Genomic DNA, 72,089 nt, shown 5'->3' with positions numbered 1-72,089 from the left:
AAGATAGGTATGAGACAAACATCAAGTAAGATATAGAGGTGTCAAAGGTGAAGGTGATAATAATGAAAGGCATAACTAATGATTGAGTTAAGGCAAGACTCGCGAAATGACGAAATGGAGAAAACAATCACGGGTAAGGTAGGTAAGGTTCCAACATAATGGTTGAAGTAAAAGAAATTATTACCGAGGAAAGTTATGGAAACGATGAGAACGATAAGGGTGTGAGGAATAGAACGATCGCTCATGGATCATGAGGAAACAAAGGTGGTCAAGAGCATGTAGAATATAAAGGTAAGCATAAAAAAGATGAGAGTATGAAAGATTTCAAGGAGATGAGCATACCAATACCAAGAAACAAGAAATTGCCGAAAGATAGCGACTTAAATAACAGAAGAGGAAAGGGTCTCAAAAGACAGGAATGTCATGGACATATAAACTGAAATGTCTAAGTAGGCAGTAGAAATTTAGATGCAAGTATTTGAAACAAGAGTATTAAAGGGATACAAGCATGTCAATACCAAAGGACTAGAGTTTGCCAGATGGTAGCAATTTAATGACGAAAGAGGAGAGAACCCCAAAAAGACAAGACGGTTATGGTCAGGGGGCATCTACAAAGATGTCGCAAGCACAAGAGTAAGATCAGATCGAGTAGATTGAGAAAGGTTAGACCATAATAGAATAAAATACTTTTGGCAAGGGGGCATATAGAAGCACAACATAGAATTAGTCGAGGTGACTAATATTTTGAAACAGCATCAAGGATGAGGTGAAGTAATAATCGATAAGTCCTTAAAATGGCCAGTGCTACTCTAGGATAGCGGTTCTACAGTCAGCAAGACTTTGATATCACTTATGTCACACCCGGTTTTGGAAGGTAAACCGAATGCGAACCATGTACGTGCCAGGATCAGAAATTCACGTACACCGCGATTACATAAATGACTCATCATAGCACAATGCTTCGAATAATAATAAAGAGTAAGTAATAATACTAAAGACAAGAGTCATTTACATAATATAAATCAAAGTACATAGAATCGAAACGTAGCCAACGTAAATTAACCCACCATAGGCAGCTGACTGGGCGAGGTCGCTAGCCTAATCCTCGAACTCGTCGAAATCCTAGAACTCCTGGAGATCCACCGCGACGTCTTCTTCTTTACCTGAGCATAGATTGCACCAAAGGCAACCTGGTGTTTTATGAAAGAAAGGATGAGTACACATCAACGTACTCAGCAAATGTCCCGTTTGGCTGAAGTGGACTAGCTTTATGTGGGGTTAAGGTCAAAGCAATTGCTTTTAGTTGGTCAGGTATTTATTATTAGTGGAAGCCAAGTTTTATAATATAACCAACCCGTGAATCCTTTCCTCATCGAGGAACATCACTACCATCATCGAACCAAAATCATAAATAGAACCATTGAGTCTCGAACCATCTGTATCTCTAATCAAAGAGGATCCCAAGGCCGCTCATAACCATGAGCACGACTGATAAATCAGTTTCATTCCCTCTGCAGAGGTCGCACACTTTACCCACGAGTCGTGATTCCCTTTCTACCCGAGGAGAGCTAATCCCCATTGACCACTACCTAGGTGGCCTAGCAAGGTACCACTACGTAGCATTTACAAAGACTCCCCTAGTGCATAGTTGCTCGTTAGGTTTCGCCAGAAGTACAAACGTAGTACACCTCCCTAAGGTGGGTGACTAAAAAACCAAATCGAATGAACCTCTGCACCCCCCTTGGTAGAGCGAGCACTACACCCCGACCCCCATTGACGACCCTTCCAGCAAAGCCAACTACACCCCCAGGTTCATCTAATTAATCAGCTAAGGGCGTCCCATTCCACCCTCATGGCTGCACTGTTATCCCGGGTGGTCACTCCATGAACAGGTCCTTACGGAGAGGTACTCAGGGAAAATGGCCCGAGTCCCCTAGAGTATCACAATATTATCATCGGGATAACATTATCGTATCATAAATAATCACATCATGTTCATTGATTAAGTTAAAGCAATAGCATAAAGCTAATCATGATTAACCCACAATGGTAAACAAGGATAAGATAAATACAGACTAGTCAATCCTTAGGTTTCAATTAAGTAATGCAGGACAATGAATTATAAGTGAATGGGACATAATGGGTCAGAGGACACTTGTCTTCACCAAACAGATGCTCATGGTCTTCAACTTTGTAAAACTCGAAGAACCAGATCACTTGGTCGTCAACGCTTGATCTTCGATCCCTCAGAGCTCAGAAACAGATCGCAATCTATTTGCAACACGTAGCGAATATAAACAGGAACAAACAACCAAACATATATATATGCATAAGAACATTACACCATAAAAGATAAAATGTAATAAAACATGCAAGACGAAAAGGAACGCGTTACTACGGTCACACAAGAAAAAAGAAATGCGACAGTCAAAGCTACGGTCGAGAAGTTATCGTGTTTTCGTTAAACAAATATGAACTATAACATTTAATTCGACATTATCAAGTATAAATATTATACATCAGTCAGTTCGATTAATCTGCTACACTAACAAATGTTAGATAATTAGATAATTTAATTAAAACAAGAGATTCTAAGCGAGATGAATTTATGACGCGTGAAACAGCATGACAGCGTGCAAACGACGCGCAGACACGCACGACATAGCACGCTGACGACACACGAAACAGCACGCGCGACCAGCGCGAACGAGCACACCACCACGTGCGGAACAGCACGCGCGACGGACGAGAACATGATAAATAGAGGACATGTTTACACTAAACAAATATTGAATAAATAAAAAGTATTTAAGTTAACATTAACCATGGTAATGTTTATTATCCAAGCGCGAGTTAAAATTATACATAATCAAATTGGAATATTAATCTAATCAACTTTAGTCGAGCAAACATTAAATAAGTTATTTAAAATATGTGACCCGACAAATTAACGTTATCAACTCATAAGCGAAAACAATTTATACCACGCGACACTGTACAAAATAGCGCGCGCGAATCAACACGCGACTACGAGCACATCACACACAAACCGCGTGCAGACAGTGCGACGACGTGTGATAATCGCTAACAAATAACGCGATTACACTAAACAAGTATTGGTTAGAACATTAGTTCGGCATAATTATATTGATTGATATTTATCAAATGTAAATTACAACTACTGCTTAGTTTTGACTAAATTCATGTTTTAATGATGAACGATTAAACTAATAATTAGTTAACTGACCTGAGTGATTATGAGCGAACGATTTAATATCTCGCATGGACAATGCGCGATACGCGAAAACAGAGTGCGCGTCGGACACACGTGAACGACACGAACAACACGACGAGTCGATGGGGAGGGTATGGCGGAGCTTACCAGCCGAGACGGCAGCGACGGGCTCCAGCGAGGACTGAGGGCGACGACGGGGCGAGGCAAGCAATGCACGACCATGGCGAAGGTCGAATGCGCAGGATCGGGCACGGCGAATGGCGCAGTGGTGAGGGCATAGCGGGCGCGGCTGTACGAGGAAGTGGGGACACGCCTAGGCGCGCGCTCGCGCAGGTCGACCAGGCTGCTGTCGGCAAGCTGCGCTGGCTAGCCACGCCAGCGAGCCGCGGGCGCGCCACACCTGGCGAGAGAGAGCGAGAGGAAATGGGGATGGAGAGAGGAATGAGAGGGGATCACCATGGGCGGACGGAGACGAACGACATGGGTTCGACGCGGCCTCTGGCGGACGACAGTTTTGGGCGAGAGAAAGACGAAGTGGGTGATGTGGCTGCTACGCGCGTCGTGGGGAAATAGGGGAGAGAGAGGTGGGCGAGTGGGCAGCGACGCTGGGCAACGGCTGGGACGCACGCTGGACGGCGCAGGCGCGCCGGCCAGGCGGGGCCATGGGCGGGGCTGTGGGCGCAGCGTCCGCGCTTGCGCGCATGCGCACATGCAGAGGCGCGACGGCGGCGCTAGGGGGCTGGGCGCGCGCGCAGCGGGCTAGGGCAGCGGGGGCACGCTGGTGGGCCGCGGAGGAGCGCGTTGGTGGGATGCGGAGGGGGCACGCTGGGCTACCGCGCGACTAGGCCGCGAAAGCAGGCCGGGGTGGGGGTGCGGCGCGCGAGGTGGGCTGCGGGTAGGCCAGAAGCATGGGGAGGGCGCGCTGGCCTAGTGGGCCGCCTGAGCGCGGGCCCAGGGGGAGGGGAGAAGAAGGGTTGGGCCAGATGGGGGTATTGGGCTTCTTTCTCTCCTCTTCTATTTCTTTCTCTTTTCTTTATTTGAAACTTGGTTTAGTTTTTCTTATTCAAATTCAACCACGCTCTACGATTTTAGATAGATGCACATCAAAGCAAAACATCATACAAAAATAGATGCATTCCGGCATGATGCAACAATCATTATTCCTTTAGGGTTTTATTTTACTAGACTTATAAATATATAAAACATAATAACTCCACACTATTTAGGAAAAAGAAAAGAAAAATTAACGAAAAGAGAGGGTAACACCTGAATTTGGTGGATATTAGAAAAGAAATTTTATACGCCCAAATTCAGGGTGTTACACCTACACTCTAATATTCAGAATTATTGGATTCTTTCATAATTGAACTCTATGATGATGTTTTACTTGATTGTATTATATTGATGCTCTATCATATATTGATGATGATTATGGTTCGAGTATGACCCATGAGATTAATTCACACCCTTGAAGGCAGATGAAGTATTATTTGAGGTTTGTATTGTATCTGAAGGAAGTGAAGTTTATTGATAAATGCAGCATGCCATATAAATTGCATGACTCATTTGCATCTGAAGTTTTGTCATGACCTATGGTCCGACCGTACCGATACAACTTAGCATCGTACGTTGCCCGAGGAGGGGTACGATGCGGCTTCATACCCTTAGAGGTATGAAGGCAGAGGACATATGCATTACATTCATATGCATTCATTAAAGTGATATTTGCAGATGATGTGGTTTTATACCCTCAGAGGTATGAAGACAGAGGACCTACACATTGCGTTCCTATGCATACATTGAAGTGATATTTGCAGGTATTGTTGACACAGGGAAGTGTTATACAACCTATTGTGGTTGTTCGAGGAAATGAGATGGTATTGGTTATATTGGGACTACTGAGTTCTATATCTACTAGTATTTATGATCTTAATTGTGATTCTTTTAGAATGTTGATTAATTCAAGTTGTGGTTTCAATATCTCGTCAAAACAATTTGCTTGCTGAGCTGTTTCATCTCACTCTTGCATTACTCAGTGCAGGTGCTTGTTACTCATCAAGGGGAGTGGGAAGTGGTAGCACATCCACCTTCACTCTCACGCTGCCTAGGCGCTGTCATGATTTAATTAGAAACTTCTTATCAAAGGATGTTTGTTTTTAACTAGTTGTGCGCACTGGTTAATTCAGTTCATGACGTTATGGTTGTCTTCCCATTGCTAGCAGATTATTAGTGTCTATTATGTTTTCTTATCATGATATCTATTTATGCTTTGTTGCTTCCCCGTTTATGCAATTTTCAAAGGAGATGCTGTCGAAATTTTATATATGAATGTTAGATGTGTAGTTTAGTAGCATTCTGGGTGTTTTTGGATCCCGGGGTGTTACAGTGTGCTGCATATTCGCATCAACCAGACAGTCAATAAGGACACTAAGAACTGCTCCCGTAAAGATAATATTGGCATCGTTGTACTTTTCTCCTCTTTAGGAGTTGTCACATCCGGTTCTGGGGGCAAAACCGAATGCATAGCATATGTGGGCCAGGATCCATTTCCCACACATATGTTGACGTCATAAGTGTAATATATCAAAAGACAATGCAATAAAGGCGTAAAGAGAGTAGAGTAACTTTATTACATCATCTGAATCATTGTATCTTGAACAAGTATCAAAATCAAAGTACGGCGGAATTAAATATGGGCACTCTTCCACAGGAAGGTGACTGGCGCATCGTTAGACTCAAAATTCATCAACGTCATCAGCGAAGTCTTCAGCATCACCCTCTGATCAAAATATTAGCAAGGGTGAGCTCACTTATGGTCAGGGCTGTCACACCCGAGTTTTAGGGGTCCAAAACCCGGGCACGAAATAAACACCAGGTGTGCTGGGACCAAGTCTCACACATATGATGAATCATGGCACAGAATCGAATGTCATATCTTTACTACATAATAGGAGTTCTATACAAAATAAATAAATAATTACATCATATGAAGACAACGATCCAGCAACCCATAGTTGACAAGGAGACTATGGCTATCACACCCAGTTTTTGAAGGTAAACCGAATGTGAACCATGTACGTGCCAGGATCAGAAACTCACGTACACAGTGATTACATAATTGGACATCATCACACAATGCTCAAAATAAATAGCGTAAAGGTACTTTATTACATCAAGATGTCCAAGACATCCACAGAGTCTAATACATTACCATTGTCTTTAACATAACTATCAAAGTGCAGAGAAATGAAACGTAGATGCTAAGCCTTCACAGGCAGCTTACTGGGGCTTTGCCACTAAGAAAGAACTAGAACTCGCCGTAGTCCTAAAACTCCTCGAAGTCATCCATGTTGCCAGCATCACCTCCTGAGCACTGAGTGCAGTGGGGACAACCTGGGGTGGTGTGGTTTGTAAAGCAAGGGTGAGTACACATCAACGTACTCAGCAAATATCCCGTTTGGCTAAAGTGGACTAGCTGTATATGGAGTTGAGGTTAAGTAGTTGTTTTTAGTTGGTCAAATATTTATTATTATTAGTAGAGCCAAGTTTTTGTAATAAACCCAGTTATTACCCAGAAGTACCTCCTCAAAAGAGGAAATACTAGAGATCAGATCTTATAACATCATTATTAACCATCATCATAAAAGTATCCAAAGTTCTTCTAATCAAAGAGGATCGCAAGGCTGCTCTTAACCGTGAGCTCGGCTGATATACCAGTTTCTAACACTCTGCAGAGGTTGTACACTTTACCCACAAGTTGTGATCCCTTTATGCCTCGGGTCGATCAAACGCTCAAACACTACCAAGGTGAGTCGGCAAGGTTTCACTACGTAGCCTTTACAAAGACTCCCCTGGTGCATAGCTGCTCGTTAGGTTTCGCTAGTCGTACAAACGCAGTACACCTCCCCAAGGTGGGTGACTAACAAAACCAAATCAAATGAACCTCTACACCCCAACCTTGGCAGAGCGAGCACTACGCCCCAGCCCCCATTGACAGCCCTTCAGCAAAGCCAACTACACCCCCCAGGTTCATCTAATTAATCAGCTAAGGGTGTCCCATTCCACCCTCATGGTTGCACTGTTATCCCGGGTGGTCACTCCACGAACAGGTCCTTATGGAGAGGTACTCAGGAAAAAGGTCTGAGCCCCCTAGATTATCATAAGCTCATCAACATAATCAGGATAACAGTATCATATCATAAATGTTCACAACATGTTCATTGGTTAAAGTTAAGGCAACAGCAAAATGCTAACCATGATAACCCAAAAGGTAGACAAGGATAAGGTAAATACAGACTAGTCAATCATTAGGTTTCATAAATTAATGCGGGAAAATGAATCATAAAGTATGTAGAACATAATATGTCAGAGGACACTTGCCTTCACCAGGTTGTTGCTCAGGGAGGTCTCCAACAACACACTCAGGAACCTCGGACTGCTCGTTGTCTAAATAAAACGAGCATGCATTCAATACATTTGGAAAGTACAAATGAACAGCACACCAAACATGTACAAACATAGGAATACATCTCAAAAGGCACAATACTACATAAGGGACAATGGGTTCAAAGCATAACATAAACTATAACATAAACCAACTTCATTTGGAAATAGATTATTACTTCTCTAAGTGTTATTCACAAATACATAGCATAGTTCAATTTATTTTATTGTGACCTAAAAATTAGAACAGAGTTGAATTCATGTAATACACATTATTAATCATACAAGATTAAACATGCTTTAATCTCTAGGGTTTTCCCTTTTTATTTTATTAAATAAACAAATCTAAACATATTCTAGTTCATAGTTAACTAAATGTAAATGGAACTAATTTATTTAAACATAGAATAATTATATGAACATTTTGCAATTTGAATCACTAAATTTGGAGTTCATATGTAAAAGATATGAAATAAACAAGTTTAGGAGTTGAAAATACAAAATTAAGCCCAATTCTGTAATTATTTAAAAGGATAGGGTCTGTTGGTAATAACTCAAGGACCTGCGCGTAAAGTCTAAGGACGGTAGATTCTATTCGCAGAAAGCCGAGGGGGTCTTAAGCAAAACAACCACAGCGAAAGGGTATCCTGGCTTCTCGGCCATCCGATCGGGAACATACGCCCGAGATTAGAAGCGGGCGCGCGGAATCGTACGCGAGGGCTGACTGACGGGTCCCACGCGTCAGCGGCCTGGGTATCCCCGATGCGGGATGCGAGCGTGGGCGCTCCCTGGAGGGCGGGGCCCACGGATCGGCGACTCGGACCAACAGGGGGGAAACGGTGGGAGCCTGACAAACGGGGCCGCGGGGAGGTCGAGCCCGCTAGTCAGCGGTGGAGGGCACGCGCAGGCGCGATTCACAGGCGCGTGCTGACAGACGGGGCCCTCCAGGTAGTGACCAAGAGTGGGGAAAGAAAAGGGGAGGCTGACGGGCGGGTCCTCCTTGTTAGGACTGCCGTCTACCTCGGCAGTGCGCATGGCGCGAGCGCCATGGCCAGAGCCGGCGACTCCGCGCGGGCGAACAGGGCACGAGGCGGCTGCGGTTGGCCAGGTGGACTCGGTTCGACGGCACGGGACCGGAACCGACAATCACTGGCGACTAATTGACAGAACAGAGGAAATGGGGGAAATTCACCTTGGGTGGAGCAGGGGTGAGGACAGGGCTGGGCGTAACGGTGGCGGAGCACGATCGAGGACAGCGGCCGAGCTCTACCGGCGACGAATTCATGCGCAGGGGGCCTAGCGATGAGGAAGCTCCGGCGGGCTTGAAGAACCGGCGCGTGCAGCTTGGGTGAGTGGGCAAAGGTGAAATGAGTGAGGCAGGGGGGAAGTGGGGTGTGCGGGGACTTGTAGAGGGGGTCAGGGTGCCGGTTTGGAGCTGGGTGGCGACGTGGGCGCGGCGATCTCGGCGTGTGTGCGCGAGGTCCGCGCAGGCGAGCGGTTGAAGGAGGAGGGGGAGGGACTGGTGAGCGGAGCTCACGGGACAGCGGCATAGACGCGCGAACGCATAACGGGCATGTCACACCCGGTTTTGGAAGGTAAACCGAATGCGAACCATGTACGTGCCAGGATCAGAAATTCACGTACACAGCGATTACATAAATGACTCATCATAGCACAATGCTTCGAATAACAATAAAGAGTAAGTAATAATATGAAAGACTAGAGTCATTTACATAATATAATCAAAGTACACAGAATAGAAACATAGCCAACGAAAATAAACCCACCACAGGTAGCTGACTGGGGGAGGTCTCTAGCCTAATCCTTGAACTCGTCGAAGTCCTGGAACTCCTGGAGATCCGCCTCGACACCCGCTGTTGTTGCAAGGTGAGTGGGCAGAGGTGAAATGAGCGAGGTAGGGGGAAGTGGGGTGTGTGGGGACTTGTAGAGGGGGTCACGGTGCCGGTTTGGAGCTGGGTGGCGACGTGGGCGCGACGATCTCGGCGTGCTTGCACGCAGTCCGTGCAGGCGAGCGATTGAAGGTGGAGGGGGAGGGACTGGCGAGCGGGGCCCTCGGGAGAGCGGCACAGACGCGCGAACGCATAACGGGCCGAAGCGCTGACAGGGCGATCCCACCGAATAGCGAGAGGGAGAAAGGGAAGAGGGGCGCGGGTCGCCGCCGACAGGCGGGGCCCACCTGTCAGAGACCGACGGCGCGCGGGCGAAGCTGGGCTTAGTGGGCCGACTGGGCTGCTTTCTCTTTTTCTTTTTCTCTGGATTTTCTAATTACTTTTCTATTTTTTCTCTAGGGTTTTCAAATCCAAATTCAAACTAGGTTACAAATTCAAATAAATTCAAACATGTGCAACACTTCAAAGAATATTTTAAGCTCAACATGATGCAACATGTCATGACTCATAAATGTTTTGGCCAAAAATAAATAATTAAATCCCCCTAACTTTAAGCTATTTCTACTCAAAAGGGAAAAAGGGAGAGAGAATCTAGAGAGAGATAAAACCTAGAGTGAGAGAGAGAAGAGTAACACATGAATTTTGGTGATAATTAGAAAGAAATTTTATACACCCAAATTCAGGGTGTTACAATGGCCTAGACGTCTCACGAACTCATCACAGCATCTTCCATGCGCCACATCCTGCGGTACCAGTTCTTGACCTATGGGGGGTGTGAGACAACAAGAGTGAGCTCACATACGTTCATAGCTCCACATGTTGTGGAGAATAATGTGCATGAACTCGCCAAAGGTGGGAGCTCACATGAAGTGTAAGGCTTACCAAAGAGGATGGTTGAAGTTGAGCATTGCTTTTAAAGTTGGTCAAAATTTATTAGCAATTACTAAGTTTAAGTAAATACCAACCCAATTAAGTAGTAGAACATAAGTAATAACAACACCCTCAATGCAATGCATATGATAAATTGAATTTAGTTCCATAAATTACTCGTGTGTCACACCCAGGTTTCGGGGCACCAAGACCCGGGTGCGAACATAATCACCAGGTGTGCTGGGACCAAGTCTCACACATATGATGAATCATGGCACAGGTTCGAATGTCACATCTTTACTATATAATAGGAGTTCTATACAAAATAAACAAGTAATTACATTATAAGGAGACAACGGTCCAGCAACCCAAAGTTGACTGAGAGACGACGACCTAGACCACTCACGAACTCATCACGGCATCCTCCATGCGCCTCATCTTGTGGTACCTGTTCTTGACCTGTGGGGGGTGTGAGACAGCAAGAGTGAGCTCACATACGTTCATCGCTCAACAAGTTGTGGGGAATAATGTGAATGAACTCGCCAAAGGTGGGAGTTCATGTGAAGTGTAAGGCTTACCAAAGAGGATGGTTGAAGCTGAGCATTGCTTTTAATGTTGGTCAAAATTTTATTAGCAATTACTAAGTATAAGTAAATACCAACCCAATTAAGTAATAGAACAAAAGTAACAACATCACCTGCGATGCAATGCATATGACAAATTGAATTTAGTTCCATAAGTTAATCATGTGAGTGTCCGAGCTGCTCATGACCGTGAGCACGGCTAGTATACCAGTTTTACACTCTGCAGAGGTTGCACATCTTTACCCACAAGTCATGTTACCCATCTGCCAAGGGATCGCGACGTCCCATACACCTCTACCGAGGAGGCGAGGCAGGGTAACACTACGAGGCCTTTACAAAGTTCCGCTAGCTTCAGAAAACCCGCTACAGTTTATAGGAAGCTCCAATGCAGGGTTCTTGCCTGACCGCCATCGCAGCAAAATCAACCAAGGACCTCCCTACACTGACCACTCCCCTACTGCCCTTGCCCCTTTTGGGTAAGGTAGTCCTCCACTAGCTTTCCTAATTAATCAGCCAAGGGCGTCCATAAACCCTTGTGGTAGCACTGTTTTCCTGGGTGGTTCTCCATGTTCCAATTAACATAATGATCTTATCATGAACAGTGATAATAAACAGATAATAAAAGTGTGATCATGAATAATGTATCTTCATACCCAAAACCACATAAAGCACTAGCAAGTACTACCCAAAAAGTTCAGTGGTAAACAAGGTATAAAGATAGACAAACTAGGGTAACCTATTAGGTCCCATCAAAATTAACCTATGCAGATCATTATGATTAATTAGAACATGAGTGGGTAAAAAGAAGTGATCAAGGGCACAACTTGCCTGGGACTTGAGATTCCAGGTACCAGGATGATCTTCAGGTGACACGTGTCCTCACTGCTAAACGTAGCAATACAGACAAACATGGTATATACAAAATTAACATCACACCAAACATAAGAATAAACTACGTAATAATAATCTACGCGCCATAACGAGATCGTAGAAACAAGAACCACTAAATTCGGAGCTACGGTTATTAAGTTATGAATTTTCGAAAATATTTAGCACCTAGAATAGATTAATTCAATTGATCAAGTTTCATGGTTAAACAAAGGTACGAGGTGATAAACAACATTAATAAAAAATTATTGCAACTGAAATGACTCAATTTGGAGTTAAAATGAATTAACTATGAATTATGCAAGTTTATGGAATTATTTTCATACTAAAAACCTATTTCTTTATTAATTCCTGAATATCCTAAGTGTTCTGGACTGGGCACCAAATAATACAAAACTCAGGGTCCAATCTGTAACAGTTCCCTAGACTCAATGATCATCGCCCACGGACGGCGGGTTGATTTGATAAAAGGACAGGGGCTCTTGTATTAATTTGCAGAGGCCGAAGGGGTATCTAGGGTTTTCGGCCGTCCGATCTGGGATGATCGGCCCAGATTAGAAGCGCGCGCGCTACACTCCCTCAATTCCCTCCGACCGCCGGATCCAACATTAACGGTCATCATATCACCTAAGTGCGATCCAATCCGATCCGCCACTCTACGATCTATCGATCCAAATGATCCCAGAGTAACACGTGCTCGGATCAAATCAAAACAGTCGGATCGCGATCCAACGGTTCAGATCTAATTAACCCCAATCGTTTTCCAGCTCTAATCGCATCCGTCACCCGGGGATCCAACGGACCGAGGGCCATCTCCTACCCTGTTGCCTGAGCACGGCGGCGCCCGTAGCCCGCGCGGCGGCTCCCGCCGGCGAGGTACAGAATCCGCGCACAAGAGCACCAATCCCCTAATCTGAGACGATCTACGCGATAAGAAATTGATGGCGAGTACGCTGGGGGGTCTTACCGGTCGTCTCGGCGCGGAGAGCGTCTGGCCACGGTGATGCAGGTTTTCCACGGCGGAAACAGAGCGCCAGTGAGAGATTGTCGGTGGTTCAGCCGATTTCCCACAGGATTTGGTCCACGGCGAGATTCTCTAGTGTCTGGCGATGCTCCCCAACCCACCAGAGGGTGCCGACCGATGCTCAGGCGCGAAGTCAAGGGCAGCGCGGAGCTTTCTCTCTCTCTGCTTTTTTTCCCGCCTGGTGGAGGCACGGACGGCAGCCAAGGTCGCAGCTAGATGGCCAAGGGGAGGGCGCAGGGCGTGTGTTCTTATAGGCAGGGGAGCCCAGGCAGTTACAACGGCCCGGATTCGTGGCCGGTGAGGACGGCCTTGCCGCCAAGCTCGCGATTCGTTCACGGAGTGCGCTAGCCGCGGAATCCGTTGAGGAAGACGACTGACAGGCGGGGCCACCCGTCATTCACAGCGACGCGCGATAGGAAATAGACGGCTGGCGCGCGGAGGATGACGGGCTGGCCCCACGGCTCAGTGTAATCCTGCACGCGACGTGGGAGCGGGGAAAGCGGCTGGCCAGTGGGCCCACGCGGCAGCGACCGAAGGCGAGAAGAAAGGCTGTGCAGGAGGCGGTTGGGCCGAAGGGAGGAAGGGAAAGCGGGCCATTGGAGCGCTTTGGGCCCAAATCGAGTTCTTTTCCTTTTCTCTTTATTCTTTTCTTTTCCTGTTTATTTTTCTTTTCATTTTAGATTCTAAATTTTGAATTCAACTTTGTGATGAATTTGTCCTCAGTTTTAAGTGTGCCATTAAAGTACTGACTTTGAAGATACATCTTTATATATGTTTTATGTAAATTTTATACTCTTTCTCTTTCTTTTCCATTTCTTTTCTTTCCTTCTCTATTTCAAGCCAAATTGCTATTTGGGTTTCAATCCACATCTCCAATTATTATAATATTTTTATTCATCTTACTATTTTATTAAATGCACAAGCAATTGAACTCCAACATGATGCATCATTATTTTATTTAGTATATTTATTGGTAGCCAAGGTTAATCCTATTATTTGAATTATGAAACAAAAATGAGATTAACAACACAAGTGGTCAAATAAACCCTTTTATATTTCTCATTTCCTGTACATTCTATTACTCTTCACTATTTGGGTATTACAAATCCTACCCCCCTTAAAAATAATCTCGTCCTCGAGATTTGTAAGAAAAGGGATACAATAAGTTTGGTTAGAATTTTAGTTTCTCATTTGGTTTTGGGAATCAAAGTTTTGTTTAAAGTTTATATATATATATATATGTATGTATATATGAATTTGTATGTCTAGCCATTTATTCTGTCAGATGAGGTACGATTATGGCAAGTATAGGTTGTGGCAAGGAAGAGTATAATAAGGAAAGACTTCATCCAGAACTGTGGATCTTGATTCCGCTGGCGATTCATCTTGATCTTTGAAGTCTTGAGTTGATGCTTATCCTTCTTTGACGTGGTTGGTCTCCTTTGGCCTTTCTTCTTGGAGTTGCCATCCGAGTTGACGACATATGGTTAAGATATATGTGAGTAGGATGGATTATGTGGTGTAGGTAGGTTAGAATCTCTTGCTAGGTTAAAATCGAGAGGTTATGCAACTATTAGATGGTTAAGGTAGTTGCATATGGCCAAGTCGGTCTGTCGTTCTTAATTTAGTGCAGGGTGAACTAAGTTAAGACATGTTCTATAGGAGTAGAGTCTTATTTATTTTATCACTATTAACTGGTTAAGTGACTGACCTTATGTTAGCTCAACTTAAGGTTTAGACTTCGTTAGGTTAGATTAACCTATTAGATTGGATCAGGTCTAGAATAAATTTTGGATTAGCCCATGGTTGTTATTCTAGAGTGGGATAAACATACTAATTAGGGCAAGATGAATCCATAAGGATAAGGTAGAATCTTTTGAGGTTAGTTAGATCTATTAGGATGAGATAAAATCTTTTCAAGATAAGATGGATCTAGATACATTAGGATAAGTTAGGATCTTTTGAGATAAGATAGATCTATGAGTGTAGGATAGAATCTTTTAAGATGAGATGGATATGGTTGGGCTAGATACTTTAATGAGGGATAATCTAGTTTGTTTAGTTATTTTGATGAGCATTTTTTTCCTATATGTATATGCAGATGTAATTATGGACATTACTCCACAACTCATCACACTCAATCAAAGATCCAAATCAAACCAATATCATAAGAACAAGCATTCAAGCATATAGATACTTATAAAAATAGTTTTGTTTTTGTTCCTGAGGGTAGGTCTCCTATCCTTAAAGGTCACTTTAGGTATGGGATTTCAAAGTGTGAAATCCACATTTGTCTTCAGAAGGATAAGGTAAGAACAATCAGAGTAAAGCGGAAATAGATGAGAGATGATTAAGGAGAGTTCAGATAGAATCAGAGTGGCAAAGGTAAGTAGACAATGGTTGTCCAGTTCTATCTAGGTTTCGTCCTACAGTCAACATTCCTCTGATACCACTTCTGTCACACCCGGGTTTCGGGGCACCAAGACCCGAGCGCGAACATAATCACCAGGTGTGCTGGGACCAAGTCTCACACATATGATGAATCATGGCACAGGTTCGAATGTCACATCTTTACTATATAATAGGAGTTCTATACAAAATAAACAAGTAATTACATTATAAGGAGACAACGGTCCAGCAACCCAAAGTTGACTGAGAGACGACGACCTAGACCACTCACGAACTCATCACAGCATCCTCCATGCGCCTCATCTTGTGGTACCTGTTCTTGACCTGTGGGGGGTGTGAGACAGCAAGAGTGAGCTCACATACGTTCATCGCTCAACAAGTTGTGGGGAATAATGTGAATGAACTCGCCAAAGGTGGGAGTTCATGTGAAGTGTAAGGCTTACCAAAGAGGATGGTTGAAGCTGAGCATTGCTTTTAATGTTGGTCAAAATTTTATTAGCAATTACTAAGTATAAGTAAATACCAACCCAATTAAGTAATAGAACAAAAGTAACAACATCACCTGCGATGCAATGCATATGACAAATTGAATTTAGTTCCACAAGTTAATCATGTGAGTGTCCGAGCTGCTCATGACCGTGAGCACGGCTAGTATACCAGTTTTACACTCTGCAGAGGTTGCGCATCTTTACCCACAAGTCATGTTACCCATCTGCCAAGGGATCGCGACTTCCCATACACCTCTACCGAGGAGGCGAGGCAGGGTAACACTACGAGGCCTTTACAAAGTTCCGCTAGCTTCAGAAAACCCGCTACAGTTTATAGGAAGCTCCAATGCAGGGTTCTTGCCTGACCGCCATCGCAGCAAAATCAACCAAGGACCTCCCTACACTGACCACTCCCCTACTGCCCTTGCCCCTTTTGGGTAAGGTAGTCCTCCACTAGCTTTCCTAATTAATCAGCCAAGGGCGTCCATAAACCCTTGTGGTAGCACTGTTTTCCCGGGTGGTTCTCCATGTTCCAATTAACATAATGATCTTATCATGAACAGTGATAATAAACAGATAATAAAAGTGTGATCATGAATAATGTATCTTCATACCCAAAACCACAAAAAGCACTAGCAAGTACTACCCAAAAAGTTCAGTGGTAAACAAGGTATAAATATAGACAAACTAGGGTAACCTATTAGGTCCCATCAAAATTAACCTATGCAGATCATTATGATTAATTAGAACATGAGTGGGTAAAAAGAAGTGATCAAGGGCACAACTTGCCTAGGACTTGAGATTCCAGGTACCAGGATGATCTTCAGGTGACACGTGTCCTCACTGCTAAACGTAGCAATACAGACAAACATGGTATATACAAAATTAACATCACACCAAACATAAGAATAAACTACGTAATAATAATCTACGCGCCATAACGAGATCGTAGAAACAAGAACCACTAAATTCGGAGCTACGGTTATTAAGTTATGAATTTTCGAAAATATTTAGCACCTAGAATAGATTAATTCAATTGATCAAGTTTCATGGTTAAACAAAGGTACGAGGTGATAAACAACATTAATAAAAAATTATTGCAACTGAAATGACTCAATTTGGAGTTAAAATGAATTAACTATGAATTATGCAAGTTTATGGAATTATTTTCATACTAAAAACCTATTTCTTTATTAATTCCTGAATATCCTAAGTGTTCTGGACTGGGCACCAAATAATACAAAACTCAGGGTCCAATCTGTAACAGTTCCCTAGACTCAATGATCATCGCCCACGGACGGCGGGTTGATTTGATAAAAGGACAGGGGCTCTTGTATTAATTTGCAGAGGCCGAAGGGGTATCTAGGGTTTTCGGTCGTCCGATCTGGGATGATCGGCCCAGATTAGAAGCGCGCGCGCTACACTCCCTCAATTCCCTCCGACCGCCGGATCCAACATTAACGGTCATCATATCACCTAAGTGCGATCCAATCCGATCCGCCACTCTACGATCTATCGATCCAAATGATCCCAGAGTAACACGTGCTCGGATCAAATCAAAACAGTCGGATCACGATCCAACGGTTCAGTCTAATTAACCCCAATCGTTTTCCAGCTCTAATCGCATCCGTCACCCGGGGATCCAACGGACCGAGGGCCATCTCCTACCCTGCTGACTGAGCACGGCGGCGCCCGTAGCCCGCGCGGCGGCTCCCGCCGGCGAGGTACAGAATCCGCGCACAAGAGCACCAATCCCCTAATCTGAGACGATCTACGCGATAAGAAATTGATGGCGAGTACGCTGGGGGGGTCTTACCGGTCGTCTCGGCGCGGAGAGCGTCTGGCCACGGTGATGCAGGTTTTCCACGGCGGAAACAGAGCGCCAGTGAGAGATTGCCGGTGGTTCAGCCGATTTCCCACAGGATTTGGTCCACGGCGAGATTCTCTAGTGTCTGGCGATGCTCCCCAACCCACCAGAAGGTGCCGACCGATGCTCAGGCGCGAAGTCAAGGGCGGCGCGGAGCTTTCTCTCTCTCTGCTTTTTTTTCCCGTCTGGTGGAGGCACGGACGGCAGCCAAGGTCGCAGCTAGATGGCCAAGGGGAGGGCGCAGGGCGTGTGTTCTTATAGGCAGGGGAGCCCAGGCAGTTACAACGGCCCGGATTCGTGGCCGGTGAGGACGGCCTTGCCGCCAAGCTCGCGATTCGTTCACGGAGTGCGCTAGCCGCGGAATCCGTTGAGGAAGACGACTGACAGGCGGGGCCACCCGTCATTCACAGCGACGCGCGATAGGAAATAGACGGCTGGCGCGCGGAGGATGATGGGCTGGCCCCACGGCTCAGTGTAATCCTGCACGCGACGTGGGAGCGGGGAAAGCGGCTGGCCAGTGGGCCCACGCGGCAGCGACCGAAGGCGAGAAGAAAGGCTGTGCAGGAGGCGGTTGGGCCGAAGGGAGGAAGGGAAAGCGGGCCATTGGAGCGCTTTGGGCCCAAATCGAGTTCTTTTCCTTTTCTCTTTATTCTTTTCTTTTCCTGTTTATTTTTCTTTTCATTTTAGATTCTAAATTTTGAATTCAACTTTGTGATGAATTTGTCCTCAGTTTTAAGTGTGCCATTAAAGTACTGACTTTGAAGATACATCTTTATATATGTTTTATGTAAATTTTATACTCTTTCTCTTTCTTTTCCATTTCTTTTCTTTCCTTCTCTATTTCAAGCCAAATTGCTATTTGGGTTTCAATCCACATCTCCAATTATTATAATATTTTTATTCATCTTACTATTTTATTAAATGCACAAGCAATTGAACTCCAACATGATGCATCATTATTTTATTTAGTATATTTATTGGTAGCCAAGGTTAATCCTATTATTTGAATTATGAAACAAAAATGAGATTAACAACACAAGTGGTCAAATAAACCATTTTATATTTCTCATTTCTTGTACATTCTATTACTCTTCACTATTTGGGTATTACATCGTGTGAGTGTCCGAGCTGCTCATGACTGTGAGCACGGCTAGTATACCAGTTTTACACTCTGTAGAGGTTACGCATCTTTACCCACAACTCATGTTACCCATATGCCAAGAGACGATCAATCTCATACACTTCTACCGAGGAGGCGATGCAGGGTAACACTACGAAGCATTTACAAAGTTCCACTACCTTCAGAAAACCCGCTACTGTTTCTAGGAAGCTCCAATACACCTCATGACCGTGAGCACGGCTAGTATACCAGTTTCTAGGAATCATTAATTTTGGAGTTATAGATTTTAAGTTATAAATTTCTGAATGTTTTATGTGTTTTGTACAAGATTAAATAGGATATAAATTTTATTGTGATATTCATGTCAAAAAAGTGGTACTAAATGATAAACAATAATATTACAAAATTATTGGAATGGATTAATTTGGACTTCATATGAATTTTCTATGAATTAAACCAATTCTAGCATTTATTTATACATTAAAAATACATTTCTATATTTATTTTCTGATTTTTCCAACTCTCTGGACTGGGCACCAATTACTAGAGAATTATAGGGGCTAACGCGTAAGTTTCCTAAGACTCAGTGATCAACCCGAGTGGACAGCGGGTTAATTATTTAGAAATCCAGGGGCTCTTTTAGAAAATGATCGCGGTGAAGGGGTATCAGCTCGTTGAGCCCCACGATTAGAAACCAGCGCTCTAGATCAGAAGGATCACTGCTTAAATCAGCATTTGACACCGATCCTCCGATCGCGATTCAACAGATGAAAACCCGCCACAACACCCGCTAATCTGCACCGCCCCTACTAGATCCAATGGCTACAACGCGTCCACGAACCAGTACGCCATAGTTTAATCTGAGCCGTCCATCTACCAATCAACGACTAGCTTTATTTCTTCTTCCTCGGCCACACGCACTGACTGCTGCGCACAGACTGCGGCGGCAGTACACCGGTGAGCACACACATGGATGCTCTAAAGCTCCTACTCCTATTCTGCCAGGTTCTATACACTTAGGAGGGGAAAGCAAACCTACAAGGGGAGTTCTTACCATATGGATCGACAAAGGCGCGCCCAGCGACGACGACAGGCAGATCCATGGCTCCGGCGAGGAGAAACCGGTCTGTTGACCGCCCCACCTCGCACGGAACGCCGCCCAACTCCTTAAGCATGATCTCACAAAGCTCGCTGGCACAGCCCCAAGGCTCCGAAGGACAGCGCAGAAGGGTTGCCCAACAGTGGCACCCGGATCCGTGGAGATAGTAAGTAGGAACGCCTAGATGTCGGCGCGCTTGAGGATGGTCGCGCAGACGACATGAGCGACAGTAGAACCGGGATGGAGCACGAATCGAGTAGAACATCGCGGCCACAACAGACGGGTTCCCAGGTAAAAATCTCTCGTGTTTATATAGCCCAGGGGCAGATAAAGGCAGACGGCTAGGGACTGGTTCATTGGATCGCGACGGCTCCGGAATCCGTGGAGTCAGTTTGGGAGAATGGACGTCTGTGCAGGAGCAGTCGGCAAGATCTCAGGCGGAGGAATCGGCGTTCTGTTGTGGCGTCCAAAACAGAGGGAACATGAAATGTCCCGCTGGGAGGAGGATAGAGGAAGCTTCTGTGGACTTGTCCCCACATGGCGGTGAAACACCAAGCGACACGTCAACACACGAGAAAGTGAGGCTAGCCATCAGGGCCCACATGTCATCCACGAAGCACGACTGGGCAAGGCGACGCTGAGGAGCGCGCGTGTGGCGCCAGTTGGGCCGCGTGGCTTGAGTGGAATAGGGGGTGATTGGGCCGGCCAGGGAAGAATTGGGCCCAGATGCGGTTTTGGTCCCTTTTCTATTTTCTTTTTATGATTTCCATTTCAAATTCAACCATGATTCAACTTTGAATTTCAAGCATAATTCTAATGTGGACAGAAATCCTATCTTCATATTTATTATTATTGTTACTATTATTATTTTTATTATTTATCTTCCTCCTCACCCTTTAATTCAAAAAGGAATAAAGGATTATCATAATTATCAAATTCTTTACTATACTTTTTTTATATAAGTTGAGGTCAAATCTAAATTACATATTTTTTTAAATAAAAGGAATCACCCAAACTTATTGGCAAGAAATCAACCTTTCTTTTTATTCATTTATCATTTGAGGTCAAATTAAGTCTTGATTCCTTTATTCAAACAAAATGCATCACAACAAAATCATTAGCATGAGATGCATATTTTTAAATTTATTTATTTGTTACATGACCAATATAATTCCGTTATTTCAATATGCACAAATACAAGAAGTTCAAATGATCTCCAAGGTTCCATAAATTCTCAAATACTAATAATAATTATATTTATTTATTTTCCTGATACAAATTTTGGGCTTTACAAATCCTACCCTCCTTAACAGAAATCTCGTCCTCGATATTAGTAAGAAAGAGGATATAGGAAGAGTGGTTTTCAATTTTAGCTTTTAGTCTATAATTGGTCCAAAAATCCAGAGTCTCATTTTCTTTTATAGTCAATAGTGGGTGATTAGGAGAGCATAGGTATCTAGATACTTATTATGTAGGATATAAGCTGGATAGGTTGAGGTAAGAAAGATTATGGAAAGGAAAAGACTTCATCCAATATGTTTCAGTCTTAATTCATCTCGAGATTCGCTTTTACTGTTATATCCTTCCTTGTCGATGTTGATCTTTTTTTCTGGTCTTGCTCTCATTGCTTCGGGGTTAGTGTATATCATCGGGATTGGGGAATATGGTTAAGTTAGATATGGATGAGATGTATTACATGATGTAGGTCAAAATCTTGTTTGATGTTAGATGGAAATGGGCAGATTATGCAATCCTGCATGACTCTACTTGTTGGGTTAAGTCTTCTGCTCATGGTTGTTATTCTAGAGTGGGATAAATATGCAAATTAGGGCAAGATGAATCCATAAGGATAAGGTAGAATTTTTTTGAGGTGACAAAGTCTCACACATATGATGAATCATGGCACATGATCTGTTGGGGCGAAGGCGAAGACGCCACCCTTCGCTCGATGCCTTCGCAGCAGTCATTGGACCAACGGAGACAAGACAACGGACAGGCTCACCCCTCGTCCCATACGTCATCGGACGAAGACCTGTGACGAGGTCTTCGCATCTCGCGACCTCATCCAGCGTAGAGGCCCACGTGTGATCCGACCCATTGTAACAGGCCCTGCGTGGCCGCTGCGCGTTACGGGCCTAATTTGTAAAGGCATCCCTGTAATTACGGTCTGTAACCCCGCTTTATGGGAATATTCCGGGGATAACCTAGGTGTCTGAGGGCACATGCGTCCTTAGCACAGGACGCTGGGCACTCAGATACCTATAAATACCCCCGCAAGTGCCCTTGAGAGGCTAGATTAACAGAGCTATTGTCATCTTGCGCGAGAACCCTGTTTACGTCACCACACTCCCCCGTTGGATCCCCTTGCAGCAGAGAGCAAGTTCCAACATTTGGCGCCCACCGTTCGTGCGACGAAAAAACCACCCGCGATGGCACCCAAGAAAGTTAACTCGAAGGCTGACGAGGCTGCGAAGGCAGCACTGCTGACCGCAAAAAAGGGCAAGGCCCTCGCCCTCACCCACTCCACTCACCACGAGGCTACTGAAGACGACGTTCTCTGCACCTGCGAAGACGATGCTCTCCGCACCTGCGGCCCTGAAGGACAATCGCAACCCCCAGGCTTCGCCCCACTGGAGGGCGCGGACCTCACCGAGGACGGCGAGGTCCTCGGCGTCTCAGCGGAAGAACAGCTATAGCTGCGCGCCCTGCACCTCAAGAACCGCAATCTCCAGAGGCAAAAAGAGATACTGGAGGCCAAGCGCCAGCGCGTGTCCGCACTAGCCAAGGTGCGGCAAATGATACGCGACGAAGAGCAGAAGGCCCAGGACCTCGAGCGGGAGATCGCGCTGATGCAGCGCAAAGGCCACCTCGGCCCGCAGCACGGGCCACCCCTGCAACAGCGCGCACAACTGAAAGACATGCGCGAAGGCCACCTTGGCCTGCAGCATGGGCCACCCCTGCAACAGCGCGCACAACTGGAAGACCCGCGCTTCCCCCAGCGCGACCACACCTTCCCACACGCCGCGCCATTCCAAGGGGTCAACTACCTCGACGAGCGAAGTCCCCTGGCGCCACATCTGCAAGTGATGCCTTGGCCCACCAACTTCCGGGCAGGGACCTACCCCAAGTACAACGGCAGCACTGACCCAGCACAATACATCATGAGTTATCAGGTCGCCGTTGCATCTTCCGGAGGGAACGACGCCATAATGGCCAAGTCTTTCATCATCGCCCTCGAAGGCCCAGCTCTCACCTGGTTCACCAGGTTGCCTCCGCTGTCCATTGACTCCTGGAGAAGCCTCCGGGACAAATTCCTGCTCAACTTCCAAGGGTACCACCCAGACACCGACGCCTTGGCCGAACTCTCACTCTGCAAGCAGCTGGAAAAAGAGACTCTGCGGGAGTATTACCGCAAGTTTCTTACACTCAAGTCACAGCTGCCCTCAATTGATGACCAGATCGCCATCCACTACGCCATCAGTGGCCTTCGCGCCGGCATCCTTTACAGCCACTACATCAGGGACCCGCCCAAGAACCTCCAGGAATTATATCAGCTCTTTGAAAAATATGCCAAGTCCGAAGAGCTTCACCAGCGCAAGGTTGAGTCTCAGCGGAAACCCAAAGATGCGCCACAGTCCAACCGCACGTGGACAAGGACTCCGCAACCAGACTCTGGTCGAGACGACCGCAATCAGCAGCAAGTGCACAACATCGCCAACCAGCACCCCGCTGCTGACGCCCCTCGCCGCCAGGAGTATCCCCCCCCAGGGCCGTGGAAACGGAACCCGCGGTAGGGGTCGGGGGCGTGCGCAGCCGCCACGCCGATTCTACTGTCTTTTTCATGGCGAAGACTGCGCCCACCAAACCAAAGACTGCCCAGAAACGAAGGCCACCAAAGACAGGATGGCACGGGCGCAGCCAGCCGACAACCCCAGAGTTGTCGCGCACACTTATCAGCAACCCCCTCCACCATACATCCACGCCCCCGCCCCGCATCCACCGCACCACGCATACCAACACCACGAGGAATTACAAATTGTACCTCCTCCACCCCACCTCCACACCAGCAACATCAGAACATCCCTCACCCCCATGCCCCGAAACAAGAAGACTTCGCTGATCAGCCGTATCGCGGAGTCATCCATATGATCACTGGGGGGTCCAGCACCGACTTCGACACAAAGCGGCAGAAGCGGGACCACTACCGCAGCATCAACCACGTTGCCATCACCGGCCCAGTCGTGCAGACGAAGTGGTCCCACGTACCGCTAACCTTCGACGCACGAGACGTCGACTTGCGCAGCGCCCCCCACATCGACGCCATGGTTATTAACTGCAGCGTGGCAGGCTGGGACCTGCACAAAGTCCTAGTCGACAATGGCAGTCAAGCAGACATCATTTTCCTCCATGCCTTCGACCGCATGGGCATAAGCCATAGTCTGCTCAAGCCTTCGGACAACCCATTGTATGGTTTCGGCGGCAAGGGCACTTTCCCTGTCGGTAAAATAGAGTTGCCTCTCTCCTTCGGTGTAGCACCCAATGCCCGAAGTGAGCAAATAACTTTTGATATCGTCGATATGGTATATCCGTACAACGCCATCATGGGCCGGGGCTCTATCAACAAGTTTGAGACGGCCATTCACGGACTGTACCTATGCATGAAGATACCAGGTCCGTTAGGCGCCATTGTGGTCTACGGCAATCAACAGACTGCGCGCAACATAGAGCGGGACTTCGTCCCCGGACAAAGAAATGTGCACTGCCTCACGGCTCAGCGCGAGGTCTCTGCGTCCGTCAGCCCAACCGACAAAGAGCACGACAAGGCACAACTGCAAAGCAACGACGGGACCAAGACCGTTCCCCTCGACCAGCCCACGCCCAAGCAGACAGTCACCATCAGCGAAGACCTCACTTCGCATGAAGAGGAGAAACTCCTCTGCTGCCTATCCAAGAACAAAGATGTCTTCGCCTGGTCAGCCCTCGACCTGGTCGGGGTCAGCCGATCCATAATTGAGCACAGCCTAGGAATCGACCCTTCGGTGAGACCGAAAAAACAGCGGCTTCGCAAAATGTCCGACGAGAAGACAGAGGCCGCCAAGGCAGAGGTACACCGCCTCCTGGAAGCCAAATTCATCGAGCCGGTGGCTTACCCCACGTGGCTCTCCAACATTGTGATGGTGCAGAAAAAGAGTGGCAAATGGCGAATGTGCATCGACTTCACCAGTCTCAACAAGGCTTGCCCAAAGGTCAACTTCCCGTTGCCGCGGATCGACAAAATAGTCGATAGCGCGGCCGGATGCGAAGTCATGTCACTCCTCGACTGCTTCTCCGGTTACCACCAGATATACATGAAGGAGGAAGACAAGGCTAGCACCAGCTTTATAACACCCTTCGGCACATATTGCTTCATCAGAATGCCGGAGGGACTCAAGAACGCCGGGTCCACCTTCTCCCGGCTTACCAAGACAGTGCTCAAAGGGCAAGTTGGCAGAAATATATTCACATATGTGGACGACATCGTCGTCGCCAGCAAGAGCAAGGAGGACCATCTCGCTGACCTCGCCGAGACATTCGCGAACATGCGAGACGCACGACTTCGCCTGAACCCGGAAAAGTGCGTCTTCGGCGTTCGCCAAGGCAAAATATTGGGCTACCTCGTATCACGCCGCGGCATCGAGGCCAACCTAACCAAAATTCAGGCCATCATCAACATGACGCCTCCGCAGTCCGCCAGAGACGTCCAGCGCCTGACGGGTAGGTTGGCCGCCCTCAACAGATTCATCTCCAAATCCGCTGAGTGAAGTCTCCCTTTCCTCAAAACTCTCCGTGGCGCAAAAGACTTCGCTTGGGGACCAGAGCAGGCAGCGGCCTTCGCCTCATTAAAACAGTACCTGTCGGAGTTGGCAGTCCTTACAAGCCCCGACTCTTCGCTACCCCTGTTGCTCTATGTTGCGGCTTCGCCGCATGCGGTCAGCGCGGCACTGGTGCAGGAGCAGACAGTTGCGGGCGTGATCAGGCAGTGCCTAGTTTACTACGTCTCTGAAGTGCTGACACCGTCTTGACAGAACTGGAGAAGATTGCCTACGCAGTTATGTCTTCGCGCAAATTGCGCCATTATTTTGAAGCATTCAAGGTCTGGGTCACCTCAGACAGGGGACTCGGCGAATTGTTCAGAAACCCGGAGGCATCGGTGAGGATTGCCAAGTGGGCGGCCGAACTCTCCGGCTACCACATCAATTTCGAGCCCAGGACAGCCATCAAGTCACAAGTCCTGGCAGACTTCGTCGTCGGCTGGACTGGGCCAATAACACAGCCGGACCCATCCGCAGAGAGGGTTTGGACGATCCACTGCGACGGCGCGTGGTGCCATGCGGGGGCAGGTGCCGCTGCAGTCATCACCTCACCCGCCGGGGTCAAGCACAGATACGCAGCACGCCTCAGCTTCGCTCTAGAATCCGATAGATGCACAAATAACATAGCAGAATACGAAGCAGTCATCCTCGGCCTCCGCAAGCTGAAGGCCCTTGGGGTCACCACCTGCATCATCAGAACAGACTCCAAGGTCGTCGCCGGCCAAGTCGAGAAAGACTGTGCAGCAAAGGACCCCGCACTTATGCAATACCTCGCGGCCATCCGAAGTCTCGAGAGACAATTCAAGGGATTCACCTTGCAGCATGTGGACCAGGCCAAGAATGAAGAGGCCGACGCACTGGCCAAGGCTGCCGCCAGAGGCGAGTCCCTACCCTCCGACGTGTTCTACCATGTCATCGGCACGCCAGCCGTCCGGAGCCCTGAAGGGCTCCAAATAACCAATGACAGCGAGGGCCACCACATAGTCAACCTTATTATGACCGAAGACTGGCGGGCACCAATAACCCTGTTCCTACAGGGGTACTACCACCCAACCGACATCAATGAGGCCAAGCGCCTCAAACATCGAAGCCGGGACTTCGCACTGATTGAGGGCCAACTCTACAAGAAAGGGGTCAGTCAGCCAATGCTTAAATGTGTCACCGAGACCGAAGGCATCCAAATCCTGCGCGAAGTCCACAGTGGTACTTGCGGCTCTCACGCAGGGCCAAGGGCCCTAGCCGCAAAGGTGATTCGCCAAGGTTTCTACTGGCCCGCAATGATCTGCGCCGCAAATCGGGTTGCAAGGTCCTGCGAAGCCTGCCAGAAGTTTTCTCCTCGATCAGGCAGCCCCTCGCAATTCACAAAGCTGATCGCCCACACCTGGCCTCTCCAGCGCTGGGGCCTGGACATCGTCGGGCCCCTGCCCACGGCTCAGGGGAACCTTAAGTTCGCCTTCGTCGCTGTCGAATACTTTACCAAATGGATCGAGGCGAGGGCTATTTCCACAATAACATCAAAGACTGCCCAGAAATTCTTTTGGCAAAACATTGTTTGCCGCTTCGGAGTACCGTCCGAACTAACAGTTGACAACGACAAACAGTTTGACAGCCAAGACTTCAAGGATTTTTGCTTCTCCATCGGCACCAAGCTTGCCTTCGCCTCAGTATATCACCCGTAGTCCAACAGAGTTGTGGAACGCGCCAATGGAAAAATTTTCACAGCTGTCAAAAAGATGCTCCTCAACAAAAAAAGGGCAGGTGGGCCGACTTGCTACCTAAGGCGGTCTGGGCGCTAAACACGACTGAGTGCAGGGCGACCGGGTTCACCCCTTTCCGCCTTCTATATGGATCGGAGGCCATGACCCCACAAGAAATAAAACATGGGTCCCCACAAACAGTTCCGTCAGCCGTCCCCGACGTGGACGAGCCCACTTCGAAGGATCTCATCGATGGAGACCGAGTCTTCGCCCTACAGGCTCTAAATAAATACCAAGCCCAGACAAAAGCATGGCGCGACCACGCAGTCATCCCGAGGGAATTCAGCGAAGGGGACCTCGTACTCGTCCGAACAGCTCGGACAGAGTCCAGGGGCAAGCTGGAGCCCAAGTGGGAGGGCCCTTTCATTGTCAAGACGAAGGCTTCCCCCAGTGCCTACAGGCTCGCAACGCCAAACGGCGAAGACCTGGAGCACTCCTGGAACATCGACAATCTCCGCAAATTTTTTGTTTGACTCATCAGGGCCGATTCGCCCTTGTAGTTTGCAAAAACAATTTTATTCCGGCCCGCACTCTTTTCCTCTCGGGGGGGTGAGGTATTTAACGAGGTGGAGTCATGTAATATACAAGTGAAAAATCCCCCGCAAAAATCTACGTCGAAAAAAGACCGCTCCGACGGTCTTCAACATTCGACCAATACAAAGTCACCGCGAGGCCCAGCGCTAGCTACCCTCGCGTGCGACAATCCGTGCAAAAGTCGCCTAAGGGTGCAGCCAGACTAGCACAATAAGTGTGAAAAATCATAGTCTTCCGCGAAGACTATCCGTGCAAAAGTCGCCTAAGGGTGCAGCAGGGATAGCGCAACAAGTGCGAAAAATCATAGTCTTCCGCGAAGACTATCCGTGCAAAAGTCGCCTAAGGGTGCAGCAGGGATAGCGCAACAAGTGCGAAAAATCGTAGTCTTCCGCGAAGACTATCCGTGCAGAAGTCGCCTAAGGGTGCAGCCGGACTAGCACAATAAGTGCGAAAAATCGTAGTCTTCCGCGAAGACTATCCGTGCAGAAGTCGCCTAAGGGTGCAGCCGGACTAGCACAATAAGTGCGAAAAATCATAGTCTTCCGCGAAGACTATCCGTGCAGAACTCGCCTAAAGGTGCAGCAGGGATAGCGCAACAAGTGCGACGAATCGAAGTCTTCCGCAAAGACTATTCATGCAACAATTGCTTAAGGGTACAGCCGGACGAAGCTTAACAAGTGCGAAAACGACTACACCAAACTGACCGCACAAAGACCGACTACATGCGCACCAGACCAACATAACAAATACACCAGACCAAGTACGTAACGCCTTCGCGAAAATAGCCGAGTGTGCGAAGGCACACAACCTCATCATACAAGCCATTACACATGTACAAGCGAGGGCATCACACTATACATCGGCTCAACCTTCGGGATAATTCCCATCTCCCTATAGTTAAATAACATTATCCTAAGCTCCTCACCCGCAAAAAGACTTCGCAACTCCCCCTCACCTGCACTCACAGCGGCCAGCAAGGACAACAGTTCCTGCCTACCAGCCCTACTCACACGAAGCCGACCGCCGTCCGCCCCACTCACTCTATGCTTCGCAACCGCCCTTCGCCGCCTACGCCCAATACTCGGACCAGGCACAACTTCAGCATCCACAGCTTGCGGCGAAGCCTCCGCCGCTGCCACATCCAAGGCCGCAAAGTAGTCCAAGTCCTCATCCGACGACTCCTCAGTCAACTCAACCGAGCTCCCAGAGTCACCAAAATCAGAAAACTTAGATGCAGACCCATCCGATTTATTACCATCATCCACGGTCGAAGCCGCCAAAAAATTAGTAGTAGCAGTTGCGTGCGCAGGCCCAAAATCTTGAACCTGCGCAGCAACCAAGATTCAGCAACATATCCAAAATTCCCTAACTACCCACACCGACTAAGCCACCTGCGAAGACCCGGCCGTCGCGGGATCCTCCGCTGTCGGCTCCGCCGCCACCTTCACAGGATCCTCAGCCCTCGGCGTGGCAGTTGGCAACGGGCCTCCGCCGGTCGCAGTGGCTGCGGGGTCATCAGGAACGCCTTCGACGGTTTCCGGGGGCGGCTCCAGGGCAACCTCGGACACATCCGCCGCCGGGATCGGCTCTGGCTCAGGTAGCTCGCTGTTCAATGCCCCGAAGTCAAACACCCTCTCGCCACGCGCCGCCTGAGACACAACACACAAATTCAGCAAACCCATACATAGCCCACATTCAACAAACACCAAACAAAAGCCAAACATTACCTGACCCCTCGCCGTCTCGGCCCGCTCCCTGACCACCTCCCGACCGTGGGGGCCCCACATCCGGTCGTAGAGGGCTCCCGCAGATTCCTTTACCACAGGGTCCTCAACCTTGTAGATATCGTGCTCAAAGTCCTCATTAGCTTGGTCGAAGACCTCATAGTGCCGGCACCCTTCGCGAGAGAGCACGTTCATCGCCCCCTCGCAGGTGACCAGGGAGGCATATGACATAAACCCCTCCACGATGGCGGGAAGCGCCACCAACTCCTCCTGTATCCACTCGAGGCAGCGAAGTCCGGGCTCTCGGTCCGGCACTTCGAAGTCAGCGGTCCGCGCGCCCAGCTCATGGTATGAATCCATAAGCTGTTTGCGTGTCTGCTCAGCCTCCGAGCGTGTCGAGGCCTCGGCCCTCTTCACACGAGCCTGCAGAGCGCTGAGCCGCTCCTCCAACTGCTCGGCGCGCTGCTTGGCAAGACTGCCCTCCGCCCGCGCCAAATTGGCCTCCGCCTGCACAGACTGCGCCTTGGCGAGGGCCTCATTGGCCTCCTTCCTCTCCTCCACCAGTTGGCGCCGGAGGTCAGTCTTCTCACCCTCCAGCGCGGCCACCTTATCCGCCAGCTTGCGGCATTTACTGTCGGCGGGCGACTTTTCTCGGACGGCGTCAGCATGTTGCGTCCGAAGTCTCTCGACTTCGGCAGACACAACTGCCGTGAGGGCCCCCGACGCCGCGCGGTCTGCGAAGTCAGCCACCTACAAGACACACATAAGGCCGCAGCCCCGACGAAGCCGGTAAAAAACTGAAGTCTAGCTCAACGTACCTGACTTAGTGCCTCCTTCATCTCCTTCAGCCGGCGGGACACAGCACCCGCCTCGTCCCTGACGGCAGCAAGTGCCGGCATCTTGCCACCGGCACTAAGAGCACCGCCCTTTGCCTTTGGCACTACGACAGCCGCCGTGGTCGCCGCGGCAGGCGGAACAACAACAAGTTGGCCTTCGTCCGACCCTGCGACATATCAACAAATTATAAAAAAAAACTCGAGCCAACGACTTACCAACAAGATAATCGTCCACACTAATGTCGGTGGCGAAGTCGGCGACGCACTTGCCCGGCGGCGGCAACCCTCGGGCCGCCTTCGCGGCCTCCGGCACCCTGCTGGACGCAGGGCAGCCTTCGCAGACTTGGAACCACCGGCGGCAACCGCCTTCGCAGCCTCCGGCGCCCTGCCGGATGCAGCGACGGCCGACTTCGCCGCCAGTGGCGGCTGGCCTCCGCCGGGGGCAGTAGCCTTCGCAGCCCCTCGCTGCCTCTTCGGCCTGGCCTCATGAAGCCTGACGACCGCCTGGCGCTTCTGTGCAGCTCCCTGACGATCCTTGTCCATCACTTCCGACACAACAGCAGCAATATTTCGCCCGTAAGGAAACACTTTCCAATCACGAACCATGCGAGATGTAAAAAAGTCTTCGCTGGCCGCGCGGGGGATAGGAACATTCTTAGGCCACCAACCCTCGGTAACCCTCAGCATCCGCGCCGAAGACTCCCGGAGCTCGGGCGAAGACATCCTTCCCCCCGGGGCCGCGCATGTCCTCATCAACTCCCTAGCAAAACCATCGGAAACCCCAAGTCCTCCCATAGCAGTACCTAGTTTCCTCTTCTTAGAGGACGGGGCGGCCGCCGGCGCGGGGTCGTCTCCAGTCTCTACCACCGGTTTCTTCCCGCGACGATCCACATCGTCTTGGCCGGGATAACCGCCATATGGCAGACAATTCAACTCGAAAACCCTGTTCAAGCGGTCATTAGACCCGCGAATATCCCAGCTACGCTGGCCCTCTGTCTTCGGCACGTACCGACCAACGACCCGCACCGCCCCATCCTCCGCCTCACGCACAAAGGCGGTCGGATCGCGGCTATGCAGATCCAGCGCGAAGGCAGGACTTCGCACGAGCTTCCCACCATGGGAAGGCATCTGGCGAGGGCATACTTCGCCCAACGCCCAGCCATGCGCCAAAGGCCATACCCCGTACGCCACAAACTCCTCAACCAAATCACGCCCGCTGCTCAGGCCGGCGGCGCACCGAAGGGCCCCTTCGTCTGCATCCTCCTCCGCCACTTCAAACGGCGGGTATGCTGAGTAAAAATGCGAGCACATCTCAGACACGGGGAGCCCCGGATGGTCTTCGACTGTGCCCTCCGCAACGTAGAACCAAAACTCATGCCAATTGCCCCACTTGTTGCGGGCGCAAGGAACCAACTCAACTACCTCCATCGTGGTCTTGCCGGTCTTCGGCGTAAATGTACAGGACCCAAACTGGGCAACTTCATCTCCAATCATCGTCTTCTGCCAGTGCAGGCAATAGTACTTCGCGAAGACTTCGACTGATGGCTGCCCGCCGTACGAAGTCGTCGCCCAGACATACTTCGACAGAGCCACCACGGCGTTCGGAGTCAGCTGATGGATCTGAACATTAAATCTGCGCAGGACTTCTCCCACAAATCGGTGCGCAGGCAGGCGAAGACCAGCGGTAAAGAACGCCTCAAACACAACCAACTCGCCCTCCGGCTCGGGGACCTCCTCCGTCCCCGGAACACGAGCGACTCCCCCGCCAAAGTAACCAAGCTGCTGCATATCCTGCATGCGGACCGAGGACATCCGCGACACACCGAAATCCACCGTTTCGCCGGCGCGCAACTCCTCCGCCGCCACTGTACTCAGCGTCTCCTTAGACGACGCGTCGGCCGGCGGTGTAGCGGCAGCCGAAGAAGAAGAGGTCGGCATCGCTACGTACCGTCGGCGGCGGCGGGCGGTCTGCTTCACTCGGGCCAGATCTCCGGCGAACAAGAGCAAGGAGGGCAGACGAGCAGCAAGATGGTGGAAAAAGCGGCTAGGGTTTTCACGGAGCACGGAAAGATAAAGTTTAAAACATGCCGCCCCCCGCCCCCTTTTATACACAGGGCGCGGCGCTTCGGGAAACCCGCAGTCCAACAGTACGGTGTCAAATCAACGGTCATGTCAAAAACCCCCGCGGAACCACTTCGAAGAGGGCAGCGTCTCCGCCATCTAGCGACGTCTTCGGCACCAGATGACTTAGTCGAACTGGTCCCTCGGAGGGCAAATGTTGGGGCGAAGGCGAAGACGCCACCCTTCGCTTGATGCCTTCGCCGCAGTCATTGGACCAACGGAGACAAAACAACGGACAGGCTCACCCCTCGTCCCATACGTCATCGGACGAACACCTGTGACGAGGTCTTCGCATCTCGCAACCTCGTCCAGCGTAGAGGCCCACGTGTGATCCGGCCCATTGTAACATGCCCTGCATGGCCGCTGCGTGTTACAGGCCTAATTTGTAATCGCATCCCTGTAATTACGGTCTGTAACCCCGCTTTATGGGAATATTCCAGGGATAACCTAGGTGTCTGAGGGCACATGCGTCCTTAACACAGGACGTTGGGCACTCAGATACCTATAAATACCCCCGCACAGTGCCCTTGAGAGGCTACATTAATAGAGCTATTGCCATCTTGCGCGAGAACCCTGTTTACATCACCACACTCCCCCGTTGGATCCCCTTGCAGCAGAGAGCAAGTTCCAACAGGATCGAATGTCACATATTTACTACATAGCAGGAGTTCTATACAAAATAAATAAATAATTACATCATATGAAGACAACGATCTAGCAACCCAAAGTTGATTGGAAGACGACGGCCTAGACCTCTCACGAACTCATCACAACATCTTCCATCCGCCACAACCTGCGGTACCTGTTCTTGACCTATGGGGGGTGTGAGACAGCAAGAGTGAGCTCACATACGTTCATAGCTCCACAAGTTGTGGGGAATAATGTGCCTGAACTCGCCAAAGGTGGGAGCTCACATGAAGTGTAAGGCTTACCAAAGAGGATTGTTGAAGCTGAGCATTGCTTTTAAAGTTGGTCAAAATTTTATTAGCAATTACTATGTATAAGTAAATACCAACCCAATTAAGTAGTAGAACAAAAGTAACAACAACACCCTCAGTGCAATGCATATGACAAATTGAATTTAGTTCCATAAATTACTCGTGTGAGTATCTGAGCTGCTCATGACCGTGAGCACGGCTAGTATACTAGTTTTACACTCTGCAGAGGTTGCACATCTTTACCCACAAGTCATGTTACCCATCTGCCAAGAGACGGCCAATCCCATACACCTCTACCTAGGAGGCGAGGCAGGGTAAGACTACGAGGCCTTTACAAAGTTCCACTAGCTTCAGCAAACCCACTATAGTTTCTAGGAAGCTCCATTGCAGGGACCCCTCGCCTATGGCGGAACCGCGCGAATTATTCCAGCATAAGTGCCCAAGTCGCACCCTTAAAGGCAGCAACACACTTAAATCGGAATAACCCGTCAGTCCCTCGGATCTAGTCCGATAAAGCCACTTATCCTGGATCGAATACCACTAGATCACTCGAAGGTGAGGCACAGAGAAATACAATGAAGCATAACACCACAAATTTAATAAGTATCAATATTGATTACATTATCGGAGTTTCAAAAGCAGTAACAATATTTTTAATGCAGCAGAAATAACTAATGGGAAAAAACCGAGTAACATGGCGAAGCCTGGCCACGCTACTCCTCCTGGTCCTCTCCTGCAGAAGCAGTAACCCACTCGACCGTCTATCCCGGTGGCAGGGATGGAGGCCAAGTCACACCATCAACCAAATCAAGGAGGTACGTACAAAAATTGTGCCACAAGCAAGGCTGGGTATACTAATACTCAGTTAGACTTACTCGGTGTGAGGAGTCTACTCCTCTACCTCTAGACATGCAGCTGCTTGGTTGAGGGGTTTGGTTTGCCAAAAGCACTAGCTGAGTCTAAAATCAAGTTTTAGATTTTCACGTTCTAGAATAATAATTTAGACTAGATGAGAATCTATCTATTCATACATGGTATCAAACATTATATCAATCAACATCTTTTGCCAGTTATCTTATTTCCACTTATTACTCAATGCAATACAATAAATCAAGCAGTCTCATTAGCTGCGAGAAGCAGACAATTCGAATCGAGTTTTAACCTTGCAAGGTAAACCTAAACACACGACATGTCAGGGCACTCTGTCCCCACACACGTCAACCGTCCCCATCGATCCCCCGTTCGCGGCCAGGTCTCACCGCCTTGGCATACAATGCTCCACTAGCCCCGGCTGCCGCCGTGCAGTGGCCGCACTTGTACCCACCATATCTAGAATGGGAGACCCAGTCTCAAGACAAGTGAGGAGAAAAGTCCTCGCCCGGCTTCACTCAGGTACTAGGCTTACCGGTTACCATATTTCCCGACATGTGTTTAGTACTTTCAAATGCTTGACACAAGTATCCACACGTTAATCCTTATTCCAATTTCGTCTTATAGACAACGCATCCCCATGGATCCATGTCCACAGACCATCATCATTCTGTATCAAAAATAGATACAACCAATTCCTGACCTCGCGCGAGTGCTAGAAAAATCACTCGACTTCTACCGAGATCCTGATTTAGCATATCAGCCATTCGACCTAGCATACTAGTATCCATCTCAAAAGGAATCCTGAGTTCATGCCACTAGGATTTCAGGCAACTCCTACACTTAAGTGCACGGTACAAGCCTACAAACATTAAGTGTAGTAAAATAGCATATATAACGGTTATGCATAAAACCGGGGTTTGCCTGAAATTCAACACTTATATAGTGTTTGCTGGGGAATACTCGCTTGGCGAGCGTCCACTGGTTAAGTCCATCATTCTTCAGGTCGTCCACCAACTGCATCTTGTGGTTGGCACCACATCACTTGCACGATCATCATCTCTCGGTCCTAAATGAGATGCATGATGCATATGTATGAATATGATGAAATATATCACAAGACAATCCCAAAATAGACAGTAGCGAACTAAACATTAAATCATAAGACACTGTAAACAACCACATGCTAGAGTTAGCTATCTACATGTTATCGGGCACACAAGATCAACACTAGTGGAAATACGACGATTTGCTACCTATAATTAACCAACACAAACACGACATCACACGTACAAGTATTTACCACATTCACTTTAATCTTTTATTAGTTACTTTATCATTAAACTACTTAAGCACACGTAAATTTGTTATGACTTATATATAGACAGACTTGGTTAAAAAGGAATAGTCACTTAATCGGGTTTTGCAATCATTCATGATATTCTACTGCAAGCATACACCCTAGAGAACACAAGTTCAATAGAGGACATAGGCATCAATGTCTATGGAACTCCTATATCACAATCAACTAGATAAAGAAACATATAAAACATGGCACACATGCAATCTTAAGCTTATCCATGGCAAGTCTACATTAATTAAATGCTAACCAAACATTTTTAGCAAAAAGGGTGAACTAAACAATCAATTGAGCACTTGCAGATTTTTGGACAACAACACAGCAGTTGCTTGTTTCAGTCATAACTCCCAAGATATTTATCTAAAAATAGTGAACAAATACTTTTTGGAAAGCTTAGGAAACACTCTACAACTTTGGCATTATCATCTCAACATGATTAGACTTTTAGCAAGGTCGAATTGTGCAAAAATAACAGCTCTGTCCAGGTTGGACAGATTCAGGCCCTTTGTTTCAAAACTTTATAACCAGAGACTCATGCATCCAAAACAGGTGATCCTATACTTTATGGAAAGCTAATGAAATTATCTACAAATCATTTATAAACATATAAAGGTGATTCAATATGCAATTTAGGATAAAAGACATTAGAAGGCTTTGCTGTCCAGAACTGGACAGATTCAGTCTTCACACTTTAAACATCCATCACTTAATCTTCAGATCACCAAATAGAGTGATCCAAGACTTTTTGGAGAGCTCAGCAAAAGTACTACTCAACTTTTATAATCACCAAGAAGCGATTCTATGTTTAACTAAATCAAACAACACAGTTTTCAAAATCTGTTCTGACGGTGGACAGAACACAACAACCAGTTTATAAAATTCATAACTCTTAAACTATCAGGCCTATGGTTATGAAATTTTAACACAAGAAAGATAAGAAAAGCATATACAACCTTTTTATAATGACCATGAACAGATTGTAACATTACTTAAGCAAACAATTCACTCTCTGAAATCTGTACATAAATTGGACAGATTCAGTTACTGAATTTGTGAAAAGCACAACTTCTAAACGATCAGACTTATGGCTGTCAGATTTTAACACAAGTAAGATAATAAAATTATCTATAACTTTTCTATATAGCTTTTCTACAGAAAACACAATTTAGTTCATCAAACATACATCAAGGGGGAAATCGCTGCGTGCAGTCCAAAATAGCAACTATAAATTTCAGTTCCAATTTACTTCAAGAATTGTCATGTTCTAGAGACTGAAATTTACTCTAACACTTTATCAATTGTTATAGTTAAAACAATCAAATTAGGACCAACAAGTCGACTTACTAATTTTTATCCAAGTAATTTTGTGCGCTAGAATTACCATACACAATTATCAACGCATTCTCCACGATACTCAAATCCGGTATACATGTATATATCGATGCGCTCTTCATGTAGTAATTGGCATTTTAATTTGGACATCACATGAGCACTACTAATTTTTACCCGCGACCATAACCATACGCATTTAGGTCACAACAAGCAATTCATCGTGATTACGAGCTTAACCAAACCATCTAGCAATTCGGCCAACTAGAGCAACGACGTAGACCACTAAATAACATACACGCCGGCTTGCCTATTATTATCGCAATCCGAGACACAACATACCCTACAACATTTTTATAAACACACATATTCACAAGTATTTTCGCACACCGACCAACTCATACGGATCGTAAACCACTAATCTCCAACTCGCAATCACCATGCATTTACTTCCCAATCATGAACACATACATGTTTATCATACGAGCCGAGTATTTCAATAATTATCCTAAAACAACTAACTCCATTACACACTTGTATCACAAGTCTACTTGACTTACTTGAAGTATCTACTCGAAATCATGAGCACAATTATACACTATATGCGAAGCATAATTTAACGAACGCATAATACGCATCGTCATGGCTCGACTTATAAATATAGAGAAAGCGATGACTACTTTGGCATGTCACCACCTCTCTATATAAGCCAAAACAATTTCTACTATCGACTAAGAGTTCTAAGTATTAAACACATTATTACTTTCCACGCGCAAATAAACCTCAACTTAACACCAGTGACACCAATGGATTTTTACTAAACTCATCATGCACATAACCCCGTCTCGCATACAACCATATTGTGGCGTGCACTCGAGACACTTCAATCAATGTGGCGCGACCACTAATATATGAACTCTGACACTAATGTCTTAACAATACATCCTCCACGCAACTAGCATTTTCAAAACTACTCGTCACATTAATAAATATACCCCGATATAATTATGAATCCCATCACATTGCATAAAACAAATACACTTTTCACATAAACACCTATCGATGCATTTCCCAAAACATAATCCGCATTTGTAACTTAGTATTCGCATCAAACAACGCATCACATATTTTTCCTATCAAAATATAAAAACGACCAAGTTCTTTTCCACTTCATTTTCTTCTCTACGCGCTTTCATTTATACAATTATATTTTCACGCACATATTCACGTCATCGACTGAATCGTAAATAAAACAAAATCACATTTTTTTCTAAAGCGAACAACCTGACCGAAATCCGAGTGGAGTTGGGCATGCGTCCACGGTATAGGTGCTTCACCGAATCATGGGTCACGCTAGTGAAAGGGAAATGTGCCTTTGGGCCATTTCTAAATATTTTGGTGATTTAGTGTCCAACACAAATGCCTAAGTGTTGATCTATGCAAAGTGGTGGACAAAGTGCAAATCAAGTCAAAAGGTATGTTTCTAGACTTAGTACATTGTTTTATGGACTGATGTATTGTGTCTAAGTGCTGGAAACAGGAGAAATCAAATTGGAAAAAAGATGGCTTTGTTCAGCCAAAGTCTGCTCAGTCTGGGTGCACCGGACTGTCCGGTGGTGCACCGGACAATGTCCGGTGTCCCAGGCAGACTCAGGCAAACTTGCTGCTCTCGGGAAGTAATTAACGGCGTACGGCTAAAATTCACCGGACTGTCCGGTGAGCCAACGGTCGGCCGGGCCAACGGTCGGCCGCGCGATATGCGCGGGACACGTGGCCGAGCCAACGGCTAGTAGGGGCACCGGACTGTACGGTGTGCACCGGACAGTGTCCGGTGCGCCAACGGCTCCAAGGCTGCCAACGGTCGGCTTCGCCAAATAAGGAAGGAAATCCGCACCGGACAGTGTCCGGTGGTGCACCGGACTGTCCGGTGCGCCAGGCGACAGAAGGCAAGAATTGCCTTCTTGAAATGCTCTCAACGGCTCCTAGCTGCCTTGGGGCTATAAAAGGGACCCCTAAGCGCATGGAGGATAAACCAAGCATCCCTTGAGCATTGTTGATCATTCACACTCCATTCTTGCGCACTTGTTCGACATTCTTAGTGAGTTGAGCTCCGTTCTAGTGTGAAACTTGTGATAGTCTCTTGAGCTCAAGTCTGGGTCTTGTGTGTGCGTATTTGCTGTGATCTTTGTGTCTTGTGTGAGTTGCTCATCCCTCCCTTACTCCGTGCTTCTTTGTGAACATCAAAGTGTAAGGGCGAGAGGCTCCAAGTTGTGGAGATTCCTCGCGAACGGGATATAGAAAAGAAAAGCAAAACACCGTGGTATTCAAGTGGGTCTTTGGACCGCTTGAGAGGGGTTGATTGCAGCCCTCGTTCGTTGGGACGCCACAACGTGGAAGTAGGCAAGTGTTGTACTTGGCCGAACCACGGGATAAACCACTATGTCTATCTGTGTTGATTCTCTTGTGGTTATTGTGTTTTGCTAAGACTCTTCTCTAGCCACTTGGCATTACTGTGCTAACGCTTAACCAAGTTTTTGTGGCATTAAGTTCAAGTTTTATAGGATCACCTATTCACCCCCCTCTAGGTGATCTCAATTAGGCGTCGCGGCAACATCCAGCAAGGATTTTGATGATGATGCGCAAGCGCTGCACAGATCCAGCGAAACGAGACGCGAAGACGGTCAACTGCGCAGATCGACGTCGCCGCATCAGGCTGTCCAAACACCAACGCGACGCCTTGGGTCGAGACAGCGCAGTTTCGTGTCGGCGTATAAAAATCTGGAGCTTGCTGCTAGGGAGAGGGAGTGACAACCACCATGGCTGGGCTCGCCCATGGGGAAGAGATGGGGGCCACGCACCACAGAGGAGCAGAAGTAGGGTACCGAGAGGGAGAAGCTCGAGCTCGTAGGGGGAAACACAGCAGGGGCGCGCGCCGGCCATGGGGACCTCCTGCTCAGAAAATCCCGCGCACGAGCAGAGAGGGTCGCGGCGCGCTGCTGAGGGAGGGGCACCGGCGTTGGGGAGGAGCGGTGTCGTGGAGGAGAGCAGAGGCGTCGCAGATCTAGGCGTCCAGGAAGGGTCGCCGGACCTGGGGGACACCAGGGGCGAGGGGCCAGCATGGTCGGCATCCATGGAGAAGAAGCTCATGCGTGCTGGGGAGAAGGGCTCCCAGCTGCCGACGCCATGGAGAATGGGGGGGCACCATGGGTGACAACGAGGAAGATGTCGCCAGGGAATGGGAGCTGCTGCTCCCTGCGCTGAACTAGATCGGAGGGGAGCTCGGCGTCCACCATGGGGAGGAGAAAACGCTGGGGGTGGCCTTCGGAGCTCCGGCGTCCGCGCAGAGGGAAGCCTGGCTCCATGGGAGGAACACACGCGCCTGGAAGAAGGGGAGGAAAGGCTCTGCACTTGGGAGCTTCTGCAGAAAGCTGGGTGTCGAGTGGAGGAATGGAGCAGAGAATGGAGATGGCACCTTGGCTCCTGTTGTTTACAGGCGACGACAGTGTGCGGTTTGGTGGCTTTGGCTGGCTGATGCTGGTTGGCTGGTGCCAGGCATTGGCCAAGAGCCTAGTGTCCAACGACTGGTTGAGGAGGGATGTGGCCATCCATTAGCTGAGGGCGCAGCGTCCTGCGAGTGGTCGAGGCTACAGTGCGCACGAATTTCATTTGAACAGCTCGCAGCCACGACGAACAGAAAAAGGGTGTTGCTGAAATTCAAAAACTACGTTGACGAACAAAATTTCTAGGGTCGTATTTAGAAAATAATTTGACGCACAATTTAACTAGGTTTTTGAATTAGAAACCTGTAGCTCAGATTAGTTCGCGTAAGTTGTTTCAATAAAAAGTTACTAACGCTTGTCGTTTCTTACTCAGATCAGGTACATGTATTAACTAATCGAGTCGATAATGATTTAAATAGATGCAAACACGTTAATGATTCCACTTGAGAATACGGGTTCGGATAAAATATTTGTACATGGATGGCTCGTCGAGAAATAGGGGTTGGACATAGATCGAAGGTCGAGGAATCGAACTCGATCACGGCTCGACTAGCAACTGTCGAGCGCTTGATTAAATGAGATTTAGACGAGATTTATAGTTCGAGATTGATTATCGAGTTTGTATTCGCATCGAGAATAAAAGTTTTTAACAGGCTCCAAATTTGGCTATTCTTGAGATGGAATAATTCCAAATTTGGTGAAACATTCTTGAGTAACTTGATGAATGGAGATAGATGCGATCGAGAAATAGAAATTCTCACTGAGCATCCGAGATTAGGATAAACCTCCCGACATAACACGAAATAGACACCTGGGGTGTCACATCGCCTGACCGCCATCGCAGCAAAATCAACCCAAGGGCCTCCCTACACTGACCACTCCCCTACTGCCCTTGCCCCTTTCGGGTAAGGTAGTCCTCCACTAGCTTTTCTAATTAGTCAGCCAAGGGCATCCCATACCACCCTTGTGGTAGCACTGTTTTCCCGGGTGGTTCTCCATGTTCCAATTAACATAATGATCTTAACATGAATAGTAAATAACAACTGATAATAAGAGTATAATCATGAATAATATGTATCTCTATACCGAAAACCACATAAAGCAATAGCAGGTACTACCCAAAAAATCAGTGGTAAACAAGGTATAAAGATAGTCAAACTAGAGTAACCTATTGGGTCCCATTAAAATTAACCTATGTAGATCATTATGATTAATCTGAACAAGACTTGGTAAAAAGAAGTGATCAAGGGCACAACTTGCCTGGGACTTGAGATTCCAGGTACCAACTTGCTCTTCAGATAACACGTGTCCTCACTGCTAAACGTAGCAATACAGACAAACATGGTATAGACAAAATTAACCAAACATGTAAACAAAATACATAATAACAATCTACACACTAAAATAAGATTCTAGGAACAGGAATCATTAATTTTGGAGTTATAGATTTTAAGTTATGAATTTCTGAAGGTTTTATTGGTTTTGTACAAGATTAAATAGGATATAAATTTTATTGTGACATTCATGCCAAAACAGTGGTACTAAATGATAAACAATAATATTACAAAATTATAGGATTTGGAATGGATTAATTTGGACTTCATATGAATTTTCTATGAATGAAACCAATTCTAGCATTTATTTCTACATTAAAAATACATTTCTATATTTATTTTCTGATTTTTCCAACTCTCTGGACTGGGCGCCTATTACTAGAGAATTACAGGGGCTAACGCGTAAGTTTCGTAAGACTCAGTGATCAACCCGAGTGGATGGCGGGTTAATTCTTTAGAAATCCAGGGGCACTTTTAGAAAAATGACCGCGGCGAAGGGGTATCAGCTCGTGTGAGCCACAGCATTAGAAACCAACGCTCCAGATCAGAACGGATCACTGCTTAAATCGACATTTGACCCCGATCCTCCGATCGCGATCCAATGGATGAAAACCCGCCACAACACCCGCTAATCTGCACCGCCCCTACTAGGTCCAATGGCTACAACGCGGCCCCGAACCGGTAAGCCATAGTTTAATCTAAGCCGTCCATCTACCAATCAACGGCTAGCTTTATTTCTTCTTCCCCGGTCACACGCACCGACTGCGGCACCCAGACTGCGGCAGCAGTACGCCGGTGAGCACACACATCGACGCTCTAACGCTCTTACTCCTGTTCTGCCAGGTTCTATACACTTAGGAGGGGAAAGCGAACCTACAAGGGGAGTTCTTACCATAGGGATCGACAAAGGCGCGCCCAACGACGACGACAGGCGGATCCATGGCTCCGGCGAGGAGCAACCAGTCTGTTGACCGCCCCACCTCGCATAGAACGCCGCCCAGCTCCTCAAGCATGATCTCACAAAGCACCCTGGCACAGTCACAAGGCACCGAACGATAGCGCAGAAGGGTTGCCCAACAGCGGCACCCGGATCTGCGGAGATAGTAAGTAGGAACGGCTAGACGTCGGCGCGCTTAAGGATGGTCGCGCCGACGACGTGAGCGACAGTAGAACCGGGCTGGAGCACGAATTGAGTAGAGCATCACGGCAACAGCAGACGGGTTCCCAGGTGAAAATCGCTCATGTTTATATAGCCTAGGGGCAGATAAAGGCGGAAGGCTAGGGACCGGTTCATTGGATCGCGACAGCTCCGGAATCCGCGGAGTCAGTTTGGGAGAATGGACGTCCGTGCAGGAGCAGTCGGCAAGATCTCAGGCGAGGGAATCGGCGTTCTGTTGCAGCATCCAAAACAGAGGGAAACAGGGAAATGTCCCGATGGGAGGAGGATAGAGGAAGCTTATGTGGACTTGTCCCCACATGGCGGTGAAACACCAAGCGACCCGTCAACACACGAGAAAGCGAGGGTGGCCATCAGGGCCCACATGTCATCCATGAAGCACGACTGGGCAAGGCGACGCTGAGGAGCACGCGTGTGGTGCCAGTTGGGCCGCGCGGCTGGATTGGGCCGGCCAGGGAAGAATTGGGCCCAGATGTGGTTTTGGTCCCTTTTCTATTTTCTTTTTATGATTTCCATTTCAAATTCAACCATGATTCAACTTTGAATTTCAAGCATAATTCTAATGTGGACAGAAATCCTATCTTCATATTTATTATTTTTATTGTTACTATTATTATTTTTATTATTTATCTTCCTCCTCACCCTTTAATTCAAAAAGGAATAAAGGATTATCATAATTACCTTTCTCAAATTCTTTACTATATTTTTTATATAAGTTGCGGTCAAATCTAAATTACGTATTTTTTAAATAAAAGGAATCACCCAAATTTATTGGTAAGAAATCAACCTTTCTTTTTATTCATTTATCATTTGAGGTCAAATTAAGTCTTGATTCCTTTATTCAAACAAAATGCATCACAACAAAATCATCGACATGAGATGCATATCTATAAATTTATTTATTTGTTACTTGACCAATATAATTCCATTATTTGAATATGCACAAATAGAAGAAGTTCAAATGACCTCCAAGGTTCCATAAATTCTCAAACACTAAGGATAATTATATTTATTTATCTATTTTCCTGATACAAATTTTGGGCTTTACAGGGGCTCAGCAAGTGGGGGAAAATTATTGCAAGTTAACAAGGTAGGCTATGATAAGCGATAAGCATTTTAGTTGGTCAATATTTTATTAGCAACACCTGTCTTACTAATAAGTGTGTATCCCAAGTATCCCAATTAATCAAAGGTATAAGATAATATTAAAATCACTTAGTGGGATCACATAAGCAAACCATTGGTAGATCATCAGATCTCGATTTATTTTCCATCTTTAAGTTCAATTATCATGTGAGGGTCCAGGTTGCTCTTAACCGTGAGCACGGCTGACATATCAGTTTTACACTCTGTAGAGGTGGTACAACTTTACCCACAAGCCATGTATCCCATCTAGCCTGGGTTGATCGGACCTGTAAACACTGCATAGGTGAATGGCTAGGGATCCATTATGAGGCTTTCACAAAATATCCTTAGTACAAAGCAACCCGCTAAGGTTTCCATGTTAGTATTGATGGCCCTCTGGGTGAGGTAACTTAGCCAAGACTACCACCCCATGTTAACATGAGCTGCCACCAAACCATTGCTACCCCCTCTTGCCCATATTTCAGGTAGGGTTGCTAAAACACTAAGTCTATCGAGCTAATTACCAAAGCCAGAGCCATGATAGCACTCGTGGTTGCACTGTTATCCTAGGTGGTCACTCCATGTTCCATTTAACACAAAATGTTCTTGTTTAACCATCGGGTTAACAACATAATAAAACTTTTCCAGAACATAGTATCATTAAAAGAGTGACATCATATTCATCAAGTTGAGCAATAGCAAAAATTGCTAAGCAAAGCATTTATCCTAGGGTAATTCAAGGAATAAGGTTGGTAATTCTAGGAAATCCTTAATTAGGCAAATCCCATCAAATTATCCAATATATCCAAAAAAGTAAACATTATTATATGCATTACTTGGGTATAAATAGAATATGCAGAGGGAGAATCCACTTGCCTTGCTCGAAAGTATCATGTGGGCCGTCCTCGAACGAGTTTGGTTCATCTACCTCATAGTCTACTTCTAGCATCGATTTACGTATCGAACATACAAAAAGAATACGTATGCCAAATAAATAAACATACACCATTATAGGGGTAATCATTCACTATTACATACACATTCATACATCACACAATTACACTCATAAATACGTCTTAAAGCGTAAATATTTATTAATCCATTATAACTACTACCGCGAGTCATTATTGGTGAAAATATGAGTAGGTGACTATGACACTAGTTTTATCTAGTATAATATAGATAAACATGTATTAACAATCTTTATGGACAATAATTGCTAATTATTTTCTTTATTACTAATAATAGACTTTTGAGTTTTATCCCTTTTCTTTCTAGATAGAAATTATACATATAGCTAAAAATGTTTATTTTAAAAATCACCTAACATTAATATTCCAAAAATTAATATAAATTACTAATTGGACTTTTAATAACATAATCATGGTTATTATAACATAAATAAGCATTTTACTAATTCAAAGTAATTAAGTGCTATACTTATGAACACATTTATCATGTCTAGTAAAAATCTATATTTTCATCTGACCGAGCGTACTTGGCCTAATATTTCTTCTACTTTCTTATATCAATAAAATTATACTTGAACCTCTACTAACAAATATCGTTCATGCGCTAAAGCGAAATTAATCGTAACCGTCTCTTGTATATAAATCACCAAGTTAGTGACTAGTGAAATAATTTATTTTTGAAATATAATTTCATACACCTGTCAAAATATTGTTGCAAATCTTGTTTACAATTTAGTGTATACATCAGGGCCTATTTTCAATAGTTTCTTTACTGAAAAATACCTAAACTAAATTTACACAAAACCAGGGGTTAAAACAAAAAATTGTCTTCTTCTACCTTGGGCTTGTGCCCATGTACAGGGAGGTCGGCGGACAGGGCGCGGACGAGGCGAGCGAGGTGCGGACGGTTCAGCCGGGGCACTGCGCGGGCGTGGACGACGGCGTACGGTCCGGGCAGGGCAAGGGCGCGGCCAAGCGGAGCTCCAGCGGACGGTGTGGGCGTGGTCGACGACGAGCTCGGGAGTGGGGAGAGCGTGAGAGAGAGGGAGCTCGGGGAGGGAGAGAGGAGCTCAGGCAATTCCTATTTATAGAGAGAGGAGGAGAGGTAGAGCCAGGGAGGGAGTAACGACATCGGTGTTCTTCAAAGCCATTAATGGCAGTCGGTTTCTTCACTAATGAAGAGAGAACGTGGGGGAGGACGGAGGGAGAGGGTCACGACGGTTTCCGTTGCTGGATCCGAACGGGCGCGATCGGGGTCGGGCACAGGTGCGGGGCGCGCAGGCACCTGGCGGCAGCGCTTGGAAGGAGGAAGGAGAGGAGAGGAGAGAGGGGGCCGTGGTGGGGCCCACCTGTAAGAGAGGGAGGGAGGAGAGCTAGGGGGCGTGGCCGGTTGGGCCCTGGTGGGCCGAAATGGCCGGTCAGCTAGGGTTTCTTTTTTTCCTTTTTCTTTTCTTTTCTTTTCTATTTAAAAATATAAATAATTATATTTTAAATAAATTCTAAAAATCATAATAATTATATCAGAATTATTTATAACTAAAATATTTATTTTTGGACCAATATTTATATATTAATTAATTGGATTTTCAATATAAAAGAAATTCTATTAAACATCCAAAAATTCAAATATGAGCAAACAAAATTATTCTAAATGTAAATAAAAATCGAACACTTGAAAGAAAATTCATTACCATATTTACCATTAATAATCTAGATGCATTATTTGTAACACCCCTGGTGTTACTGTCACTAAAACTTGAGCATAACATCATGAGCATTGGCATATCATGTGTTTGTTACACCTAGAGTGCACTCACTAGGTAAAACTTTCAAATAAGTTGTATTGGTGTGACTTGATGTGTGATTAACCCTAGGGTAGAGTGCTTAACCCTAAATTAGGCTTATGGATATAAGTGAAGCCCAAATAAGTGAAAACCTCAAAAGACATGAGAAATGATCCTAAGGCATCACATTTGATGGAATTTGGTGGCACCAAAACCCTAGAGGACTCAAAACCCTAAAAATAAAACCCTAGAAACCCAAATTGAAACCCTAGGGGGTTAAGTGCAAATTTTGTGCACTTTTGGACCCAAGTGCAAATACCAAAGTAATAGAACACCACAAATCATGTGTTTCTCACATTTGAGAATTTGCAAGTCAAATTGTGGGAGTTGGACTTATTTGCAAAAGGGAACCCCATGAACTCAATGAGACTAAGTCTGAAATTCAGTAAATATGGTCAACTTTGGAGCTTTATATCTCCAAATCTACAAGAGTTTTGCTTGAGGTCAATACATCAAACCTGTAGAGCTAAAATAAGAGTGCAACTTTTCTTAAGTGATTAAACCTTGGTGTCATATAAAATTTGGAGATAAATAGACCTAAATTCGGGCTGACAGTAAGTCATTGAACTGAATAATGGTTAACTGTGGAGTTAGGTAAACTTTGAGATTGGATTCGACCATGATCCAGTGATTGTTTGACTATGGTTGCTATAGCAAGATTATAGCCGGATCATAGGGCAACAACTTTGTTACAAGCGGATTAACAAGTTGTCATGTAAAAATTTGAGAATTGGGCGCTGCAAACCGTTCTGTCAGATGCTCTGAATGACATTCTGATGGTACAGTAACTGAATCATATCACAGGTTCAGCCCCCCTCACCGCCGGTGACCCTCGTGCCATGATCCAAGCCATCACCACGATTCGTGCTCTTTGGCGAGGAGATAATCACGGTAGGGTAAAAATCTTGGCACCGGATAGGCTCGGACCCGGTTGACGGTGAGCTCGCTGTACCCACATGGGTTGCGGTCGGGCAAAAGGGTCCTCGCCGGAGTTGGCCACCTATCGATCGTGCACCACGTGCCTTAGGACGTTACCACGTCGTAGTAAACCACTAAAGCGTGTCCGGTCATCGCCGGTGAACTTGCCACGGTGAAAGCCACGAATCCTTTGCTCCAATGCTCTCCCCTCTCTCCGGCCGCCAGCGCGCCATTCCAAATTCAAGAGCCATCGCCCTCGGGCCCTATAAATTAAGCATGCTAGGTAGTCACGCATCCAGTGCACCCACTTGTGTCTCGGATTGTCCACTAGAGAGCTCTAATTTGGGATTTCCCCCAAATCTGTCAAGAACACCGCAATGTGTGAGCTCGCCGTGGCCAGCTCTCCACAGGTTCGATCATGCCCTCCTCGCTCTTGTTTTAGCATTCCTGTGTGCTCTTGATGCTTCTCGACCTGGCCAATTGAGCTTGAACACGTAGGATCACCGGGAACGCCTCGGTTTGTCCATTGTTCGCGCTGTCACCGTGGGCAGAGAAATTTGGAGCTAGAACCTTGCAATTGATCGAGGGGTAATGATTGTTAGGGGTAGATTTAGGTGTCAGCCACACCGGAGCACTGATCGTTGCGTTATTCGACTGGTGCAGGCTCGCCGAAGATTGGCTTGTCGCCGTCCAGCATCGTGGGGATGGCGTTGTAAAGAAATAGAAAGGGAGGGGCCTTAGTGCAGTTGTCAGTGAGATAGAGAAACAGTGGAGAAGATTCTTTACATATTTTTCAAACGACCAGGGACCTCTGTGCAAAATAGACACCGCGGGCGCGCGCGGGCGCGCTTTCGCCTATACGTCGGCCGGTTTGGGCTAGTTTGAGCCCAGTACTATTCACCTTTTTCTTTTTCTACCAGACTTAGGAAATCCATAGAAAATTATAGAAAAATGGTAAAAATATGAGACCAATTTTGTTGGACTCCTAAATTTCTCCAGTATTTAATAAAAATAGTTGCAAGATTTTTAGTCCAAACTAGGAATTATGTAGTATTTAAGAAGACCAAAACCAGTCTCTTGAAATTTTAGGAATTATTTAATGACTACAAAAATCACCAAACTTTTTGGATAAGCCTAATATGGTATTTAGCTCCCATGGGTAAAGTTTGACTTGATTTGGACATTGTTTGATTCCTAAACCCAAAACCCTAGCTCCTTAGGGTAAAAATATCTAACCCTACTAAGGTACTGACCTAGAAAAACCATAGTTACCCTAGTGCACCATGAAGGAAAGTTGTATTCAAGATACAACTTGGTGTATCTTTTCTATTATTGCATTTTCATAAATATTACATGAGCATTCATGGTTATATATGGTTATGTATAGAGAACGAGGAAGAAATAACTGTTGAAGAAGAGGAGACTGCTCCATCGACAGAAAATCCACCTGCCGGGAACTTTTTCTATTTTGATATTTGTGGAACAGAGCTCGACTCTCCTACAACACAAGGCAAGCCCCGGTGCATTTGCCACCTCCATGCTGTTTTAAATCTTATTACCTTTATGATGCATTAGGTGATAGGAGTTGTGTGCTAAACCAATTGTTGCATTTCCTTCCTTGAAAGCTGATTACCAATCCTTGATTACCTGTTTTATTAAAAAGGTCTTTCTGATGCTTAGTCCTGCTTAGAAAAACAAATGTTTTATTTTAAACAAACGATGATGCTTCAAGTGGATTGGGATGTTTTCAAAAACAAAACTTGATGGTGGATCCATCATGGCCATGATGGATTCAACATCGGAAAAGATGTACCTCTGCCAGGTACTAGACTTTGGGTTTTTAAATGATAAAGCTGAGACCGGGTGGGTGACTTGCACAATAAGAGAGTCTCGGTGTAGTGTCTTCGTCTGAGTCGATTAAGGACCGTCTCGATGTGGGCCTGCTGACCGAGGACCCTTTAATTGGTCACATGCCTCGTCATGGGTAAGCTTCGCCTCGGGCAGACTAATACCAGAAATGCCAACACACAATGGGAGTGGAGAGATGGCGAGAGTAGCGTGTACCCTCCGTGGCAAGAGGCTAGACGGTGGTGTATCTATGCTCTCGATTGGCGTGAACCCGGTCTGGTCTTAAGAACCCCGGTGGCGAGTTGACATATGCAAGGGTTAAGTGCTACATATGTCGTGTGATTGGAGATCCTCAGCTGAGTATTAATCGATTCGGATCGCCGTTACTTCTCGAACATGAAGATTGGTCACTGACTTACACGTAGCATTCCAGTGAACTAAAAGGGGTGATAAAAGATGGCTAGTGCAGGTCAAGTGCTTGAACTAGGGTAGAAAGAATTCTAGTGACAGGTAATGACTTAACTTGCTAATAAAACTGGTATTTTTGCAAACAAAGTCTTGATTCTTGGCTAAGCCTTACCTTGACTCCCTTAAGCTAGCATATCCTTAAGAGTCTTTTCTTTTGACGGGTAAGACTTGCGAAAGTACACTACGTACTCAGGGTTTTCGAACCCATGTTGTTGTAGGTGAAAAAACAGTAGACTTTTGTTGTTTTTGCTCTAAGGTGGTGCCCAATGATGAACCTCAACAGTGAAGTGGTTGTGGGAGGAGGTTGGCCTCCCTTTGAAAAACAATATACTTTTATGTGGGAGGGGTTTTTGCCTCCCAAGTTTGTAATAATAATACTTATGCACTCTTATGACCTGGTGATGTAATAATAACACTGTTATGAATGTAAATTAAGTTATTGTAATTCGCTTCCGCTTATTCGTTCATCCGATGTATTGTAATATCTGCGTGACGGGTGAAACGCTCATGGGCGAGGAAAGTGATACAGATACCGAACTTGTCGAGTGATTATGTGCATCTACAAGGTTGTACAAGGTCTATTGGACAAGGACAATTGTAGGTGGGCCTAATTACTTGGGAGGTTCCGTCACAGCTGGTATCGGAGCGAAGCCCTGTAACACCGCAGGTGATACTTAGGGTTTTAACTCAAGCCTACACTGTTGAACCCATCATCACATGTGGTTTAGTTTGAGCACCAGACACCAAACTTGGGGATCAAGACCCTAAGTAGGTATAACCCATCTTAGAAGTCATGCCTTGGCCTTATCATGCACAAAAGAGAAGAGAATGACTCAAACCCTAATTCAAATCCCTTATAGGCAGATGGAGCCCTAAAGGGGATTATGGCAAAAAGGCTATGTAAATAAGATTGTCATGACTTGGACTAATTATAAAAGTTGTAGTACACTTAATACCCTACAAAAAATAGAAAGAGAGTGACCCCAAAAAGAACTCAGAAAAACCCCAAAAAGGTCACCAAAGAAGAGAACATAAAAGAAAAATCAGGTTTTTCTTAAGTTTAAAACCAACCCTCTTTCAAAGATCACACATGTTCATCTTTTTCCCAACCTCAAAACCTTATGCCAATTGACAAAATGGCACCTAAAGACCTCAAGCACACCCTGGAAAAGTTTGAACCCAACCCTAAGTCGTTTGACACGACTTGACATGGCTTTTGTCTCGGTGTGGACAGCTCGAACAGAGCCAACTTCTCACCACCATATCTCTCTACCCAAACCATATCTTTGCTTGGAACTCACATGGAAAAGGTAGGATTTGGTGCAGAGACGAGACCGTACACGAGTGTTTTGCTAAGATCTGCACGCTATGGCGACCAAATCGGCCGTTGAACCCTGACAGAAGTAAACCCAACGTGTTCGACGTGGACTGACACTCAGGGGCTCGCCCAGAGCACGCCCGCACGCGAACCCCTGCGCACCCTCGGCCGCCCTGCGGCTATAAAGCCCACCCTAGTGCACTGCCATCTTCCCGTTGCCTCCTTTGTACCACGCCTAAATCTCTCAAGCTCGCCCACAGCTCCGGTGACCTCCCCGCGACCCGCCAGAGCCGCCCGAGGGCAACCACCGTGGCCAAACCCTTTCCCGTCCACCTCCGCTCGATCCGAGCCCTCGGATAGTTTCCCCAGAAGGCCGTGAAGCTTGCCCGAGCTTGAGCCGAGGACCAGCCCCACCGGAACAGTGTAATCGCGCTCGCCGGAGTTCGTGAACCCACCGGAGCACGTGGATCGGGTAACCCTCTGCACCATTTCTCAATTCCTTGCGCACATGGCCTCTACATCACCCCGTGGAGCTCCTCGTGCACTTTAATTAAACCCCATTGCCGTGGTTTGGCCGGAGCAGGAGCCGCCGCCGACCTCCACCGCCTGCGCTCGTGGCCAGGGTAGCTCCGACCACCTCTGACACCGACCCGCACACCGACGTGACCGCCGTGACCTCCCCGACGTCACTGACCACCCCGCCGAAGCTCTACTGCCGCCGGTAAGCCTCGCTGCCGTGATCTTTGCCACGGTTACTGTTTCAGCCAGCCAGGGATCGCGAGTTAGGTTTAGGTTAAGTCCAGAGGGTTTTGTGCAAGGTCAGTGACTCATGCAAATAGTAGACCGAGGGCTGTTTTTTGAGAGAAAAGGGGGAGAAAACATAGGGGCTTCAACACAAATATGTATTTCTTTTCCATTTCGAATTTACTTTTCTTTTAAATATTGCAGAGAACTTAATAAATGCATAACTTGAAGAATAATCATCCAAAATTAGTCAAACCCCATAGTTCCTGTAATATTTTCTAGAATTTTGAATTAAATAAGAAAACTGCCCAAAACTTAATATTATAGGGAAAAATAGAAATATTGTTAGACCAGGGTTAAGAAAAATAGTGGAGATACTAACCTAGTAGTTACACTGTTTAAAATTAATAAACACCCCATCATACAAGGTTAAAAAAGGTTTATTCACTGAAACTTGTTTATGCTCAAACTTAGGAAAATTAAGAAAAGGGATTAAAAAGGGAAACTAGGGGGCAACCATATTTTTCCTAGCATGCCTAAGTTATGTAGTTCACAAGAAAAATCTATTGAACCATAGTCCAGTGAAAGGAAATTGCACTCACAATTATTCATGAAAAACAGAGAAAACTTTGAAAAGTCATTAGAAAATAATCCTAAGGAGAAAACACCCCTACCTTAGGAATGACTATTCTTGTGCTAAGGAGAACCTAGGAAAAATACAAGTTCTGTTGTTTGATATTTTTCAAATAGCAAGTTAGTTATAAGTGTTTTTTTGGCATTAAACTTTAGAAAATCATAACTGAATAATCACTAAGTAACCCTTTATGATTATTGGCACAGAAGCATGTTAATACCCATAGATACCAGCAAAAATAACTCTTAGTACAAAACCCACAATTAGGCAAGAGTTGTAGTGCAAAGTAACCCCTCTGCCCCAACTTTTGTTATTTTTATCTAGGGCATATTCTATTTATTTTTGACCTCAAATTTATAGGACAGGCTAGGATGGCCAGTATTAACGCACTGTAATTTTTGCAGAATTTTTAGAAATTTTGAAATCACTGTTGTAGTTCAAACCCACCTTAAGGGCATAAATAGCAAATAAAAGGGGACTTAGTAGTGGAAATTAATGTTACCCTAACCAACCCAGCAAACCCCTTGAGTACCCACTAGGACCTTAAAGGGGCAATCCAAGTCTTAGTCCACTATGTTTACCCCTAAGTAAAACCTCAAACCTAAATGGATAAGCATAAACCACTAATAGCCTCTTATAACAAGGAAACCCTAAGTTATTAACTCACTTAGTCTTTCTTCACTAGGCATAATTGTTACAAAATTCTACATATCATAGCATACATATATCTTATTCATTGCATTCGATAGATTGCAACCTCGCTGACGGAGAGTACATCCTCGTGCCAGAGCAAGGAGTTGCTCAGGAGGTAGCCCAAGCTCCAGCACCAGAACCTGCCATCGAGGATCTGCCTGCCCCAGCTTTGGAAGGCTAGCCCCGGTTTTATGCATGACCAGTTCTATATATTATTTTACTGCACTTAATGTTTGTGGGCTTGTACTGTGCACTTAAGTGTAGGAGTTGACTGAAACCCTAGTTGCATGATCCCAGGAGTCCTTTTGAGATGAATACTAGTATGCTAGGTCGAGTAGCTGCTTTATTAATTAGGGATCTCGGTAGAAGTCGAGTGATTTTCTAGCACTCGTGCGAGGTCAGGAAATTGGTTGTATCCACTTTCATATCATACTGATGTTGGTCTGTGGACACGAATCCATGGGGATGCGCGGTCTACGAGATGAAATTGGAATAAGGATTAACGTGCGGATACCTGTGTCAAGCGTTTGAACGTACTAAGCACATGCCGAGAAATATGGTAAATCGGTAAGCCTAGTACCTGAGTGAACCTGCCCGCAGATTGCCCTCCTCACGCGACTTGAGACGTGGTCTCCCATTCCGGTTATGGTGGGTACAAGTGCGGTCACTGCACGATGGCAGTCGGGGTCAGTGAGGCATTGTACGCCAAGGCGGTGAGCCCCTTTCTGTTGCCAGGGAATCGATGGGGACGGTTGATGTGTGTGGGGACGGAGTGCCTTGCCACGTCTTGTGTTTAGGTTTACCTTGCAAGGATAAAACTCGATTCGAATCGTCTTCTTCTCGCAGCTAATGAGACTGTTTGATCCATTGTACTGCATTGAGTAACAAGTGGAAATGTGATGATTTGGCAAAAGATGTTGATTGTTAAATGCTTGATGCCATGAATGATCAGATAGTACACATTTAGTCTTAAGAGAGTCACACTAAAACTTGAAAAAAGCTAAAACTTGATTTTTAGACTCAGCTAGTGCTTTTGGCAACCAAACCCCTCAGCCAAACAACTGCATGTCTAGAGGTAGAGGAGTAGACTCCTCACATCGGGTAAGTCTAGTTGAGTATTAGTATACTCAGCCTTGCTTGTGGCATAATTTTACAGGTTCTCTGGAGGACATGGTTGCTGGAGTGACTTGGTCGTCCATCTTGCCACCGGGTTGGACAGTCGAGTGGGACCCTACCTCGGCTGAGGAGGAGCATGAGGAGTGATGGGACAGGCTTCCCCATCCCTCCATTTATCGTTAGTTTTATTCCGCTGCATTCCGAACAATGATCACTACTTTTGCTAAAACTCCGATGATGATGTAATAAATTTTGATACTCTTTAACGTATGGTTTTATGCTTTATTGTATTTGCTATGTGCCTCACCATCGAGTGAGTATGTGGTACTGGATCCTGTTCGTGGCCTCGTCGGACTAGATCCGAGGAACTGACGTGCTATTCCTATTTAAGTGTGGTCTAGCCTCTAAGGCGGGACTTAGGCACTTAAGCTGGAATAATTCGAGCGGTTCCGCCACAACTGGTATCGGAGCTCGTACCACCACAGAGGAATCAATAAAATGTAAATACCATCCTTTTCAAAAGTAAAACTTGATAGAAACAAATGTTGGATAGATCGTAGGACGATCAGGATAGACCTAGGACGTGAAGCCTTAGGATGATAGAGGGGTAGCTAGGTGGCTATTTAAGTGAGCCCTACAGGCTACTATGAGGGATGGGAGTTCTTCCCTATTCCCTCTAAGTTGAAATAAGGTCGTCTAGGACGAGCATGCATGCATTCTTACTTAAACTATTGATAATTAGGTAAAAATTCTTAACACGAGATAATGATAGATTAAGTACGTTCAGTGACCTTATCGTAACCTTCGAGAGGCCAAGCCCTAATTCCCTTTTTGTTTTATAATTCTTTTTCTTTTTCACTTACACTTAACCCTACACAGATGACTTCTCATGGATCCTCGGACGAAGGGAACGCACAGTCCCACATGGACGGACTTGCACGAGAGGGTTTTCCCCGTATCCTGTGGGAGGTACTTCAGGGAGCCGGTTACACGACGCCTCCCCAGTACGCGGTGCGGCTATTTGAGAAGCACCGAGTGCCCCGCTGTAGGGTGAGGATGACCCTAGAGCCTCACCCCTTACAGCCAGGCTGGCGTTCGTTGGACTCCGAGTCTTTCGGATACCGGGCTGAGGATACCATCGAGGCGATTGTTCTCCACGGGCTGACCACCTTCTGTGGTTTTGATCCCTTGGAGCTGTCTACTCATCCCATTGGCTTATTCCCTGCTGAAAAGGAGGACGACCCAATGTGGAAAGACCGAGTGGAGCATGCCAAGGATATATGGGCTCTTTACCCAAGGCAGACTGTGCACTTAACGGTGCGATGCATGGATGCTCTATATCGTCTGTAGGTGAGGCAAGGAGAGGCAATGTCTCATCTGATGGCATTATTGGAGGCTACCAAGATTACCTTGGATAACAGAGAGGATCTTGTGGTAGACCTGTCCACTGAGATGGTGGAAAAGGACCTACAGGTGGAACAGATGTCCAACGAGATCCAGGAGCTTGAGGAGCTAGTGGGAACCAGGGAGAACACCATTGAGGTTCTCGAGGATCAGCTAATCAACACTCAACAGCAACTTGCGGAAGCTAACCAACATTTGGATATGCACCACCAGGAGATCCAGGACATGGAGGCCAACGAGGATGTCGACATCGAGGGAGGAGAGGAGCCAGAGCCTGCCTCCAGCTTGGACACTGCTGGCTCAGAGAGACCACCTTCCCCCGAGTTGAGCGTTGCCTCGTTCGCTCACTAGGTTGACGGGATAGAGTTAGAAGTGTGTGGCAGTAGTACTCCTCGAAGCTAGCTTAGCTTTTGCACCCTTAGGGTACTAGGCTAGACAGAGTTGAGTCTTTTGGGTCACTGATTTAATCTTAGCAAACTCTTTTGGGAGTATGGATGATGAATGATGTCAGTTTTAATTTATGAAGGAAAGTTTTATGCCATGTGGAATCTTTTTATGATTTATGCAAGAAAATAGTGGTTTTACCCTTGCAAATCTTTCACCGCGTATGAACCTTGACATGGGAAATGTGATATTGAGAGCATTCTTGATTTTTTAGATGGCAGGAAGAGCGCGTCGTGGACAGAATGAACGCATTCCTCCGCCACCGCCTCCTACCCTCCAAGAACTGATGGCTCAGCATAATGAGATTCTGTGACAGTTGGCTCAGCGTCAGCCGCCACCTCAGCATTATGGTAGTGGTGATCATCAGCGTCACCCAGCAGCAGCCACTTATCAGGAGTTCCTCAGTACGCAGCCGCCGTTGTTCACTCGGGCTGAGGATCCACTGGATGCTGATGTATGGCTTAGGGTAGTGGAATCCAAATTCCCACTACTCCACGGAGTTTGTTCAGATGTGACTAAGGTCAGGTTCGCCACCCAGCAGCTTCGCGGACCCGCGCAAACATGGTGGGACCACTTTCTTGCTATGCAGCCAGTTGACCATGAGGTGGAATGGAGAGAGTTCAAGGCAGCTTTTAGGGGGCATCATATACCAGCCGACATTATGGACCGCAAGTTCAATGAGTTTCTGGCACTCACTCAGGGGAATCAGACGGTGTTACAGTATGCTAAGGCCTTCAATGACCTGTGCCAGTATGCCGGATACCATGCAGACACCGATGAGAAGAAAAGGGACAGGTTCAGGAGGGGGCTCAACACTAAGCTCCACGACCGTGTCAACACCGTTAGGGCCAACAGTTACAATGAATTGGTCAACATGGCCATTTCTCAGGAGGACTGCATCACAGCCCGTCAAGCCGAAAAGAAGAGGAAGACCCCTGTGGCAGGATCATCAGCTCAGCCACAGCGCTTCAGGATTATATCTGACACTTAGAACAGGGGACCTCAGCAGCAGCAAGGACGTTGGGTGATCCGACCACAGCAGCAGCAGCAGGCACCCAACCGCTCTCAGCCCCCAGTTCAGAGGAACAATCAGCCATAGTAGCAGCAGTACCGTCAGGCCAATGACAACAGATGTTTCACTTGTGGTAACATTGGACACTATGCCAAGAATTGCCCCAGAAATCAGCAGCGGCAGGGGCAGAGTTCCAACCAGAACCAAGGCAAGAGGCAGAAGGTGCAAGTGAGGCAAGGCAGGATGAACTTCACCACCATGGCTGATATTCCAGAGGGAGCACCCGTCATGACTGGTATCTTTTCAGTTTTGAATTATCCTGCAATTATTCTTTTCGATTCTGGTGCATCACACAGCTTTATTAGTACCAAATTTAGTGCCAAGTGCCAATTACCTTTTCACCACACCAATGGGGGTATTACGATTTCAACACCAGGAGGCAGGGTTACCACCTATCAAATCAATAGGCAGGTGCCTATAACATTTTGTAGTTTTGTGATTAGAACCACCCTTCTCATCTTAGGGTTGGAGAGTGTGGACATTATATTGGGAACTGATTGGTTATCCAGGCATCAGGCAGTACTTGATATTGCTGCAAGGGTCATTGAGATTCACTCCCCTACTTGTGGCGAGACTACTTTATATTTACCTAACCAGGGATGTACCCGATCCTGTGCCTTCACTATGATAGAGTCGCCTGTTGAGAAAATCCCAGTGGTCTGTGACTACCCCGATGTTTTTCCGGATGAATTACCAGGAATACCACCCGACCTGGACATCGAGTTTGCGATTGAGTTGCAACCCGGGAATACACCTATATCCAAGAGACCCTATAGAATGCCTCCAGCAGAATTGGCGGAATTGAAAAAGCAACTGCAAGAGTTGTTGGACAAGGGGTTTATTCACCCAAGTACTTCAGCATGGGGATGTTCTGCCTTATTTGTGAAGAAGAAAGATGAGAGTTTGAGATTGTGTGTTGACTACCGCCCTCTCAATGTGGTGACCATCAAAAATAAGTATTCATTGCCTCGCATTGATGTATTGTTTGATCAGTTGATGGGAGCCAAAGTATTCTCCAAGATAGACCTTCGCTCGGGCTACCATCAGATCAAGATCAGGGCCAGCGATATTCCGAAGACGGCTTTCTCTACCAGATATGGGCTTTATGAGTATTTGGTGATGTCTTTTGGGCTGACCAATGCCCCGGCTTACTTCATGTATTTGATGAACTCAGTGTTTATGCCAGAGCTGGACAAGTTTGTGGTGGTCTTCATTGATGATATCTTAGTTTATTCCAAAAATGAAGCCGAGCACACTAAGCATTTGCATACCGTACTTCAGAGACTGCACGACCATCAGTTGTATGCTAAATTGTCCAAATGTGAATTCTAGTTGAGGGAAATTAAATTTTTGGGTCACACCATTTCTCAGGATGGGGTATCCGTTGATCCTGAGAAGGTACAAGAAGTGATGAATTGGAAGCCTCCTACCACTGTACGGCAAATTTGGAGTTTTCTGGGATTGGCAGGGTATTATCGGCGATTTATTCTGGATTTCTCTAGGATTGCCAAGCCGATGACTGAATTGTTGAAGAAAGGAGTCAAGTATGAATGGAGCCAAAAATGTGAGGATGCCTTTCATACACTTCGACAACATTTGACCACAGCACCCGTGCTAGCTCAGCCGGACAATACCAAACCCTTTGAGGTTTACTGCGATGCTTCCGGTACTGGATTGGGATGTGTCTTGATGCAAGACAACAGAGTCATTGCTTATGCCTCTCGAGCACTCAGACCCCATGAGCAAAACTACCCCACACATGATTTGGAGTTAGCAACTGTAGTTCATGCTCTCAAGATTTGGAGACATTACTTGATGGGCGGCTCACTGTAATATTTACACCGATCATAAGAGTCTCAAGTTATATCTTCACCTAGGCTGAACTTAATATGAGGCAGAGAAGATGGTTATAATTAATCAAGGACTATGATTTGGAGGTGTATTACCATCCTGGCAAAGCCAATGTTGTGGCAGATGCTTTAAGTAGGAAAGCCCAGTGCAATTGTATGAATATGGATGCAAGAATCACCACCCTTTGTGATGAGTTGTGCAAACTGAACATAGACGTTGTTTCCTCCGGTGCTTTAAGTTATATTTCAGTGGAGCCCACCTTACATGAGCAAATCGTTATGGCACAGATTGGTGACAAGGGTGTTCAAGTTATTAAGGAAATGATCGAATAGAAGGTGGAAAAGTACAAATGTTTCTATCAGGACAGCAAAGGGATTATATGGTTTGGAGACCGATTGGTTGTTCCCAAGAACCCCGAGCTCAGAAAGAAAATATTGGACGAAGCTCACCTTTCCAAATTTTCCATGCACCCCGGCAGTAACAAGATGTATCATGACCTCAGATCTTTGTACTGGTGGACCAGAATGAAAAGGGAAATTCCTAAGTATATATCTGAATGCAACACTTGCCAGAGAGTCAAGGCCAGCCATTTGAAGGTAGCAGGCACCTTACAGCCCCTTTCCATACCATCTTGGAAATGGGAGGATATTTGCATGGATTTTATCGTGGGATTGCCCAATATCTCCCGACACCATGATTCTATTTGGGTCATTGTGGATAGGTTGACCAAGACCGCTCATTTCTTGCCAGTGCATACCACCCACAAGACAGAGAAGTATGCAGAAATCTATATTGATCCAATAGTGCGTTTGCATGGAATTCCGAAGACCATTGTGTCTGACAGAGGAGCACTGTTTGTGGCACGCTTTTGGGAGAAGCTCCAAGAGTCACTTGGGACCCATGTAATAAGAAGCTCAGCATACCACCCTCAAACGGATGGTCAGACAGAAAGAGTGAATCAAATTCTCGAAGACATGTTGCGAGCCTGTGTGCTACACTATGGTAAAAATTGGGACAAGTGCCTTTCCTTGGCGGAGTTTTCATATAACAACAGCTACCAGTCCAGTCTAAATATGGCACCTTTCGAGGCCTTGTATGGGAGAAGGTGTAGGACACCACTAAATTGGTCTCAAGCGGGAGAGAGGGAAATATTTGGACCTGACTTGGTACTTGAAGCAGAGAAGGTCAGAGTTATTAAGAAGAACCTAGAAGCTGCTCAGGCCAGGCAAAAGAGCTATCATGACAAGAGGAGGAAGCCTCTACAGTTTGAAGTGGGAGATCATGTTTATCTTAAGGTGTCACCCACCAAAGGTGTTCAGAGGTTTAGAATCAAGGGCAAGTTAGCTCCCCGCTACATTGGGCCCTATGAGATCAAAGCAAATTGTGGACCCGTAGCATATCAATTGGAGCTGCCACCCCACATGTCAGCAGTTCATGATGTATTCCACGTATCTCAGCTACGGAAGTGTGTCCGCTTACCCACGGAAGTACTACCTGAACCAGAATTGGAGATAGAACCAGACTTGTCTTATCAGGAGCACCCCATCAAGGTATTGGATCAAAAGGAGAGATCAACGCGAGCAAGGTCGATCAAAATATATAAGGTTCAGTGGAGTCACCATTCAGTAGAAGAGGCTACGTGGGAGACTGAGGATTTTCTACGTTCTCGCTTCCCCGACTTTTTGCCTAAAGGAGTCGGTACGTAGTCCAAACCCCCACCCCCACCTGCCCTTTGAATCTAAATATAAGAAAAACTTAGATGTTAAAGGTATTGTAAACTTGGAAAAATGGTTTTAAAAGCGCTTCCTTCTGAAGTTGCAAAGAGAATGACATTTGAAAAGCAGTTAACTAGAAGAACTTGGATAAAGGAAAAATGCAACACCCCAGTACACCTTTTTGGTACCCCCTCTAAAGGACCCTACCTAAATCTCGGGATGAGATTCCTTTAAGGGGGGAGGGCTGTAACACCCCAGGTGATACTTAGGGTTTTCACTCAAGCCTACACTGTTGAACCCATCATCACATGTGGTTTAGTTTGAGCACTAGACACCAAACTTGGGGATCAAGACCCTAAGTAGGTATAACCCATCTTAGAAGTCATGTCTTGGCCTTATCATGCACAAAAGAGAAGAGAATGACTCAAACCCTAATTCAAATCCCTTATAGACAGATGGAGCCCTAAAGGGGATTATGGCAAAAAGGCTATGTAAATCACATTGTCATGACTTGGAATAATTATAAAAGTTGTATTACACTTAATACCCTACGAAAAATAGAAAGGGAGTGACCCCAAAAAGAACTCAGAAAAACCCCAAAAAGGTCACCAAAGAGGAGAACATAAAAGAAAAATCAGGTTTTTCTTAAGTTCAAAACCAACCCTCTTTCAAAGATCACACATGTTCATCTTTTTCCCAACCTCAAAACCTTATGGCCCATTTGACAAAATGGCGCCTAAAGACCTCTAGCACACCCTGGAAAAGTTTGAACCCAACCCTAAGTCGTTTGACACGACTTGACATGGCTTTTGTCTCGGTGTGGACAGCTCGGACAGAGCCAACTTCTCACCCCCATATCTCTCTACCCCAACCATATCTTTGCTTGGAACTAACATGGAAAAGGTAGGATTTGGTTCAGAGACGAGACCGTACACGGGTGTTTTGCTAAGATCTGCACGCTATGGCGACCAAATCGGCCGTTGAACCCTGACAGAAGTAAACCCCCACGTGTTCAACGTGGGCTGACACTCGGGGGCGCGCCCAGAGCACGCCCGCACGCGAACCCCCGCGTGCCCTCGGCCGCCCCATGCCCACACCCACGTCGTGGCTATAAAGCCGACCCTAGTGCACTGCCATCTTCCCCGTTGCCTCCTCTGTACCACGCCTAACACTCCCAAGCTCGCCTGCAGCTCCAGTGACCTCCCCGCGACGCGCCAGAGCCGCCCGAGGGCAACCACTATGGCCAAACTGTAATACCCAACTTTGGAAAATAAGAGAAAGAAATAAATCTTCATGTGTGGTACCTTTTCATTCATGATAATTATTAGTAGGCATAGATAAAGCGGATAAATCCTTAATAAATTGTGCATCATGCTGGAGTTTATGTGATTGTGCATTTGTGGATAATAAAAATAAAAGTGTCAATAACAATATATAAATGGGTCTATAGAATTTAAACTCTAACTTGGAGAAACAAAGCATTGGCTTTAACAAAATAAATATCAAAAATAAATAAATTCACCATGCCATGTTTAAGTTGGGAAATTAATGTGAAGATAAATCTACCACGAAATTGAATCTAAATGGGAATTCAAATTATGAATTTAGAAATAGAAAGGAAAAGAAAACAGAAAAAAAAAGAAAAGAAGACTCCCATGGGGCGCTTGGGCCGAAATCCCCCTAGCGGCCCATTCTCCTTTTCTCGCCCGCTGCCAGCAATCGGCCCAATTTCCCTTTTGAACCACGCAGCCACCACCTATCTCCGAAGATGACATGTGGGCCATGCCTGTAAGTCACGCGCGCGGCATGTATGCCTTGTCACTGCCACGTGGGGCCACACTGTCATCTCCTAGCTCCTTCGCTCAACAGAAGCGCAGCGAGATCCGCCGCAATGGTCGGAGTCGTGCGGCTGGGAGTTGACTCCGCGGCCACCTAAATCCCCTTCCGCGCCCACCGGCCGGAATTACCGGATCTGCGCGTTGAGCACCCTGGAGACCCTGGGTATATGGGGGGAAAAGAAGCCCTCGCTCACGCTCATCTCACCAGGACCGCCAGGTACCGATATCGCCGTCTGTGAGGGAGAGCCGAGTGACACCGCCACCATGGTCGCACGCTCCAGTCAGCCGCGGGTCCGTTCCCTGCCGTCTCGGCCGAGCGCCAGCACCTGAGTAGAAGAGAGAAACCGAGGAGAGAGAAAGAGCGGGAATGGAGGGCCGCCGCTTTGGGGGACTTCCTCAGCGATGGCGTATGGGGCCCGGTAATCATGCCAGTGACCTTCGCAGGGCCGCGTGGATGGTTTGGTTGCACTCTGGGTGGTCTTGACGGCGGAGTCGTCGGTGAATTGCTCGCTGTCGTGTCGTCTCCGGTGTGTGCTGCTCAATCCCGTGGTCGGCTCGCCTGCGCCAGTGATTCTTGGTATGGAACCCGCACCCGTTTTCGCTTTCATTACCACAGCAAGTAGGGCTGTTCAATCGAAGTGTGGTGCGCCTATGCCGAGGATTAGCCTCGCCGGTGATGGCTTCGCCGCCGTCCTCTGTTTTGATGGAGGGTGGTCGAGGGTAGGAAGACGAGCATTGGACGGTCGATGAGATCGACGGTCCAGTGAGTGCCACGGCATGGATGAAACCTGGGCCACTCAATCTAGAATAGACGCTAGGGATTAGTCGCAGAGTAGTGTTTCAGCCGCATAAATTGTGATCCATAGGATCCTGATCGGAGGGATACAGGCAAATCGCGCTAAAACTAAATCTGTGCCGTAGAATTCGAATCCTGCGGCCTCTGTGCGATACCGATTCGGGCCGGCCCAATCTAATCCTCGCCGTCGGTGATCAATCGGACGACCGAGAACCGATAATACCCTTTCGGCCGGTGGTTTTACAAAAGAGACCCCCTGTTTTAACCAAATAAACCCGCCGTCCATCGCACGATAGATCTGAGTCTGTGGGGGTTTTTGCATGTTTAGCCTCTGACTTTCTAGTATTTGGTGCAATATCCAGAGTTCGGGGAAAATCAAATAATAAATTTAGAAATAGATTTTTAGTACACAAATAATCCCAGAAACTCATTTTATTCATAGAAAATTCATATGAACCCCAAATAGATCCATTCTAGTTCCTATAATTTTATAATATTATTGCTTATCATCTAGTATCACTGTTTTGACATGAAAGTCACATTAAAATTTATATCTCATTTAATCTTGTACAAAACACATAGAATCTTCAGAAAATCATAACTCCTTCGTTTTAACTCTGATTTGATCCGTTCAAGTTGCGTTAGTCTCGTAGAAACGCGTAGATCATTATTATTTAGTTGTTCTTATGTTTGGTGTGATGTTAATTTTATCTATACCATGTCTGTTTGTATTGCTACGACTAGCGAAGGCGTGTCATCTGAAAAGCAAGTTGGTACCTGGAATCTCAAGTGCCAGGCAAGTTGTGCCCTTGACCACTTTTTACCCAATAATGTTCTTTAATATCATTTATTCATGCATAGGTTAATTTTGATGGGACCCAATAGGTTACCCTAGATTGTTTATCTCATTAACTTGTTTACCCCTGAATCACTTGGGTACTTTGCTATTGCTTTACATGGATTTGGGATAATTATTTATCATATCTATGTTCCAGTTATTTTGTTATTCTATTTATGTTCATGTCAAGATCATTAATGTTAATTGGAACATAGAGCTTAACTTGAGAAACACGTGCCACCACAAGGGTTTAATGGGACGCCCTTGGCTGACTAATTAGAAAAGCTAGTGGAAGACTACCTACCTGAAAGGGGCAAGGGCAGTAGGGGAGTGGTCAGTGTAGGGAGGTCCTTGGTTGATTTTGTTGCGATGGCGGTCAGACAAGAACCCTGCATTGGAGCTTCCTATAAACTGTAGCGGGTTTTCGGAAGCTAGTGGAACTTTGTAAAGGCCTCGTAGTGTTGCCCTGCCGCGCTTCCTAGGTAGAGGTGTATGGGATTCGCGACCCCTTGGCAGATGGGTAGCATGACTTGTGGGTAAAGGGTACAACCTCTGCAGAGTGTAAAACTGGTATACTAGCCGAGCTCACGGTCATGAGCAGCTCAGGACTCTCTGATGATTAAATTATGGAACTTAAATTCAATTTGTCATTTGCATATGCATGGGTTTATTATTAATTTTGTTCTTTTACTTTATTTAAGGTTTGGTATTTACTTACACTTAGTAATTGCTAATAAAATTTTGACCAACTACTTAAAAGCAATGCTCAGCTTTAACCATTCTCTTTGATAAGCCTTACACTCCATGAGCTCCCACCTTTGGTGAGTTCATGTCACATTATTCCCCACGACTTGTTGAGCGATGAACGTATGTGAGCTCACCCTTGCTGTCTCACACCCCCCCACAGGAGAAGAACAGGTGGTTCAGGAGGAGCCACGAGGCGAGGAGTTGATCTGATCTAGGTGGCGTTTCTCAGTTGACATTGGCGCCGACGATCCTTAGTTCGTTTTATGTTTATTCTTTTATTTTGTAATAAGTCTTCCGCTATGTAATAAATACTCTGATGTTTTATGACATTTATCTCTATACACTCTGTTATTATATATGTTGTCTTCTTGGCGCATGTATGAGATGCACCTGGCTTTGTTCCTTAAAGCCGGGTGTGACAGAAGTGGTATCAGAGGAAATGTTGACTGTAGGACGAAACCTAGATAGAAATGGATAAACCCTTACCTACTTATCTTATTCTGATTCATTCTATACTTACCTTACTCTGATTCTTTCTATACTTATCTTGATCCTGTCTCACCTTCTACTGTTCCACTCTGACCATTCTTATCTTTTCTACTCTAAGACAAGATGGGTTTCACACCTTGGAATCCTACCACTATGATCTTTTTAAGAAATAGGGAACCTAAGACAAAATTTAAAACTATTTTCTCTATTTAAAAAAAAATGTTGGTTGATTGTTCTGATGGTAAATGCTTGATTTGCTTCTTTGATTGATTGAAACATTATAGTTGGGCATCTTAGCATGTACCACTATAAGGTAATGAATTAGCTTTAATAGCTGACACACTAATCTATTTAGCTAATAAATCCCCCACAGTAACATTCCTCGTAATTACTCTCCTTGTCTACTATTCTTCCTTTCTTACCCTGTGTTTCTAACCCAGATGGACTACCCCTATACTGTTAAAAGAGAGCAGTATAGACTTGATCCTTGGTATGTCATGGTTAAGAAAGGCAAAGACAATTTATACACTATGCTGAAGAAACCGTAGAACTCACCAGTTCCAAAGAAGAAAGATTTGAAGTTGAAATTGCAGTAACTACCACCATCAGACTAGCGACATTCTTAGTAGATGGGAAGTTTGTTGGTGTCAACATCCGTGTGGTTAGAGATTTTCCGGATGTCTTCCTAAAAGAGTTACCAGGGATGCCACCATATAGGGAAGTTGAGTTTGTCATTGATCCCTTACCTGGGCTGCCCCTACTTTCAAACGGCCATACAGGATGTCTGTAGAAGAGTTAAAGGGACTAAAGAAGCAGTTAACGGAGTTACAAGAGGCTGGGTACATTCGTCCGAGTTCCTCACCTTGGGGAGCACCGGTTTTGTTTGTACAGAAGAAGGATGGATCTCAGCGGATGTGTGTGGATTATAGATCTCTTAATGATGTTACTGTGAAGAACAAGTATCCGTTACCCCGTATTGAGGATTTATTTGATCAGATGAGAGGTGTTAGAGTATTCTCGAAGATTGATCTCCGATCCGGTTACCATCAGATGAGGATTAGACCATCGGATATTCCCAAGACAGCATTCTCGACTCGATATGGATTATATGAGTTCACTGTTATGTCATTTGGATTAACCAATGCACTAGCTTATTTTATGAACTTGATGAATAAGGTGTTTATGGAGTATTTGGACAGATTCGTCGTGGTATTCATCGACGACATTCTTATTTATTCCCAGAGTGATAGCGATCATGAGGAACATCTGAGGTTGGTGCTACAGAAGCTACGAGATAACCAGCTATATGCCAAGTTCAGCAAGTGCGAGTTTTGGATTGGCGAGGTGCCATTTCTTGGTCATATCATTTCTAATGGAGGAATTTCAGTGGATCCTGCTAAGGTTAAGGAGATAATGGAGTGGAGAGTACCCACTACAGTTACGGAGATTCAGAGTTTCATGGGACTTGCGAGCTATTATCGGAGATTTATTGAAGGATTTTCTAAGATTGCTAAACCTATGACTTTGCTTTTGGAGAAAGGAAAAGAATTTAAGTGGGACGAGAAGTGTCAAGACAGCTTTGATCTATTGAAGAAGAGGTTGATGTCGCCACCAGTATTGGTTATGCCAGACCTACAGAAAGGATTTGATATTTATTGTGATGCATGTGGCCAAGGCTTAGGATGTGTGCTCATGCAAGAAGGACATGTGATTGCCTATGCGTCTTGTCAGTTGTGGAAACATGAATTGAACTACCCCACTCATGACTTAGAGCTAGCACATTGTGCATGCGCTTAAGATTTGGAGACATTATATTATTGGAACCAAGTGCCAAGTATATGCGGATCATAAGAGTTGAAGTATATATTCACTCAGAAGGATCTCAACCTTAGGCAACGCCGTTGGTTGAAGCTTATTAAGGATTATGATTTGGAGATTCACTATCACCCGGGCAAGGCAAACTTGGTTGCAGATGCCTTGAGTCGAAAGGAGCATGTTCATTCAGCTGTTGTTGCCCAGCTACCCGATAAGATTGTTGAGGATTTCAGGAGACTTAACCTGGGGATAGTTGCTCACACTGAAGGAATTATTATTGATGTGGAACCTACCTTGGAGCAAGAAATCCGCAAAAGGACAAATTGGTGATGCTAAGATACAAGAGATTAAGGATCTTATTACAGATGGCTGAGGTCCAGAATTTACGGAGGATGAGCAAGGCACCGTGTGGTTCAAGGACAGGATATGTGTTCCTGATATTGAAAGCCTTCGTGAGACTATACTGAAGGAGGCCCATGATTCGGATTATTCTATTCATCCTGGTAGTACTAAGATGTATCAGGATTTGAAGCGGAAGTATTGGTGGTATGGATTGAAAAGAGATGTGTCTGCACATGTAGCTGTGTGCGATGTATGCCAAAGAGTTAAGGCTGAACATCAGAGGCTAGCTGGACTATTGCATCCACTGAAGATACCCGAGTGGAAATGGGAAGAGATTGGTATGGATTTCATTACTGGATTGCCTCGCACCCAGAAAGGATATGATGCTATATGGGTGATTGTGGATAGATTGACTAAAGTGGCTCACTTTATTCCTGTGAAGACTACTTATAAAGGTTCTCAGCTAGCAGAGTTATATATGGCTCGGATTGTGTGTTTACATGGAGTACCAAAGAAGATCGTGTCTGATCGATGTTCACAGTTTACCTCAAGATTTTGGAGAAGCTTTAATGAGAATATGAGTACAAAGTTGAATTTTAGTATGGCTTATCACCCTCAGACCGATGGACAGACTGAAAGGACTAATCAAGTGTTGGAGGATATGTTGAGAGCATGTGCCCTTCAGCATGGAGGAAGTTGGGATAAAAGTCTACCTTATGCTGAATTCTCATACAATAATAGCTATCAGGCCAGTCTGAAGATGTCACCTTTTGAAGCTTTATATGGGAGAAAGTGCAGGACTCCTCTGTATTGGGATCAGACTGGAGAAAGACAGTTCTTTGGGCCTGAATTGATTCAAGAAGCAGAAGAACAAATCCGTATAATTCGAGAGAATTTGAGGGTAGCTCATACCAGGCAAAAGAGCTACGCTGATAATAGAAGAAGAGCTTCGCATAGATTTTCTCCATCATTTCTCTAGTTCTTCCTAAATCTCGAGGACGAGATTTTCGTTAAGGGGGGTAGGATTTGTAATACCCAACTTTGGAAAATAAAAGAAAGAAATAAATCTTCATGTGTGGTACCTTTTCATTCATGATAATTATTAGTAGGCATAGATAAAGTGGATAAATCCTTAATAAATTGTGCATCATGCTGGAGTTTATGTGATTGTGCATTTGTGGATAATAAAAATAGAAGTGTCAATAACAATATATAAATGGGTCTATAGAATTTAAACTCTAACTTGGAGAAACAAAGCATTGGCTTTAACAAAATAAATATCAAAAATAAATAAATTCACCATGCCATGTTTAAGTTGGGAAATTAATGTGAAGATAAATCTACCACGAAATTGAATCTAAATGGGAATTCAAATTATGAATTTAGAAATAGAAAGGAAAAGGAAACAGAAAAAAAAGAAAAGAAGACTCCCATGGGGCGCTTGGGCCGAAATCCCCCTAGCGGCCCATTCTCCTTTTCTCGCCCGCTGCCAGCAATCGGCCCAATTTCCCTTTTGAACCACGCAGCCACCACCTATCTCCGAAGCTGACATGTGGGCCATGCATGTAAGTCACGCGCGCGGCATGTATGCCTTGTCACTGCCACGTGGGGCCACACTGTCATCTCCTAGCTCCTTCGCTCAACAGAAGCGCAGCGAGATCCGCCGCAATGGTCGGAGTCGTGCGGCTGGGAGTTGACTCCGCGGCCACCTAAATCCCCTTCCGCGCCCACCGGCCGGAATTACCGGATCTGCGCGTTGAGCACCCTGGAGACCCTGGGTATATGGGGGGAAAAGAAGCCCTCGCTCACGCTCATCTCACCAGGACCGCCAGGTACCGATATCGCCGTCTGTGAGGGAGAGCCGAGTGACACAGCCACCATGGTCGCGCGCTCCAGTCAGCCGCGGGTCCGTTCCCTGCCGTCTCGGCCGAGCGCCAGCACCTGAGTAGAAGAGAGAAACCGAGGAGAGAGAAAGAGCGGGAATGGAGGGTCGCCGCTTTGGGGGACTTCCTCAGCGATGGCGTATGGGGCCCGGTAATCATGCCAGTGACCTTCGCAGGGCCGCGTGGATGGTTTGGTTGCACTCTGGGTGGTCTTGACGGCGGAGTCGTCGGTGAATTGCTCGCTGTCGTGTCGTCTCCGCCGTGTGCTGCTCAATCCCGTGGTCGGCTCGCCTGCGCCAGTGATTCTTGGTATGGAACCCGCACCCGTTTTCTCTTTCATTACCGCAGCAAGTAGGGTTGTTCAATCGAAGTGTGGTGCGCCTATGCCGAGGATTAGCCTCGCCGGTGATGGCTTCGCCGCCGTCCTCTGTTTTGATGGAGGGTGGTCGAGGGTAGGAAGACGAGCGTTGGACGGTCGATGAGATCGACGGTCCAGTGAGTGCCACGGCATGGATGAAACCTGGGCCACTCGATCTAGAATAGACGCTAGGGATTAGTCGCAGAGTAGTGTTTCAGCCGCATAAATTGTGATCCATAGGATCCTGATCGGAGGGATACAGGCAAATCGCGCTAAAACTAAATCTGTGCCGTAGAATTCGAATCCTGCGGCCTCTGTGCGATACCGATTCGGGCCGGCCCAATCTAATCCTCGCCGTCGGTGATCAATCGGACGACCGAGAACCGATAATACCCTTTCGGCCGGTGGTTTTACAAAAGAGACCCCCTGTTTTAACCAAATAAACCCGCCGTCCATCGCACGATAGATCTGAGTCTGTGGGGTTTTTGCATGTTTAGCCTCTGACTTTCTAGTATTTGGTGCAATATCCAGAGTTCGGGGAAAATCAAATAATAAATTTAGAAATAGATTTTTAGTACACAAATAATCCCAGAAACTCATTTTATTCATAGAAAATTCATATGAACCCCAAATAGATCCATTCTAGTTCCTATAATTTTATAATATTATTGCTTATCATCTAGTATCACTGTTTTGACATGAAAGTCACATTAAAATTTATATCTCATTTAATCTTGTACAAAACACATAGAATCTTCAGAAAATCATAACTCCTTCGTTTTAACTCCGATTTGATCCGTTCAAGTTGCGTTAGTCTCGTAGAAACGCGTATATCATTATTATTCAGTTGTTCTTATGTTTGGTGTGATGTTAATTTTATCTATACCATGTCTGTTTGTATTGCTACGACTAGCGCGAAGGCGTGTCATCTGAAAAGCAAGTTGGTACCTGGAATCTCAAGTGCCAGGCAAGTTGTGCCCTTGACCACTTTTTACCCAATAATGTTCTTTAATATCATTTATTCATGCATAGGTTAATTTTGATGGGACCCAATAGGTTACCCTAGATTGTTTATCTCATTAACTTGTTTACCCCTGAATCACTTGGGTACTTTGCTATTGCTTTACATGGATTTGGGATAATTATTTATCATATCTATGTTCCAGTTATTTTGTTATTCTATTTATGTTCATGTCAAGATCATTAATGTTAATTGGAACATAGAGCTTAACTTGAGAAACACGTGCCACCACAAGGGTTTAATGGGACGCCCTTAGCTGACTAATTAGAAAAGCTAGTGGAAGACTACCTTACCTAAAAGGGGCAAGGGCAGTAGGGGAGTGGTCAGTGTAGGGAGGTCCTTGGTTGATTTTGTTGCGATGGCGGTCAGACAAGAACCCTGCATTGGAGCTTCCTATAAACTGTAGCGGGTTTTCGGAAGCTAGTGGAACTTTGTAAAGGCCTCGTAGTGTTGCCCTGCCGTGCTTCCTAGGTAGAGGTGTATGGGATTCGCGACCCCTTGGCAGATGGGTAGCATGACTTGTGGGTA

Source organism: Zea mays, chromosome 10 (genome assembly GCF_902167145.1).
Source record: "Zea mays cultivar B73 chromosome 10, Zm-B73-REFERENCE-NAM-5.0, whole genome shotgun sequence".
NCBI classification, from domain to species: Eukaryota; Viridiplantae; Streptophyta; class Magnoliopsida; order Poales; family Poaceae; genus Zea; species Zea mays.
This window is presented reverse-complemented; position numbering follows the sequence as displayed.